Source organism: Anas acuta, chromosome W (genome assembly GCF_963932015.1).
Source record: "Anas acuta chromosome W, bAnaAcu1.1, whole genome shotgun sequence".
Taxonomy (NCBI): Eukaryota; Metazoa; Chordata; class Aves; order Anseriformes; family Anatidae; genus Anas; species Anas acuta.
This window is the reverse complement of record NC_089016.1, coordinates 9,574,284-9,644,413: the sequence shown is the minus strand read 5'-3', so window position 1 is coordinate 9,644,413 and position 70,130 is coordinate 9,574,284. Positions and strand designations below refer to the sequence as shown.

Genomic DNA, 70,130 nt, shown 5'->3' with positions numbered 1-70,130 from the left:
CTAGGCCAGAGCACCAACCTGTGCCAGGATCCGTTGCCTCTACATGCAGGAGAAAACAGAGGGTGTGAAAATCAGGCTCCTGAGAATGGAAGAGAACTACTGCCCAGAAAAGAAAGGAGGGAGAAGAATGTTGATCTATGAAACCTTGACATAGACTTCCCCATGAGAGGGTACTTCCAAGATCCAAAAGTGTCCAGGTGGGGTTTTGGGATAGATGCCTTAGAGAGAGAGGATGTTAAAGAGCTGTCTACCTCGCCCAGTCCCCGGGAGAACCCTTCCATTTGTGGACTTGTTGAAGGTCAAAGAAGAGCAGGTGCAGATGGTTACCAGAATGTTCTACCAGTTGGGGACAGGCTGGACATCAGTCAGTAATGAGCAATTGCACTGTGCATAGCTTGTTTTCTACATAACAATAATAGTACTAAAAATAATTGCTATTATAATTCTTTCTCTACCATTTCAGTCCTTTCAACTGCCCTGACCTCAACCGATAAGCATGTGGGGGGGTTGGTGTGAGCTAACAGCTGTGTGGTGCTGAGCTGCCTGCCAGGTTAAAGCACAACATGTTTGACAACCACAGTCCAACAGCACAAATCACACTTCTAAAAATCTTGTGTTCAGAGAGGAGCAGTAGATGATCAGTTCAGTCTGCCTCAGTGAGCACACCCCAGCAGAGACCCTGCTGCCTTCAGGAGCTGTCAGCCCTGAGGCCTTGGGGACACCTCAAGGGAGCCCAAGGGACTCTTTCATCTGAGGCTCCACAAGTTTTCATTTGAAATGCCCAGGATTTATGCCTTAGAAAACAGGGTCAGGTAAGCAGTTAGACAGAAAATACAAAAATAAATTCCCGTAGCCCTGCTCCTCAGTTGGGTGAATTGGGAGCAACAAAATTGAAAAGCTCTTTATTATCAGCGGATTGAATCTGAGAATACCCCATCTTCCTCTTTACCTCTGGTTGTGGGGCAGGACTGACTCCTCGCTCAGAGCAGGGTCCCTTTCTCCCAGGGACACCCTAAGGCAGCATCAAGAAGAGCATATGAAAGGGAGCTGCTAAAAGCCTGACTGAAAGGGTTTTCAGGGAAGTTATGTGAGAAATGTAAGAAGTTTTTCCGAGGTATGTCTTCTTATTTATTAAAGCTTTTTTTCATCCTTGGGCAGGAATCCATGGCCAGAAAGAGCAAATGCCCAACAGCAGCTCCATCCCTGAGTTCCTTCTGCTGGCATTTGCAGACACACGCGAGCTGCAGCTCCTGCACTTTGCGCTCTTCCTGGGCATCTACCTGGCTGCCCTCCTGGGCAACGGCCTCATCCTCAGCGCCGTAGCCTGCCACCACCGCCTCCACACCCCCATGTACTTCTTCCTCCTCAACCTCGCCCTCCTCGACGTGGGCTGCATCTCCACCACTCTGCCCAAAGCCATGGCCAATGCCCTCTGGGACACCAGGGCCATCTCCTATCAAGAATGTGCTGCACAGGTCTTCTTTTTTGTTTTTATGATTGGAGCAGAGTATTCCCTTCTCACCGTCATGGCCTACGACCGCTACGTTGCCATCTGCAAGCCCCTGCACTACGGGAGCCTCCTGGGCAGCAGAGCTTGTGCCCAGATGGCAGCAGCTGCCTGGGGCAGTGGCTTTCTCAATGCTGTCCTGCACACGGCCAACACATTTTCCCTTCCCCTCTACCACGGCAATGCTGTGGACCAGTTCTTCTGTGAGATCCCCCACATCCTCAGGCTCTCCTGCTCACATGCCTACCTCAGGGAAGTTGGGGCACTTGTGTTTAATGTTTCTTTAGTCCTTGGTTGCTTTGTTTTCATTGTGCTGTCCTATGTGGAGATCTTCAGGGCAGTGCTGAGGATGCCCTCTGAACAGGGCCAGCACAAAGCCTTTTCCATGTGCCTCCCTCACCTGGCCGTGGTCTCCCTTTTTGTCAGCACTGGCACGTCTGCCTCCCTGAAGCGCCCTTCAAACTCGTTCCCATCCCTGGACCTGGTGGTGTCATTTTTATACTCGGTGGTGCCTCCAGCAGTGAACCCCCTCATCTACAGCATGAGGAACCAGGAATTGAAGGATGTTATAAACAAAGAATTTAAACATTTGTTAAAGCATCACTAAAGTTCTCATCAATTTATCCATTCTTCTAGCATATCCAAAAAGAGTTGAGATAATCTTTCATTTCTAATATAATTTAGAACTAGTTTAGCAAATATATGATAACATTTTGAGTTAAATATTAATCTTAGCAGCCTGCCTGTTTATTATTTTATTTACTTTGATCAGGTTATCTAACTTACCCATAGAACTGGGCTTCCTCAGTAGATATAGACAATAAAAAAATGCATGAGAACCTCACTGGTCTGAGCTGCCATCTCTTCCCATCTACTCTGGAGCTGTGGGAGTGCAGCCCCAGCATGCAGGAGGGGCTCAGGGCCAAGAGCCCAGCTGACACATGCAGGAGCAGCCCCAGCTCTGCCTCTCTGTTGCCTTCGGGTCGGGGCTGCTGCTTCCCTGGAGCCATGGCCATGGCCAGCAGGAGGAAGTGGCTTTTCACTGCTGCTCTCTTTTGGCCTCCAGTTTGTTCTCTTGTGCTCCTGTGTTTGGGTTAGCCCTGAGATCTTGACTACCTTGGTGACAGTCCTGTTGTCTCTGCAGTGGCATCCCAATCCCTGCAGGCAGCAGCAGGCACTGTGCAGCCCTGGGTCACTGCTGGCCTCCCTGCTAGCACAACAATAATACAAGGGGCTGCTCACGGAAAACCCAGAAACCTGGAGGCCTCTTCCAATGCTGCTTCCAGGACTAGAGCCAATGAGTATCGCAGGAAAAGCTTAATGGACTGGCAGCATAATGGACCAGCATCACCATAGTTCGCCCCAGCCCAGGAGACACTAAAGAGGCCCAGAGCTGCCTTTGTGCCAGCAGCTGCGGTGCCTTGCGAGGGGCTGGGGCTGTGGTGGCCGTGCTCAGAGCCCTGCAGCAGCCTGCACTGGGCACTGCCCTGGGGCCAGCACAGCCTGGGCTGCTGGGCTGGGGAGAGGGAAGGGAGCTGGGGAGAGGTGGGCAGGAGCTGGGCTGGGCTGGGCAGTGTCCGGCAAAGGGCAACAGCAGCATCAGGGAGCAGTGGCAGCATTCAGGGGAGGGCTCCCAGCAGGGCTTGGTGCTGCAGAGCCAGGGCTGCGCCAAGGGAGCCCAGAGCTGCAGGGGTAGGGGAGAGGAGGCCGAGGGCCAGGGCGGCTGCTGCAGGGGCAGGGAGCTCAGCATGGCCCTTGCAGCCCCCTGCCCTGGGCCTGCCTCTGCCCTTGGGCTCGGCCCCGGCCTTGGCTCTGCTGGCAGCAGCGCTCTTGACATGCGCTTCCTGGCCTCCCCTCGCCTGCACACAGCTGCTGCCCACTCAGGCTGCTGCCACAAACGTGTCCTCACCAGCAGCACCACCCCTTGTGCTGGTTCTCCTGGCCTCCCCCACCCAACTGCCTTGACTCCTTGTCTCTGCTGGGCCCCACCTTCCCCACCCAAATGTGTCCCTTGACTGTCGTCTCCATTCCCTTGCCCCATGGAATACTGTCTTATGGCAGCACGTGTTTCCATTGGGCCATCTACCAGACACAGTAATGAATACTATGAGCAGGACTAGAAAGGTCCTGCTTCAAGCCAGGGGGAGGCAGGGAGGAAAGGGACAATCGGGTTTACTGGACTGGGTATATTTAATTGCCTGGCACATCAGATCCACAAATGTATCAGGCTCTACTGGACACCGGTGCGCAGAGTACCCTCATGCCATCAAGCTAGAAAGAGGTAGAACACACCTGTATTTCTGGAGTGACAGGGGCATCCCAACAGTTAACTGTACTGGAGGCTGAAGTGAGTCTAACTGGGAAGGAATGGCAAAAGCATCCCATTGGGACTGTCCCAGAGGCTGAGGGCTGAAGAACAGCAGGTGCCAATGGCTACCATGGTGGTGCACCTGAGGCAGCATCATGCTAACCGGGACTCCCTGATTGCCATCCATGAGCTGGTTCATTGACTGGAGAGCCAAGGGGTAGTTGTAGAACTTGGTAGCGTGGTTTCATGATGGACTTGTCAGTACTAAGGTAAAGTTACATGACCTGGGTTACACGTCCTTGAGTAGTGTCAGGCACAATGCAATTCTTTTTGCCTTCTGCATCTGTAGCACAGGAAGTAGGACTCTGCCCTACTCTATTGACTGGGCACATCTTTTCACATTACTCAGTTTAGGTTTCTGTGGCTTGAAGGAGATGATTTCCCAAAAGAGGCCAAGCTCATGGGTACAGCTACAGCCACTTGAAGATATATTTTCTTTATCTTTCTTCCTGAGTTTTCCACAGACGACCCAAGAGACACCATGGATGTCCAGGAGTCTACTAAGATTTAAGCTGAATTTCTCAGATTCCAATGGTTATTTCAATTTTAATATTATATTATTTAATTTAATCTAATTTTATTTTATTTTACTTCATTTTACTTTATTTTATTTTATTTTATTTTATTTTATTTTATTTTATTTTATTTTATTTTATTTTATTTTATTTTATTTTATTTTATTTTATTTTATTTTATTTTATTTTATTTTATTTTATTTTAAAAGGGTTTCATGTGCTGGGCTGGGCTGCAGTTACAGGGTCAAAGACCACTGCTGACAGTGGAGCTGTCAGACCTCCAGACTCTGCTTTTCCTCCTGATGGAGGTCTCCAAAGAAGTCACCCTGGATGAACAGCAATAGGAGAATGATGCTCAAGACTGAAATGCAGCAAAATTCAGACTTTGAAACAAGAAGTTTTTGATTAGGTGCTTTTTGAAATCTTCTTCCTTAACTACATCATGCAAGCTCTGCAATTAGCTGAACAAATCTTGAAGTCTTTAAGAGAAGTGTGTTAGAGATGTTAGGAGTTTCTTCATTTTAATGAGGTCCATGGTGTATTTTGGTGCTGAGTCTATGAAGCTCAGGTACTGAGAGGAGAGTGATGTAACCGCTTGAGCAAGTCAAGCCGGGAGGCACAAAAGCTGAAGTGACTTGGAGTATTAATGGGCCCCACTGAGGGCTGTTACTAACGAAGCCTCCCCAGGGCCTTGTTAGGGCAGATAATTGGAGGCCATGGTTACAGACAGGCAAAGCACTGTGCTGAGAAAAGTCTTGGTTGGTTTTAGTGAAGCAGAAGATTGAAGGCCTGCCACCAGCTACTGGAGGGGAGACCTTGTACCCTATGTCTGGCTCAGGGCTCTTCCTGGGGATCTGTGGGATGTTCTGGGCAGTGTGATGCCATGAGAAGAACACTGGAATGACACCTCCCAGCCTCTGCAAGGGTTGCAAGGAAGGAAGGAGGCTCCACTGCAATGACTACATCTCATCACCTCATAAGGGGACAAAAACTTCAGGGCTGTTGGGGTTTTCCATTCTCGCCAGCACCCTCTGCCTTCTCCTGTGCAAGCTTTCCTATGCTGTCCCACACTTTGCCCTATTTTCTTGAAGTTTGCAGACACCCATGTAAGCATAAACAAGTTCACTTTCATACATGTCTGTTCACCACCTTGCTCTCATCCCAGCATTTCTTCCTCATAGAGGCTAGTGCCAACCTTCCACATTGCATTTTGTGGCAGCTTATTCTCTCCTGCTCTTTCCTACTATCAAAGGAAGCTCCATAAGGGTGGAAACCACTCCTGAAGTAGGCATCCCAACCCAGCAGGCTCCTTGCGGCCTCTCAGCCAACCAGACACAAGTCACCTCAGCAGCAGCTTCCAAGCCAGGGGCCTGCTGCTGGCCTTGCAGCTTCTTGTGGAGACACAGCCAAGCCTTGTGTCTGCTGCTGTGCAGTCATGGACTCAAGCAGAAGGGCCAGGACAACCCATGTTGGGGCCTTCTTTCTGCCTGGGTCGTCCTGGGTCTGGAGGCAGAGGGGATCCCCCAGTCAGCATGCCAAGCAGGTGCCTTCTGCTGGCCTAGCAGGGCCACTGCCAGATGTCAGCCCAAAAGTACAGATCCCAGGGAGAACGCAAGGTTGATCTGCCACCTCCAGACACAAGTGACCTCCCAGTCCCTTTCCGTGACACGTTCCTGCTGCTGCCCTATCAAGTGCAGAGACAGAAGTGACCTCACAGTCCCTGCCACAGTCACATTGCTCCTCCTGGGGCAGGAGATCCTGAGGTAGAGCTGACCTCTCTCTACTCTCCTCAGGACTAGATTTGACCTTTCTGGGTTAGAGATTAAACAAAGTTTTAGATGAAGCATTTGGTGTTCTGCTTGTGGTGTCAGGTCTCTGGTTAGGGTATGGGCATACATTATGCTTAAGGGTTTTGTTCACATCTGTCAAGAAGTCTAAGATGAAATAGAGCCATTTAATGTTAGTGTTAGGGGCAGTGATTTGGGTGAGCAAGAGAGTAAATGTAAGGGAAAGGGGCTATGGGCTGAGTTTTTCTTCAGGTGATACTTTGATTTCTGCATTACAGTAGTGGAGTCCTGTCAGGGTGTTTGTGTAATGTTTAGGTTGAGGGATTATTGTTACTGTTGAAAACAGTTTATAGGCCCTACAAGACTGTTTGAAGTCAGTTTTACAGCAGCCTCAACATTACATGAACCCTTGTACCTCTACAAAGGTAAGCTTCTGAGCTCCTCCTCCCTTCTCTTCCCTCCCCCAAATCTCACATCTGTCCTGGCCAGGTTACTCCTGACCTCCCCATATCAGTCATCTAAGTGGGATCAGCTTTCTGATGGCTTTCATTATATCAAAGTACCTGTCTCACCTCTGCTGGCTACTCTATTCCGTAGTATTAGACTGCTCTATGCAGAATCACAGAATCACAGAATTTCTAGGTTGGAAGAGACCTCAAGATCATCGAGTCCAACCTCTGACCTAACACTAACAGTCCCCACTAAACCATATCCCGAAGCTCTACATCTAAACGTCTTTTAAAGACTTCCAGGGATGGTGACTCCACCACCTCCCTGGGCAGCCTGTTCCAATGCCTCACAACCCTTTCAGTAAAGAAATTCTTCCTAACATCTAACCTAAAACTCCCCTGACGCAACTTTAGCCCATTCCCCCTCGTCCTGTCACCAGGCGCGTGGGAGAACAGACCAACCCCCACCTCTCTACAGCCTCCTTTATGGTATCTGTAGAGAGCGATAAGGTCGCCCCTGAGCCTCCTCTTCTCCAGGCTGAACAAGCCCAGCTCCTTCAGCCGCTCCTCAGAGGAGTGGCTCTACATCTACTCTACACTCTGTTGGCCATTCTAGTCTGTTACTATGAAAGCCTCGCATGGGAACCGTTACGGCAGATAACTAGAGGCCATGATTACAGACAGGCAAAGGCACTGTGCTGAGAAAAGTCTTGGTTTGTTTTGCTGAAGCAGAAGGCCAAGGCCTGACCCCAGCCACTGGGAGGGGAGATCCTGCACCCTCAGCACCTCCATGTCTCACTCAGGGCACTTCCTGGAGTCTGTGGGGTAGGACGATGCCCATAATATCATGTGAAGGACAGCATTATGACACCATCCAGCGTTTTCACATGGTTGAAAGGAGAATACATTGTCCCAATGCCACGAGTATGTGAAATATGTTCATCTGATTCGTGTCGATATGGAACAATGCTAGGGCCGCATGGTATGATGAATGTGACCTTCTGGCTTACATACCCTTGGATAACCACACGTCTAAGTGAAACAGAGTGGTTAATGTATATAGTTCTTGTATCTTGCAAAAGAATTGTCTAGCAGTTCGTGTCAATAGAGCGTTTGAAGGGTAAACCCTGAGACTCAGGTCTAGGGGATAAGAGAACAAAGGAGTTTCCAAAAACTGCTGACTTTTGCATGGGACAAGTCTCTGATATCTGGGAGAAGAGAACAAAGGGGTTTCAAAATAACTGCTAACTACTGCATGTGGCGCTGCACGGGTCTCTGATATCCAGCTAAGATATGACCAAATAAGAAGAAGGGGGGAAGATGAAGAACAATTGAAGGACAAAGACTGGAAGGAAGACTATGAGCCTTCAGTACGAGCGACCCCCCAGAGGGACAACTGGAGACTGATACGCATGCGTCCATGGGATGGTTCGGATGCCGGGAAACTAATTATAATAACCCTGCCTTTTCCAAAAAGTGGTGTAGAACATGTATTAGCCTAGGAGCATAAAAAACAGCCACCTGATGTAATAGGTGTGCGTCTTGGTGGAGCGGAGACTCCTGGCGCACCCAGTGCTGTTTCCTTGCCTCTATTCCTTTAAGAAATTGCAAATTTTAATTGCAATCCTATCTGGGACTCAGTCATTTATTGCAGGTATAACACGTCTCCTCATAAGCCATGGCCAAGGGGACAAAGGAATCAGTGCTGCTGCAGCCTTCCATTCTTGTCAAAGCCCTCTGCCTTCTCCTCTGCAGACTTTCCTATGCTGTCCCACACCTCTCTGAAGGCTGCAGACAGGCACTTCTCTTCCCCACCTTGCTCTCACTCCGATATTCCCATGATTTCACTGCTGCCTCTCCACTCTCACCAGCTGTTCCTTCAAACACAAGGGCATGGGCTGATCCAAACTCCCTCTGGGTGTCCTCTGGACCCACAGCACCAGTGCCAGTGCCGCACTTCCAAATCAAGAATTTCATCTGACTATCCACTCTAAATCTACCCTCTTTAAGTTTGAAACCATTCCCCTTGTCCTATCACTGCACACCCTGAGAAAAAGTCTCTCCCCAGCTTTTCTGTTGGCCCACTTTAAGTACTGGATGGATGCTCTAAGGTCTCCTCAGAGCCTTCTCCAGGCTGAACAACACCAATTCCCTCAGCCTGTTTTAATAGGAGAGGTGCTCCAGCCCCTTGATCATCCTTGTGGTCCTTGTCTGGACTCACTCTAATAGCTTCAAGTCATTCTTGTATTGGGAGCCCCAGAGCTGAATGCAGTACTCCAGGTGGTGTCTCATGAGAGCAGGTGGGAGTCTCATGAGTTTCCCACAAGCAACCTCTCAAGCCTGTCCAGTTCCTTACCTCCAAGAAGGAACATGACAACCTATAGCCAGGTTTTCTTCCTGTAAGGGTCCTACTGGATACGTAGGCAGAGGGGATCTCACAGTCGGCATGGCAACCGAGTGTCTGCTTGTACTGGGTCTGACAGGGATGGAGTTAACTTGCCCTGCAGCAGCCCACATAGTGTTGTGCTCTGTGCAAGGTGAAGTTGCTCAAGGACTCCTCCTAGCTTGGCATCAGCCACAAATGAGCTGAAAATGTGCTCCATGTCATCATAAAGGGAGATAACAAAGAGGGTCAATGGTGTTGACCCAAGTGCCCATCCCTGAGGGATGCTGCTGGTATCTGGCTGGCAGGAGGACTTTGTACCATTAATGTCCAGCCACCCTCCCCCTCACATCATCATCCCTTTCTTCAGTCCAAATATCACCAGTCTGGCTAAAGGGAGACTCCAGAAGACCATGGCAAATGCCTTGATAAAGGCCAGGTTCACCACACGTCCTTCTTTCCCTTCCCTACTGCTTCAGCAATCCCTTTGTTTTCCTCCATGTACCTGAAGATGGTTGTGGCAGGACTTTCCCCATCATGTCACCAGGAGCAGAAGTGACAGTTGTAATTCTCCTTTTTTTTTTTTTTTTTCTTTGTCATTCCTTAAGATGTTTTTGATGCCTGCCTTTTCCAAGTCCCAGAAATCTATGATCCAAATCTCTGACAGCCCAGTCCACAAAGTCATGGTAGTGTGACATAGAGGAGAGGAGCATCTGCATTGAATCTGTGCAAGAGGCATGACAGAAATCTCACAGGGACAACAGGGGTTGTTTCTGGAGTCACACAGGGCAGCGTCAGGATTCTGTGAGGTGCCTATGTCTGAACTGGCCTCCCATGCTCCTCATACACATGGGGCTGTTGAGAGACACAGGTCCCTGCCTTGCACATCCACAGGCAGTGCACTGCAGTGCCTGCAGTGTCCCTGTGGCTCCTGCAACCACTGCCAGAGGCTGGGAGGCACCTTGCCCATGTGGTGCCTCGCCCTGCTCTGCCCTCCTCTGAGATACCCCAAGGCATGAGGAATGGGCACAGAGACCTCGGTTCAAGGAGGCACATCCCAGAGCTGCCTTCAGGTGGCTTCACAGGGGACGTTACTTGGTCTTGTGACACTATCTGTCCAGCTGGCCTTCATGAGACTTCTAGGAATAGCTGATGGCCTTTGTGCTCCTTCATGTTCATCTCTCCACACACATATGATGTGCCTGCTGGCACCAGCACTGAGTTTCTCTTTCCATGTCTCTTTCCATACACATACAGCAGGCCCTGCTCTTCTGAGTTATCCCATCCCCCGAAGAACAAGTGAGCAATTAGCAATGGCCTGCTCAGTCATTGCTGAGCGTCCTGCCCATACACCCCACAGCTCTGAGCTTGTGATGACACGCTCCAGAGTATGAAAAATTGTCAAAAAGAAAACCATGTTCCTGCAATGCATTATGAGTCATATGTAGAAGACAATGGGCTTTGGCTTTTTTTTTTTTTTTTTTTTTAAAGATATCAGGTCATCAGTTTCCTCAAGGCATCCTTGAGCTCCTGGTTCCTCATGCCATAGATGAGGGGGTTCAGTGCTGAAGGCACCACTGAGTACAGAAATGACACCACCAGGTCCAGGGATGGGGAAGAGATGGAGGGGGGCTTCAAGTAGGCAAACAGGACAGTGCTGACAAACAGGGAGACCACAGCCAGGTGAGGGAGGCACATGGAAAAGGCTTTGTGCCGGCCCTGCTCAGAGGGCATCCTCAGCACTGCCCTGAAGATCTGCACATAGGACACCACAATGAAAACAAAACAACCAAAGACTAAGGAAAAACTGAACACAAGTAGCTCAAGTTCTTTGAGGTAGGCATCTGAGCAGGAGAGCTTGAGGATGTGGGGGATTTCACAGAAGAACTGGTCCACAGCATTGCCTTGGCAGAGGGGCAGGGAAAATGTAGTGGCCGTGTGCAGGACAGCATTGAGAAAGCCACTGCCCCAGGCAGCTGCTGCCATCTGGGCACAAGCTCTGCTGCCCAGGAGGCTCCCGTAGTGCAGGGGCTTGCAGATGGCAACGTAGCGGTCATAGGCCATGATGGTAAGAATTGAAAACTCTGAACCAAAGAAGAATACATAAAATAGGACTTGTGCAGCACACCTTAGATAGGAGATGGCCCTGGTATCCCAGAGGGCATTGGCCATGGCTTTGGGGACAGTGGTGGAGATGCAGCCCAGGTCGAGGAGGGCAAGGTTGAGGAGGAAGAAGTACATGGGGGTGTGCAGGTGGTGGTCGCAGGCTACAGCAGTGAGGATGAGGCCGTTGCCCAGGAGGGCAGCCAAGTAGATGCCCAGGAAGAGCCCAAAGTGTAGGAGCTGCAGCTCGCGTGTGTCTGCGAATACCAGCAGGAGGAACTCGGTGATGGAGCTGTTTTTACACATTTATTGCCCCTGAGCAAGGTAGTCTGTCCAAAAGAAGAAGTGACATTGTAAAATTTAAGGACTTCTCTTACCAAAATACTTTGCACGTCTCATAGAACAGTCACACAGAACAAATTCTTTCCCATTCCTTTCACAGGAAGAGCTTTCTGCAGCTGCTTGGCTTACCTCTGCTTGGTGCTCTGAGGGTGCCACAAGAAGCAGGGGGCTGTGCTGTCGGCTCTGCAGCAGTCAGTCCTGGTGTAGAGTGGTAAAAGGGAACCCTGAGTGATCTGAGAAGTCCACTGGGCAAGGTCATCTCCTTGTCTGCAGGACAGGAGAAGGTCAAATAACTCCTTAAGAAACAACAAAGGTGGTTCTGTATGCTGAGGTGTGTGAGGTGCCTCAGAGCAGCAGCAATGCTCAAGGAGCCTTAGCCTCTACTACAGATGCTCCTACTCCATTACCATCCTTCTGCCTCAGCACGTGGGCAGGAAAATGAAGCAGATTCTAAAAAGTGCACTGCCTTCAGGTAGCTCTTGCCGGGCAGTTCTGCAGTGCAGTGCCCTGGGGAGGTGTGGGGCTGTGAGCAGCCTGCCCCAGGCAGCAGGCTCTGGGCAGCAGCAGGACCCTGCCCTGTGGTACCAGGGGGGCTCCTTCCACCTGCAGCTTCTCCCCGCAGCCCCTGGGCAGCTCCCCAGGCAGGCTGAGTGCTGAACCTGGCAGGTAGCAGAGGCCCTGCCTCGGCACACAGCCTCTGGGGCACAGCAGGGACCCTGCTCTGCACCACAGCCCTGGCCACCCCTGCCAGCACCCCCGGCTGCACAGCCTGCAGCCGGCCCTAAGACGAGGGAGTCCTCGCTCCCTGCATGCTGACCCTGCAGCACACAAGCCCTGCCTGCCCTTCAACTCCGACACCGAGCGTCCTCCTGACAGCTCCCATCAGCTGAGGGCTGGGCCAGCTCCTGGAGAGCCTGGCAGGGTGTGCAGCAGCATTGCCCTGCACCCAGAGACTTACCATGGGGAGGTGGCTGGCAAGATTTCTCCCTCTGCCAGCTCTCCCCTGCCTTCCTCCCACCCTATGCTGCCCGGAACCTCTCTCCCCGTTCTCTCCTCTCCCCATGCCAGCTGCACGCAGTGCCCCCAGCAATGCTGTGCCTGGCAGAGGAGCTTTATCTGGGTGGCTGAAGCAGCTTCTCAAGTAGTCCAAGTCTGATGCAAACTCCAAAGCCTCTCACAGTGCTAACGGTCCCACTGAGGGACATTACTGTCAAGGCCTCCCCATGGACTTGTTAGAGCAGAAAAGGGCAGGCAGTGATGACGAGGAGACCAAGGCCCAGGAAAGGTGGCCCTGATGCTGAGGAAACCTTGATGTGTCCCATGAAGTCCAACAGTCGGGCCCTGACCCCAGCCTCTGGGAAGGGAGATGTTGTCCCTCCAGCAAAGTTTAGGGCTCTTCCTGGGTCAGTGCACAGTGGGTAAGGGCAGTGCCAAGTACAAGGCTACAGGAGGACATCTCCCAGGCTCCTGGAGGGGGATGAGGAGGCATTGAGGCCCTACTGCTCTAAGGATGAAGTGTCTCATCATAGGCATCACTGACGGAGACAAGAGCCAGAGCCCAGCAGACAAAGCTGTTGGCTCTGTCGGGGCTTTCATCTTGCAAAAGATCCTTGACCATAACCACCACACGCTGTCCTATGCTGTCAGGTCTGCACCTGTTTCCCTGCAGGACTTAGATACCCACCTTGCTTCCCCACCTTGCTCTCACCTTGCTCTGAGCACCTCCCTGCCTTGACTGATGTCTCTCCATCTGCCCTCAGTAATCCATGAAACACAAAGCCAGGGGCTGATCTGCACATCCCTAGAGAGGGAGGGAGAAGGGTGAGTGAACCTCTACAACAATTTCATAGAGGTAAGAGGCTTCAGGTAATGTTGATGCTGCTTTAACACAGAATTAAAACATTGATGTAAAGCCCTTAGCCAATTTTAAAGAGTAACCAGTTTTAAAGAAAACCCACTATTGAAGAGTTTTAAAGAGTAATCCCTAAACCTAAATGCTACTCCAACACCCTGACAAGAATCCCCTATTCTAATGCTTGAACTCAAAGTATTCCATGAAGCAAAACTCAGCCCATTTTTTTTACCCTTTACCCTTGCCTTTACTCTCGTGTTCACCCTAATCCCTGCCTTCAATACTAGCATTAACATGCTCCATTAAACCTAGACTTCTAGGCAGATGTAAAACAAAAACCTATTCCACAAAGCTTGCCCATAACCTAACCACAGACCTGACACCCTAAGCAGAACAGCCCATCTGCTAAATTTCTAATCCAGAAAAGTGAACCCTTGTCTCTAAGGGACTAGAGAAGTCAGCTCTACCTCAGGATCTCCTGCCGCAGCAGCAGGAATGTGGCTGTGGCAGGGACTGTGAGGTCACTTCTGTCTCTGCAGTGGATAGGGGAGCAGCAGGAACATGTCACAGAAAAGGACTGTGAGGTCACTTCTGTCTGTAGGTGACAGGTCATCCTTGACTTCTCCCTGGGAGCTGCACTTTTGGGCTGACATCTGGCAGTGGCCCTGCTAGGCCAGCAGAAGGCACCTGCTTGGCATGCTGACTGGGGGATCCCCTCTGCCTCCAGAGCCAGGAGAACCCAGACAGAAAGAAGGCCCCCAGATGGGTTGTCCCGTCCCTTCTGCTTGAGTCCATGACTGGAGAGCAGGAGGCACAAAGCTTGGCTGTGTCTTGCCAAGAAGCTGCAAGAGCAGCAGCCAGCCCATTTCTTTAAAAATGTTCATGAGGTGACTTCTGTCTTGTTGATTGCTGCACCCATGGGCTGAGGCCAACTGCATGAAGTTCAACAAGGCCAAGTTCTGGGTCCTGCACTTGGGGCACAAGAACACCACTCAATGCTGTGGGAAGGGTGGCTGGACAGAATCTCCCTCTAGGGAAGGGGTGATGGACAAAGCCATTGGAAAAGGGCACAAGGAACTTACTCCCATCATGCTTGAAGGAAAGGTCTCCCTTGAAAGATCTTGTATGTCAACCAGGAAAGAGGACCACCATGCAGAGGGGTATCCATTCCTGAGGAAATTAGACATGCTGAAGGCGATTTGTAGAAACCTAGATAACAAACAGCTATCCAAAGATCCAGATGAAGTCAAGTGCACATGACCCATGGGGCAGGAGTTTGTACAGAGCACACCATTATCAAATGCCAACCCATTGGCAGTAATGACCTGGAAAGACCAAGAGGAACCCATGGTGGATGAATTGGTTAGCCAACTATGGCATTACAAAGCAAGTCTCTCTTCTTCCCTATGGGCCTGTGTCTTGTCCAGAAAGAAACTTTCCCAAGAGGTCCAACAACTCCAAGAGAATATGGCTTCCTCCCCACCTGCATGAACTAATAGCTCAGCTATCAGATGTAAGCATCCCTCTGCTTAAGAAAGGTGACATAGTGGGTACATACCAGGTTCCATCCTGTGCTTTTGACTGTGTGACCATGGAGAGGCCATGAGAAAATGCGATGCAAAAAATTGACCTCCACCTTAGAGGCACGAATACATGAAGCACAAGGAAAAACATTGTCAAAAAGTGGTTTTTCTGTGACACTTGCTGCTCCAATTTCTAGTGGGCAATCCTCCAAACAGAGTAAAGAATACTATGAGCAGGACTAGAGGGGCACAGCTTTCACCCTGGGGGAGGGAGAGGACAATCGGGTGTATTGGACTTTGAGGATTATTGGCCTGGCACATCAAACCCAAAACTTAGCTATACAGGAGGCTGAAGTGAGTCTAACGGGGAAGGAGTGGCAAATGCAACCCATTGGGACTGGCCTGGAGGCTCTGTGTAACCTTGGCATAGACTACTTCAGGAGATCCACAAGGGTATTGGTGGGCTTTTGGCATAGCTGCCTTGGAGGTGGAGGACACCAAGCAGTTGTCTACCTTGCCCACTCTTTCACAGGACCTTTCTGCTGTGGAGGTGCTGATGGCCAATGAGCAGCAGGTGCCAATCGCTACCACAACAGTGCACCTGAGGCAATATTGCACTGACAGAGACTCCCTGATTCCCCTGCATGAGCTGGTTCATTGACTGGAGAGACAAGGAGTGATCAGCAAGGCTCTCTCAGCCTTTAATAGTCCCGTATGGACAGTACAAAATTCTAATGGGGAGTGGAAGATAACGGTGCACTTCTGTGGCTTGAATGAAGTCCCACCACCACTGAGTGCTGCTGTGCCAGGCATGCTAGAACTTCATTCAGTACGAACTGGAGTCAAAGGCAGCCAAGTGCTATGCCACAATTAATATTGCTATATATTGCTAATGCATTTTTCTCCATTCTTTTGACAGCAATACGAAGGCCACACTTTGCTTTCACATGGAGGGTCGTCCTGTCCACCTGGAATTGACTGCCCCAGGGCTGGAAGCACAGCCCTACCATTTGCCATGGGCTGATCCAGACTGCTCTAGAGTAGGGGGAAGCTCCTGAAAACCTTCAATACCTTGATAACATCACTACATGGGGTAGCACAGTGGAAGTATTTGAGAAGGGAAACAAATGTTGCAAATCCTTCTGAAAACTTGTATTGCCCTAAAACAAAGTAAGGTCAAGGTAAGGTAAAGAGCCGCATGCAGGCTGTCCAGGTTCTGTGGGACCCCTGCTTCGGGAAAGATTGGGCGTTGTTCAGTGTGTGATGAGCAATTGCACTGTGCATCACTTGCTTTATACATATAAACATAATAAAAATAAGGTTTATAATTATTTATTATTAGTATTGTTACTGTTATTACTGTCTCTTCATTTTCTGTCCTTTTAACTACCTTTGTTTCAACCAATTATATTTTGCGTGTTGGGTGTGAGCTAACATCTGTGTGGTGCTGAGGTTCCTGACAAGTTAAAGCACAACGTGTTTAAGAACCACAGTCCAACAGCACAAATCACACTTTAAACAATCAGTCCCTGACATCTACAGAGAGAAGAAGTCGGTGATGACTTCAGGCTGCTTCAAACACCACCCCCCAGGAGAGACCCTGCTGCTCTCAGGAGCTGTCAGCCCTGAGGCCTTGGGGACACCTCGAGGGAGCCCAAGGGCACAGAGCAAGCGATGCCATGGTCGGGTGCTGTGTTGCTGAGCTGGGCCGGGCTCCTGGGCACAAGGGGAGCTCCTGGTAAGCGCTACAGAGAGAGAGCTGTGCCCAGGAGCAGCTCCTCTGCACAGCGCAGCAGGGCTGGGGGCTCTGACCGCAGCTGGCACACAGAGAGGAGAGAGAAGGGGAGAGGGCTTGGAGGCACTGAGGAGCGCAACAACAGAGGGCAGCGTGTGGCAGGACACATCTGCAGGCTCTTGGCACTGTGAGGCTCTGGCACCAGGGCCATGCAGGTGGGGTTGCCAGAGGGGTCTTGTACAGCTGGCACATCTGATGGCTGATAGCATCGGTCAGGATGGTTCAATCTGTTTCTCCAGTGACAAGTAGAAGATGATTTAGAAAATGGCATTTATGAGTCATTTCCAGAAGAAGATTGAGGCTCGGTTTTTGTGACAGAGAAGGTTTATTTTGGTTCTGTGCTTTCCAATTCCTGAATTGCAGGGGAGGCAGGTCTGATCGCAATGTGTTCTCAAGATTGTACAAGAGACTGAGAATCCCAGAGCATTGCACAGAGAGATCTGAATGGAAAAAATGAGATTCTTACAGGTTCTAGTGCAATGAGAGAGGATCATTTGGGGGATGATCTAAGACATGGAATAGGTTTTCCTTATTGAAGTCTGTTCTAACTTCTGCATTCTCCTCTTCAACAGGCAGCTGTGTTTAATGTCAGCAAATGCCCAACAGCAGCTCTGTGAGTGAGTTCCTCCTGCTGGCATTCGCAGACACGCGCGAGCTGCAGCTCCTGCACTTCGCGCTCTTCCTGGGCATCTACCTGGCTGCCCTCCTGGGCAACGGCCTCATCCTCACCGCCATAGTCTGCGACCACCGCCTCCACACCCCCATGTACTTCTTCCTCCTCAAACTCGCCCTCCTCGACCTGGGCTGCATCTCCACCACTCTGCCCAAAGCCATGGCCAATGCCCTCTGGGACACCAAGACCATCTCCTATCAAGGCTGTGCTGCACAGGTCTTTCTCTTTGCCTTCCTGGCGGGTGTGGAGTTTTCTATCCTCACCATCATGGCCTACGACCGCTACATTGCCATCTGCAAGCCCCTGCACTACGGGAGCCTCCTGGGCAGCAGAGCTTGTGCCCAGATGGCAGCAGCTGCCTGGGGCAGTGGCTTTCTCAATGCTGTCCTGCACACGGCCAACACATTTTCCCTTCCCCTTTGCCAAGGCAATGCTGTGGACCAGTTCTTCTGTGAAATCCCCCACATCCTCAAGCTCTCCTGCTCAGATGCCTACCTCAGGGAAGTTGGGGCACTTGTGTTTAGTGTTTCTTTAGGCTTTGGTTGTTTTATTTATATTGTGGTGTCCTACGTGCAGGTCTTCTGGGCCGTGCTGAGGATGCCCTCTGAGCAGGGCCGGCACAAAGCCTTTTCCACGTGCCTCCCTCACCTGGCTGTGGTCTTCCGAATGGTTGTCAATGCAACAGTTGCCTACCTAAAGCTCCCTTCCATTGCTTCCCCATCCCTGGACCAGGTGGTGTCATTTCTGTACTCAGTATTGCCTCCAGCAGTGAACCCCCTCATTTACAGCATGAGAAACAAGGAGCTCAAGGGTGCAGTGAGTAAACTCTTTCTCTACGTGCCTCTTAAGTATCAAGAATGTCTTCAATATCTTTGATTTTGGTTTAATATTATTCTTGGCCTTCTTCCTGTTAATTCATTTACTTACTTTGACGGTATCATCTAAACTACTTATAGAACTAGGCTTCCAGTGTACATATAGGGAATAAAGAAGCCATGAGAACTTTACTGATCTCAACTTTCCTTTCTTCCCATCACCTCTGTAGCTAGGGGAGCAGTCCCAGCTCAGGGCCAAGAACCCAGTTGCCACTGGGAGAGGCAGCCCCGGTGGCCCTCAGGGCTGCCCTCCACTGCCTGCTGGGCTCTGACCTCTCTGCTGCCTTGATAGAATCATAGAAAAAGACCTCCAAGTTCATGCCATCCAATGACTGTCCTTCTAATCATGTCACACAAACCCACATTGCTAAACACCATGAGGTGGGTTTCCTTCTCAGCCCCTTACCTTTACACTTGTTCTCTTGATGAACCTGTTCCCTTCCCTTTACAATACCATTAATATGCTCTATTTAATCCTAGATAACTTTTTACCAATGTAAAGAAAACCCTAAAGCGCAAAGTTTGCCCATAGCCTAACCACAGACCTGACACCCCAAGCAGAACACCAAACCCTCCCACCAAGCATTTGTTTAATCTCTAACCCAAAGCCCCTGTTCTTGTGCATTAACCTCCTCATGTTAAACCCTCTCCTAAACCTTAACTCTGAGATCATGAAAGCCATCAGAAAGCTGATCCCAGTGAGATGACTGATATGGGAGGTCAGGAGAAGCATGGACAGGAGAGATGTGAGATTTGGGGGAGGGAACAGGGGCTTGACCAGCAGAAATTTGGGATTTTGTAGAGGTAAGAGGATTCAGGTTATGCTGATGCTGCTGTAATACTGACTTAAAAGAGTCATATTAGGCCCTTCTCCACTTTCAACCAGTAAACTTAATTCATAAATATAAATGCTACCCCACACCCTGACAAGAATCTACTACTCTTATGCCTGACATCAAAGTATGCACTGAAGCCAAAACTCAGCCCATAGCCTCTTGCCCTTACCTTTACTCTGTTGCTTACCTTGATCCCTGCCCTTAACACATGCTTGTAATAGCTCTATTTAACCCTAGATTTCTAGGCAGACCTAAACAAAACCTTGAAACACAAAACTTACCCATCCCCTAACCACAGACCTGACACCCCAAACAGAACATCAAACCTACCCACAAAACAGAGAATTAATCTCTATTAATCACTCAGAAAGGTGAATCCTAGTCCCTAATCCTAAAAGTAAACATAAACCAGACAAAGCCCTCATTCCCCTGCATTAACCTCCTCACCTTCAGACCTTCTCCTAACCCTTAACTTTGGTCGTTTCACCCCTTGGGGCAAGACAGGAATTGTGACACTTCTCTGAAGTCACATGGCATTCAAACATGGATGTGAGCAGCAGCAGGAACTGTGAGGTCACTTGTGTCTGTAGGTGGCAGGTCACCCTTGGCTTCTCCCTGGGAGCTGGACTTTTGGGCTGATATCTGGCAGTGGCCCTGCTAGGCCAGCAGAAGACACCTGCTTGGCATGCTGACTGGGGGATCCCCTCTGCCTCCAGAGCCAGGAGGACCCAAGGAAAAAAGAAGGCCCCCAGATGGGTTGTCCTGTCCCTTCTGCTTGAGTCCTTGACTGGGCAGCAGCAGGCACAAGGCTTGGCTGTGTCTCCACAAGCTGCAAGGCCAGCAGCAGGCCCATGGCTTGGGAGATGCTGGTGAGTATCTATGATCAGACCCTAGCTTTGTGTTTCAAGGAACAGCTGGTGAGGGCTGATGAGACACTGGTGAAATGATGGAAATGCTGGGATGAGAGCAAGGTGGTGAACAGAGATGGGTGTCTGCACACTTCTAGGAAATAGGAAAAAGCGTGGGACAGCATAGGAAAGCATGCAGAGGAAAAGACAGAGGTTGCTGGTAAAAAAGGTAGGCCCCAACAGTCCTGACGCTTTGGCTAGAGCTTATGAGAAGATGACATATAGTTATTGCAGTGCAGCCTCCTTGCTGCCTTGCAACCCTGTGCAGAGGCAGGGTGGTGTCATACTAGTGTTCTTCTCATGGCATCACACTGACCACCACATTCCTCAGACCCCCAAGAAAAGTCCTGAGCCAGACAGGGGGGTGCAGGATCTCTCCTCGCAGTGACTGGGGTCAGGCCTTGGCCCTTTTGCTTCACCTAAACCAACCAAGACTTTTCTCAGCACAGTGCTTTGCCTGTCTGTAACCATGGCCTCCAATTATCTGTCCTAACATGTCCTTGGGGAAGCTTTGTTAGTAACAGCCCTCAGTGGGACCATTAAGACTCCAAGTCACTTCAGCTTTTCCTTCTGAGTTTGCTTTTTCACACAGTTGCATCATTCTCCGCTCAGTACCCAAGTTTCATTGACTCAGCACCAAAATACACCATAGACTTCATTAAAACACAGAAACTCCTAAGGAGCCATGTCTCTTCCAACATTTTCTTCAAGTATTCAAGACTTGATCAGCTCATTGGAGAGCTTTCATGTTGTAGTTAAGGGGGAAGATTTCAAAGAGCATCTAATAAAAATCTTTCTTCATTTTAAAGGCTGAATTTTGTTGTGTTTCAATTTAGAGCATCATTCTCCTGGTCTAGGGTTTCTCCTTTGAAACCCTGTTTAGGTGGGAAGAGCAGGGTTTTAAACTACAGTTCAAGTTCCTTATTTTATTGCCTCCAGTGATGTTTACCTTCCCAAAAGGATGACTGTACATGATGTATTTTACAGTGATTTAAGTAATTGTGTTAATATTAATCCATATCATACTAATTCAATGATAAATGATGAGGGTCTTACTAAGGAAACCATTACAAAGACTGCTGAGAGATGGGTGACCTTGAACTCACTGCAACTCAAAATAGCAACTGGGTTGGTGAGAGCTGTCTGAAGGATTAAACGGTAAGAGGAGGGCAAACCAGGAGAATGATGGGAAGTGCATAGGTCCAGACAGGCAGCTGGAAAGGGGACATTCAGCAGGGTCTGTGTAATCAAGATGAGTTTTGTGCCTGGAAGATGAGGGAGGGAGCACAGCATGATAGAAAAGCGATGACAATGCAACTACAGGTGAACACCAGTATTTCTTCTCCTGGGATGAATATGCATCCAGAAAAATCACATTTCTTCATGATAGAAATTACACTTCACATGAGACATTTTAAAGAAAGGATTGAGTCTTTTGAGCTGATGAGTTGTTGCTTTATTATTCAAGTACTGAAAAAAATACTGGGTATTCTGGCAGAGCTTTGCTGTCTGACCATAAGCATAACCAGGGAAAACCTCCAGTGGCCCTGTTGTGTTTGAGGCACTTCCCTGGACCAGCAGATGTCAGAGAAGACCTGCAGGATGCCAGAGCCCTTTGGGAAAATCAGGTGGAGCCAGGTGGAGTTCCCAGGGCACCTCCACTGCCAGCAGTGGTCTTTGTCCCTGTAACTGCAGCCCAGCCCAGCACAGGAACACCCCTTCAAAGACAAACCTCTTCTTCAGTGGGTTCCTTGGATTGACCTAGATTTGAAATGGCCACTGGAAATCTGAGATACTCTCCCTTACTTAAACTAGACACTTGAACATCTGTTGATGACGTTCCTGGGTCATCTTTAGCAAACTCAGGCTGATAAACTCAAGTATAGCATGCTTCAAATGGCTGAGGCAGAACCCATCAGCTTGCCCCACTTTGCAAATGGCTCCCGTCCAAATAACATCTTGAAAGCAACAAATACGGAATGACCCGTGAGGTCAATGTGCAGAGTAAGGGAAAGTCACACATATTGTGCTGGAGTAGCAGAAGGCAAAAAGCATTGCATTGTGCCTCAGAGTAGTCAAGGAGACCTATTCCAGGTCATCCATGAGGAAAAGCAGAGAGAAGGACGTTGAGTTTGGCCTAACATGAGGAAGGATGTGCATCACTGGTGAAGGAACCGGCATTTGTGCCATCACCAATGTGAATTACACAACCACCACACCGGGGCACAGCCTGGCCCCGTGGGGGCTCTTCCTGACATCCCTGCAACTCCTGGCAGGCTGCAGTGAGGTGCCCCTCAGCCTTCCTTCCTGTGCTCCCATGGCGCAGGGCTGCCTCCTGCCCAGCTCACTGCCCACCATGAACGTCCAACACAGCTGCTTCCCAGGTTGGGCATTGCCCAGGGTCAGTCTCCTGCAGGGGCAGAAAATGGCCCTTGTCCTGGTGGCTTTTCATGGTCTTCCTATCAATACATGCTCTTCTCATCCTTGAACTCTTTTTACTGAATATAGAGGCCTTGGTGACCATTTTGGTTCTGACTAATACCAAGAAAACATGTCTAGTTCATCTCTGCCTGCTGCTATGAGCTGTCTGTGAGACATGGATTTGCTATCAGATCTTTTCCTCTGACAGTCTCAGCAATGCCCGGTGATTGGACAAGACATGGGAATTGCACACAGGAAAACAATTTTACTGTGAGCAATATCAAGAACTGGATCATGTTTCCAATACCAAGCACTTGATCAGGTTTCCCCAAAATGGGGGAGTCCTCCTCAACTGGAGATACCCCAAACCCAACTGGAAATGGGCCTGGGCTGCCTGGTGTAGGTGTCCATGCGTGTCTAGTGGGGGTGGCTAGATGGGCTTTGGAGGTCCCCTCCAAAGGCTGCAGGGAGGGAGTGCCTGCCAGGGCAGAAAGGGCAGCCCCAAAGGAGGACACCAGGGCTTTCCACCACGTTGTAACAGGGATCTTCATCCCACAACCACCGCTGTACCTGAGAAGAGTGTATGAGAAATGAGATCCACAGAAACTGCCTGCCTGCTGGTTCCTTTATTTAGTTAGCTACAAAGAGCTTAGAAGCACCTCTACATGAGGACTTTGGGTTAGAAGAAAAGGTAGACGAGGAATAGAAATATCTTAAATTTATAAAATAAAGAAATAAAAAATTATTTAGCATATTGGAATAATATTGAAAAGAATGAACAATTTTTGAAATATATGAACAAAGATGTTTCTGCCTTGTCCACATACATTTCAGGGAATCAGATGCAAAAGATGGGTTCCTCTCTGAAATACTGAATATTGCGATAACATCCTCAGTGCCTCCTTGAGCTCTTTATTCCTCATGCTATAGATGAGGGGGTTCACTGCTGGAGGCACCACCGAGTAGAGAAATGACACCACCAGGTCCAGGGATGAGGAAGAGGTGGAGGGGGGCTTCAGGTAGGCAAACGTGGCAGTGCTGAGATACAGGGAGACCACGGCCAGGTGAGGGAGGCACGTGGAAAAGGCTTTGTGCCGTCCATGCTCAGAGGGCATCCTCAGCACAGCCCTGAAGATCTCCACATAGGACACCACAATGAAAACAAAACAACCGAAGACTAAAGAAGTACTAAACACAAGTGCCCCAACTTCCCTGAGGTAGGCATTTGAGCAGGAGAGCTTGAGGATGTGGGGGATTTCACAGAAGAACTGGTCCACAGCATTGCCTTGGCAGAGGGGCAGGGAAAATGTGTTGGCTGTGTGCAGGACAGCAATGAGAAAGCCACTGCCCCAGGCAGCTGCTGCCATCTGGGCACAAGCTCTGCTGCCCAGGAGGCTCCCGTAGTGCAGGGGCTTGCAGATGGCAACGTAGCGGTCGTAGGCCATGACAGTGAGAAGGGAATACTCTGCTCCAATGAAGAAGGCTATAAAGAAGACCTGAGCAGCACATCCTTGATAGGAGATGGCCTTGGTGTCCCAGAGGAAATTGGCCATGGCTTTGGGCAGAGTGGTGGAGATGCTGCCCAGGTCGAGGAGGGCGAGGTTGAGGAGGAAGAAGTACATGGGGGTGTGGAGGCGGTGGTGGCAGGCTACGGCGCTGAGGATGAGGCCGTTGCCCAGGAGGGCAGCCAGGTAGGTGCCCAGGAAGAGCACAAAGTGCAGGAGCTGCAGCTCGCGCGTGTCTGCAAATGCCAGCAGCAGGAACTCGCTCACAGAGCTGATGTTGGGCATTTTCTGACATTCTCTGTTGGAGAGAAAAAGGTAGAACAAAGTTAGAACTGATTTGGATGAGGAAAACTTATTACAAGTCTTAGAGAACCCCCAAACAGAGCCTCTCTCTTTGCAGCAGAACCTTTCTGCAGCTTTCCTGCTTGAGTTGTGGCTGGTGCTGGCTGACAGTGGCACTGGGTGCAGGGGCTGCTGTGGGCTGCAGAGGAGTCCTACCTGCTGCAGGAGGGAATCAGGAACATGGGGGACACTCAAGTTCAGTCCACTTGTCAAGTCAATGAGTTTGCAGAGTTTTCTTGCAAACAACTCATCTGAATGCAGAGCAGAGCTGCAGTGTTTTACTTGCTTTAATGTTATTCGGTTGACCCTGTAACTCTTTGGTGAATTATTGGAAGATTTAACTCTGTGACTTTATATGTGTGCTCCTGGTGAAATCCTGCGGATGCCAGGAGGCAATGGCACTGTCCCTTGGTGAAGAATGAGTGGAGCAGATCTGCCCAACAATGAGCTTGGGCATGAGAAGAAACAGGAGACAGCTGAGAGCAGAGAAGCCCAACTCAAAATACAGATGGACAGAATCCTGACCTTATCTTCAGGTTCCTGATCACTATCTCAGCTCTTCCGTCCTAGCCAGTGGTTCAGGAGGCTCAATCCTGCTGCCCACAGACAGCCATCCAGCAGCACAGACATGGCCTTAGCAAGGAGGTGTCTTCTCCTTGGGGCACCTGGATAACACAAGGAAACCACGAGAGAGCTGCATCCTGCTGGAGAGCAGCCTGCAGCCCAGAAGGATGCCCCACGGACAGAGATGGATATCTGCAAGCTTGCGTGTTCCAATATCCTAGCTGCACTCCTGCAGTGTTCTAGCCACCCCTGTCTTATCTGACCAGGGGTAGCTAGGTTATGACACTCCAAGGGGCTTCTGCCAGACTTCCTCCCCTCGCAGGGCAATCCAGCAGGACTCTTAAAGCCTACTGCATTGCCCACTGCCCTCCCAGAAACAAGACCCAGCAGGAGACCCTTCCAGGACCTGCAGCTGCATGGCCCTGCAGCCAGACCCTTACCTTGTCAAGGGCTGTGCATGTTTCTCCTGCAGGCAGCTCTCAGCATCCTCCCACTGCCAACTGCCTTCAGCCACTCTCTCCTTTTCTTCTCTCTGTGTCTGTGCCTCTGTGTCTCTTTCCTGCTGCGCTATGCAGAGGAGTTGCTCCTGGGCACAGCGCTCTCTCTGCTTCATGGGACTTTCTGAACTGTGTTTTCTCTGTCCCATGAGACCAGCCCAGCTCAGCAGCACAAGCCCAGCCCAAGGCACTGCCATCACCCCTCTAGGGGCTTTGCTGATGAGCCCACGAGAAGCCAATTAGGATCTGGTGCTTTAATGATTATCTGTCTCCTCAAAAGCATTAGTGGAAGAGACAATAGCCATAACCATGGACCCAAATATCTCATAAGTCAGCTCTGTAGGAAGCTGGCCTGGTTCCTTGTGAGAAGGCACCACTGCTCGTATGGCATCAGCATGGTGGAAACCCCTCCTGAAGTAGGCATCCCAACCCAGCAGGCTCCTGGCGGCCTGTCAGCCAAGCAGACACAAGTCACCTCAGCAGCAGCTTCCAAGCCAGGGGCCTGCTGCTGGCCTTGCAGCTTCTTGGCTAGACACAGCCAAGCCTTGTGCCTCCTGCTGCCCACTCATGGACTCAAGCAGAAGGGCCAGGACAACCCATGTTGGGGTCTTCTTTCTGCCTGGGTCCTCCTGGCTCTGGAGGCAGAGGGGATCCCCCAGTCAGCATGCCAAGCAGGTGCCTTCTGATGGCCTAGCAGGGCCACTGCCAGATGTCAGCCCAAAAGTGCAGCTCCCAGGGAGAACTCAAGGGTGACCTGCCACCTACAGACACAAGTGACCTCACAGTCCCTTTGTGTGACATGTTCCTGCAGCTGCCCTATCAACTGCAGAGGCAGAAGTGGCCTCACAGTCCCTGCTACAGTCACATTCCTCCTGCTGGGCCGTGAGATCCTGAGGCAGAGCTGAGCACCTTAGAGCATTCCCACCCATCTCCTCCTCGTGGCCCACAAGCTGATCAGATCCATGTCCCTTCACATTCACTTGGGGTAAGGGTTTTGTTTAGGTCTCTTAAGCAGTTTTCTAGTGTAGGCCATTTTAGTTCTAGTATTAAGAGCAGAAATCAGAGTGATTAAGAGAGTAAGATCTAGGGGAAGCGGCTATGGGCTGAGTTTTGTCCTCTAGGGATATGTTGAGGTCAGTCATTAGCGTAGTGGATTCCTGTCAGGGTGTGGAGTAGCATTTAGGTGTAGGTATTAAGTTTTATAGGTTGAAGCCAGGGAATAGCCTCATATAACTGTTTTAAGTCACTGCTACAGCATTATCAGCAGAATCTGAACCCTCTTACCTCTACAAAATCCTTAATTTCTGATGGCCAAGCCCCTGTTCCCTCCCCCAAATCTCACATCTCTGCTGTCCATCTTTCTCCTAACCTCCCCTTAACGGTCATCTCACTGGGATCAGCTTTCTGATGGCTTTCATGATCTCAGCATATCCATCACACCTCTGTTGGCTGCTCTATTTCAGAGAAAAGTGGCACTTAAGACATGATGGAAAAGGACACAAAAGTCCATCAGAGCACCCTGCACAATGTGCCCAGCAGCTCTGCACCATCCCAAAAGTGCGGTTCCTGCCTACAAGTTTTCTTTCCAGAATGGCTCCTATGGCTCCAGGGTATCTTTTCCCAGGCACTCACTTCCCCAGGCCACACCACTCCTGCCCGCAGGCCCCACGTGTCTCTCCAACCCTCCCTTCTTCCCCTGCACTAGTGGCACCTCACTGCAGCAGGTTGGTGCATCTCCAGGCTCAGGGGTGTTTCCTGAGGGCCTGCCCCATGTGGGGAGTGGTGGGGAGGAAGAGAGCAAGGTCATCTCCTGGGGCATGGCTGAGCACAGCCCAGCCATCGTGCATCGCGGGCAGGCCCCTGCTCCCAGGATGAGGCACACATGCAATGTGTGCCTCCATCAGCCCAGCTTCACGCAGGGACCTTCAGCCTTGCCCCAGTCTCAGGAGTGACCTCGTCTTCCTAGTCCACCCACAGACAAGTGCTAAAGCCCTGAGTGTCTCTGTTTCTCACAGCCTTCTCACAAGTCTTTCTCCTGGCCCTCCCCACTGCCCATCACTGCCTCTCAGGTGGCACTCAGTGACCCTTCAGAAGGGACTTTGGGCTTCCTCAATTGTCCTGGTGTTATTCTCACCTTCCTGGCTCTTTCGAGAGCTCGGAGGAAGTCTTCTTGTCCATAAAGGGTTCTGTACTGGCTATTGGTGGGACGGAGTTACTCTCTGCAAAGGAGCCCCTTGTGGTACTGTGTTTTGGTTTTGTGACCAGTGATGGTCACCCACAGTTGTGGTTTCTGTTTTTGAGCATTTCTTGCACAGCATCAGGACCTTCTGTGGCTCACAATTTGTGAGTTTTACTTGGTTTTGCTATTCTGTCCCCAATTCGTCTAGAAAAAGAGAAAGCAGGTGGCCGATAGGTGTTTATCTGCTGGATGCATGGAGCAAGGAGGTGTCCGTGGTGCCAGGAGATGGAGGTCCATGAAGCTGCAGGAGCCCTGCTCTCTTGCCTGGGAGATCCCCAGCACACAGTGCCTGTGCCCCGCAGGGCCAGCCCCGCTCCCCAGGCCAGCACAAGAGGCCTGGCCCAGCCACAGAGCAGCCTGCCCCGAGCAGGGGCCTGTACAAAGAGCTTTCCCTTTGCCCTTTCCCCATCAGTGCAGGCCCAGCAATGCTGCCCTGCTCTTCCCAAGGGCCATCCCTGCTCCAAGAGAGCCTTGCCCAGGGCAGTATGTCCGTACTGGCCTGGCCAGCCATTGCTGCTTCCCTCCCCGTGCTCCCCTCAAGCCCCCAAGCTGGCGGTGCTGCTGTGAGAGCCAGGGGCTGTGGTGCCCTGGGATCCCTGGGGATCTCCTCCCCTGCCTGTGCTGCTCAGGCTGGGCAGGAGACCTACATCCATGGGGATCTCTGTGGCTGAGCCCCTTTCCATGTGCCCTGATGGCTCAGCAGCACAGGGCAGTGCTGGGCAGGGCCATGGGGTGTCTCTGAGGGCACAAAGGCAGGCGAGTGCTGCACCAGACCTGGTCCATGAGGCCTCAAGAAGGTTATCCTCAATTAATCTACACTCTTAGAGGTCTCTGCTGCTGGCACATCACCACAACTCCTGGCATGGCAGAGCTGTCCTTACCCCATGGACTCCTCAGATTCCCCTTTTTCTTTACTGAGCTCTTCTTTGGATGGCCATTAATTTTATGAGGTTCTAATCCCTACCAACTCAGTGTTGCATGTTCTCCCTGCAGATCCCCTGACATCTCCTGGCAGCTCCAGATTCCTCTCCAAGCTTACAGTGGCCATGAGCCCCACTGCAGGGGGGCAGTGCCATGCAGATGAGTCCAAGACCAGTTGCTGTCAGGTGCTGCCATAAAGCTCTTGGTCAAGCCCTTGGTCCCTCACAGACTGTCTTTGGAATTTAAGTCTATGTTCTTCATTCCAGGAAGCCCCAACTAAAACCCCATTTGTTACTGTGGTGCTAGCAGGGAGGCAGCTGTGACCCAGGGCTGCACAGTGCCTGCTGCTGCCTGCAGCCACAGGGATGTCACTGCAGAGACAACAGGACTGTCACCAAGCTAAATGAGATATCAGGGCTTACCCAGAAAAAAAGAAGCACAATGTGGAAGCCAAAAGAGAGCAGCAGGGAAAAGGCCACGTCCTGCTGCTGACCATGGCCATGGCTCCAGGGAAACAGCAGCCCTGACCCGAAGGCAGCAGAGAGGCAGAGCCCAGCGGGCAGTAAGGGGCTGCTCCTGCATGTGGTTGCTGGGCTCTTGGCCCTGAGCCCCTCCTGCGTGCTGGGGCTGCTCCCCCAGCTCCAGAGTAGATGGGAAGAGAGGAATACTGAGACCATTGAATTTATGCTGTCTTCTTTATTGTCTATACCTACAGAGGAAGCCTAGTTCAATAGGTTGAATGGAAGATGTAGTCAAAAGAAAAAAAAAATACTTAATAAATTAAAACAATATCAGAAGTTATGAAAATAATAAAAACAAAAAATGGTATGAAAAACTCTCATGTCACTTTCTCAAATCGAATGGTAGCGTTTAGAGGATTATTATTATTATTACAATATGATAATAATACTAAGTATAAAAATGGTATGATAAAAATCACAATAATGTTAACAACACTGATGCTTAAGAAGCACATATAGAAACAATTTCCTCACTGCAACTTTGAGCTGCTGGTTCCTCATGCTGTGAATGATGGGGTTCACTGCTGGAGGTACCACTGAGTACAAAAGTGACACCACCAAGTCCAGAGATGGGGAAGATATAGAAGCGGGCTTCAAGTAGGCAAACATGGAAGTGCTAAGAAAGAGGAAGACCACGGCCAGGTGAGGGAGGCACGAGGAAAAGGCTTTGTGCCGGCCCTGCTCAGAGGGCATTCTCAGCACTGCCCTGAAGATCTGAACATAGGACAGCACAATGAAAACAAAACAACCAAATGATAAAGAAACACTAAACACAAGGATGCCAGTTTCCCTGAGATAAGAATCTGAACAGGAGAGCTTGAGGATCTGGGGAATTTCACAGAAGAACTGGCCCACAGCATTGCCATGGCAGAGGGGCAGGGAAAATGTGTTGGCCGTGTGCATGACAGCATTGAGAAAGCCACTGCCCCAGGCAGCTGCTGCCATCTGGGCACAAGCTCTGCTGCCCAGGAGGCTCCCGTAGTGCAGGGGCTTGCAGATGGCAACGTAGCGGTCGTCCGCCATGATGGTGAGAAGGTAATACTCGGATGACATCAACAAGACAAAGAGAAAGACCTGTGTAGTACATCCTTGATGGGAGATGGCCCTGGTGTCCCAGAGGGCATTGGCCATGGCTTTGGGCAGAGTGGTGGAGATGCAGCCCAGGTCGAGGAGGGCGAGGTTGAGGAGGAAGAAGTACATGGGGGTGTGGAGGCGGTGGTCGCAGGCTACGGCGCTGAGGATGAGGCCGTTGCCCAGGAGGGCAGCCAGGTAGATGCCCAGGAAGAGCGTAAAGTGCAGGAGCTGCAGCTCGCGCGTGTCTGTGAATGCCAGCAGGAGGAACTCGCTCACAGAGCTGCTGTTGGTCATTTGGTAGTTCTGGCCATGGGTTACTGCTCAAGGAAGAAAAAATCTTTAATAAATAAGAAGACATACCTGAGATAAACTTCTTCCATTTCTCGCTTAACTGCCCTGAAAACTCTTTCAGTCAGGCTTTTAGCAGGGCCCTTTCATGTGGTCTACTTCATGCTGCCTTAGGGTGTCCCTGGGAGCAGGTGACCCTGATCTGAGTAAGAAAGGAGTCAGTCCTGCCCCACAACCAGAGGTAAAGAGGAAGATGGGGTACTCTCAGATTCAATCATCTGATTATAAAGAGCTTTTCAATATTGTTGCTCCCAGTTTACCCAACTGCAGAACAGAGCTGTGGGAATTTATTTTTGCATTTTGTACCGATCTGCTCACCCTGCTCTGTTTTCTAAGGCATTTCAAGTGAAAACCTGTCGATCCTCAGACAAAAGAGGATGGTTCCTTTGGTGCTGAGTTTCATTTAGAGACGACAGCCACGGTTAAGCTCATTTGGCCTGTGCTGGCATTTCCTGAGCTACAGAACTATTGGACTCATAGGTTCATAGAGACATGGAGTCATAGAATATCCCAGCTTGGAAGGGGCCCACAAGGCTATTCAAATCCCACCCCTGAATCTGTACGTGAAAACCCCCAAATTGGTCTATATATCTGAGGGGGTTGCCCAAATATTTCTTAAATTCTGGCAGCCTCACTGTTGTGACCACTTCCCTGTGCTGCCTGTTCCAGTACCTAAGAAACCACGACACTGCTGAGGGCAGAGGAATCCAGGCACAAAGTGCAGATCTCCAGAACTCTCACCCTGTCCCCATACTCCCCTTCCCCCAAGCACACCAAGGGCTCACCCCACGGGCATGTGAAACCCCCATCCCCAGCCAGCCTGGGAACAAGACCAGCAGCAGCACGGCCAGCTGGAGAAGCCAGGAGGAATGCCAGCGTGCTGCTGCCAGGGGAGGCAAGGCCAGGGAGGGACAGACGGACACTCAGCAGACCCTCCTGTGCTGCAGCTCTGCCTGCAGAGGACTCAGCTCCTTATCATTGCAAATGCTGTTTGCTCTGCTTTAGCCTGCAGACACCTCCCAAAGACAGGGGGTATCAGAGCTTTTGTAGCTCCTAAAGATAAGCTAGGATAAAACCTGAGAGGACCACATTATGATGATGCTGGTGCAGTCCATGAGATGATGTTTGGGAAGGTACTTTACAAATTTGATCACAGAGTTATTGATTTCTCAATGCAATGCTCCAGGAGTCTCAGTCTCCTGTACAATCCTGAAAATGAAACCTGCCTCCTGTCCACTGCAGCAGTCTGCAAGCACAGACTGCAGAAAAAGTCTTCCCCTTCACATAAGTCAAGCCTTGATGTTCCTCCTGAATTGCCCCTCATAATGCCATTATCTAAAGCACTGCAGAAAACAACTGCAAGTTGCTTTACCAAGTGCTTTGAGAGACCAACCCTGACAGATGCTATCAGCCATGTGATGTGCCAGCTGTAGAAGACCCCTCTGGCAACCCCACCTGCAGTGCCCTGCTGCCAGAGCCTCACGGTGTCAAGAGCCTGCAGATGTGTCCTGCCACACGCTGCCCTCTGTTGTTGCGCTCCTCAGTGCCTCCAAGCCCTCTCTCCTTCTCTCCTCTCTGTGTGCCAGCTGCGGTCAGAGCCCCCAGCCCTACTGCGCTGTGCAGAGGAGCTGCTCCTGGGCACAGCTGTCTCTCTGCAGAGCTTGCCAGGAGCTCCCCTTGGGCCCAGGAGCCCGGCCCAGCTCAGCAGCACAGCACCCGACCATGGCATCACTTGCTCTGTGCCCTTGGGCTCCCTCGAGGTGTCCCCAAGGCCTCAGGGCTGACAGCTCCCCAAGGCAGCAGGGTCTCTGCTGGGGTGTGCTGATTGAGGCAGACTGAATTCATCACTGTCTTCTCCTTGATGAATTTGGGAGAGACTGATTTTATGCTATTATAGTTTGATTGTCAAACATGAGTACAAATGATTCCCTCCCTTAACTCCTATTTTGGAGGAATGAAATGCCAGCCTTAAAGCTAGCTCTCTACCCAAACTTAAACGAAAAGCCTCAAAACTTGTCCTTATCCCAGAACCTGAGCAGGCATCTTGAGCAGAACACTAATCCCTCACTCAGTGCCTTTGCTATTCCCTTAACCCTGGATGGTGACCTCTAATTCCTAAACATTAACCTGATCATCTAACCCCCAAAGCCCCCCACCATGCACACAGTACATCTCAGCTTCAACCCCACTCCTACCCCTAACTTCAGCTGCTTGTCCCCTTGGGGCATGGCAGGGACTGTGACGTCCTGCAGCAGTCCCATGGCGTTGGAAGAGGCATGTGAGGTGACAGGTATCTGATCAGATCAGAGGCCACAAGGAGAAGCTAGCTGGGAATGCTGGGATGAGGTCAGGTGTGCCTCAGGATGTGCTGGGCCTGCAGGAGGCACGTGGCTGTGACAGAGGCTGGGATGTCACTTCTGTCTCTGGAGCTGACAGACCAGCAGCAGGAATGTGGCACAGATAGGGACCATAAAGGGCATGAAGCATGCTCAAGGCATTGAAGATGATGGTGAGGCATCTTCTGTTCTGGTCAGGTGAGAGACCACAGGAAGACTGATGGCATGGGAGTCATGGTTGAAGTATAGTTTGTGAGACCATAGAATCAGAGAATGGCTCCTGTTGGAAGGGACCTTAAAGGTCACCTAGTTCCAACCCCCAGCCATTAACAGGGATGTCATTAGCAGGGATGCCTCCTATGAGATCAGGTTGTCCAGGACCTCACATAACCTGCACTTGCTCAGCTCCAGGGATGGGGCTGATCTCTCAGCAACCTGTTCCAGTACCTCACTACCCACCAAATTGAAGAAATTTTCTCCTCAGCTCTAAGCTAAATCTTCCCTCTTTTAGCTTAAAACCATTCCCCCTTGTCCTGTCATTATCTGAGTGAGGAAAGAGTCACTCTCCATCTTTTTATAAGCCCCTTTTAATATTGAAAAGCCACAAAGAGGTCACCTCTGAGCCTTCTTTTCTCCAGGATGAACAGCCCCAGCTCCATTGAGCACCACGCTCTGGGTGTGACCTTCAGGCCAACTCCTTATCCAATGAATGGTTCACCCATCAAATGCGTATCTCTCTAGTTTGGAGACAAGGATGTCATGTGGGACAGTGTCAATGGTCTTACAGAAGTCCAAGTAGATGATATAGGCTGGTCTTCTCTTGTTGTCTGATGTGATCACTCCACTGTAGAAAGCCATCACATTGGTTAGGCATGATTTACTCTTTGGTGAAGCCATGCTGTCTGTCTGAGATCACCTCTTTGTCTTGCATGGGCCTTGACATCGATTCCAGGAGGATCTTTTCCATGATCTTTTGAGGCACAGAGGTGAGGCTCACCATTCGGTAGTTCCATGGGTTCTCATTTCTACCCTTTTTAAAAATGGAAGTGATGTTTCCTTTTTCCAGTCAGCAGAGACTTCACCTGACTGCCAGGACTCTTCAAATATGATGGAGAGAGGCTTGGAAACTACATCAGCCAGTTCCCTCAGGACCCTGGAATGCAAGTCATCAGGCCCAATAGACTTGTACTTGTTGAATTCCATCAGGTGGTCTCAATCCTCCTCTTCACTTAGAGTGGGTGGGACTTTGCCCCCCAGACTCCGTCTACGGCTTCAGGGAATGAAAGTCCTGGGAAGCCTGACTGGCAGGGAAGACTGAGGCAAAGATGTTGTTGAGTCCCTCTGCCTTCTCCATGTCTGTCATTACCAGTTCACCCTTCTCATCCATCAGAAGAGGGTACACTCTCCTTGGCCTTTCTTTTCTGAGCGATGTATCTACCGAATCTCGTCCTGTTATTATTTTCATCCCCTGCTAAGCTCAGTTCCATCCGTGCCTTAGCTTTCCTTATCCTATCCTTCCACATCTGAAACTGAAACTTGTGAGAGAGCCTGAGAAAAGTAGCCCTGCATCCACAGAAGCCATTTGGGAAACAAAACTTGTAGGTTGGAAGCATGATTTTGTGGAGGTGCAGAGCTGATGGGCACATTGCACAGGATGCGCCTAAAGATCTTTGTGTCCTTTTCCCTCCTGACTACAATGCCACTTCATTCTCAGGAATGGAGGACCCAACAGAGGTGAGACAGATACACTGAGATCACAGAATCACAGAATCACAGAATTTCTAGGTTGGAAGAGACCTCAAGATCATCGAGTCCAACCTCTGACCTAACACTAATAGTCCCCACTAAATGGAGGTGGTAAATGTCATCAGAAAGCTGATCCCAGTAAGATATGGGGAGGTCAGAAGCAGCCTGGACAAGAGACATGTGAGATTATGGGGTGGTAAGAGGAGCATGGCCAGCACAAATTAATGATTTCATAGAGGTAAGAGCATTCATGCAATGCCAATGCTGTAGTAAGACTGACTTAAAACAGTAATGTATGTCCTTCACCTTACTGGGAACAGTGATTTTAATCCCTAAACCTAAATGCTACTACAACACTCTGAAAGGAATAATTTTCTCTCTTGATAACCGTAATGCCTTCACCTAACACTAACATTAAAATGCTCTATTTAACCCTAAACTCCTTGGCAGACGTAAAACACCCGTAAACCACGGAGCTTGTCCATACCTCAACCACAGATGTGACAGCATAAGCAGAACACCAAACAATCCCACTAAAACTTTGCTTAATCTCTAACCCAGAAAGTAAAAAGAGATACTGAGGGAGCTATAGAAAGGTCAGCTCTGCCTCAGGATCTCCTGCCCCAGCAGGAGGAATGTGACTGTGGCAGGGACTGTGAGGTCACTTCTGTCTCTGCACTTGATAGGGCAGTAGCAGGAATGTGTCACGGAAAGGGACTGTGAGGTCACTTGTGTCTGGAGGTGGCAGGTCAGCCTTGACTTCTCCCTGGGAGCTGCACTTTTGGGCTGACATCTGGCAGTGGCCCTGCTAGGCCAACAGAAGGCACCTGCTTGGCATGCTGACTGGGGGAACCCCTCTGCCTCCAGAGCCAGGAGGACCCAGGCAGAAAGAAGGCCCCCAGATGGGTTGTCCTGTCCCTTCTGCTTGAGTCCATGACTGCACAGCAGGAGGCAGAAGGCTTGGCTATGTCTAGCCAAGAAGCTGCAAGGCCAGCAGCAGGCCCCTGGCTTGGAAGATGCTTCTGAGGTGACTTGTGTCTGGTTGGCTGAGAGGCCTCAAGGAGCCTGCTGGGTTGGGATGCCTACTTCAGGAATGGTTTCCACCCTGAGGGAGCTTCCTTTGTTAGTAGGAAAGAGCAGGAGAGAAAAAACTGCCACAAATTGTGCAATGGAAGGATGGCACTGGCCATGAGGAGGAAGAAACGTCCAGGGGAACAACTGGTCTTGCTGATAGTAACAGAGACAAAGAAGGCATTAAGTGTCTCAGCCTTTACAGCATCCCTTGTCACTGGGTTTTCCCCCCAAAATCCAATAAATGATTATGATTCTCCCTAATCCTCCTTCATTTAAACTATTAATGTCATTTTTATTTTATTTAATTTTTATTTTATTTTATTTTATTTTATTTTATTTTATTTTATTTTATTTTATTTTATTTTATTTTATTTTTTATTTTTTATTTTTTATTTATTTATTTTAATTATCTTTGACAGTAATAGATGGATTGAGGTCCAGCTGGGCTTTGGCCCTTCTAATTTTGACCTGCACAGCCCCATAAAATTCAGGACACAGCTCCAGACAAACTGACAGCATGCATGAGAAGAAAGCTCAGCGAATGTGGAACCTGGCAGCCTTCCATCCCCTGCACTTGAGTGACTGTGCTGCAATTCCATTTAGCTGGTTACTCCTGAATTATCCAAATTTCCCTGCAACTCTTGCTGCTGCTGCTGTCTAGTCAGAGATAACACAATCACAGGAAGGTTGAACTGTCTGCCTGCTGACATTAACAGCTGATAGAATGGAGCATCACTCTGGGTGAACCTTGAGAATCTGCAGGATTTTGACGTCAGAAAACTCTTGACTTTAACATGGAGAAGAGCCCAGTCCTGTACCAGAGGGAGAGAAACCCCACCCATCAGGGCAGACTGGGACTCTGCTGAGTGAGTAGTGGCCAGGAGGAGGAGGCCCTGGGCACCACGAGGGATGCCATACGAGCAGTGGTGTCTGCTCACGAGGAACCAGGCCAGCTTCCTACAGAGCTGCCTTACAAGGAGCATGACCACCAAGAAGATCTGAGTTATCAGACTAATCTCAGATCTGCTGTGACACCAAAGAGATAATGGTATGCAGCCAAAAAGGAAAGATGTGGAGGTCTGGGAGTCCCTAGCAAAGCCATGTATAGACAGGAAAGAGGGCTGTGACAAGGCTGAAAGTCCCAACAGGACCAGGTCTTTGTGTTCATATCTATGACTGTTATCTCTGCCACTGACGCCCATGAGGAGACAGCTTATCATTGAAGAACCAGGGCCTCATTGCCTCCTCACCCCCCACCAATGAACCAGGCAGGGGTCGTACCATTCTCCTCACTTGTCCATGCACATCCCCATCTCCTACTGTCCCACAAAGAGCCCGGAGAAAGGTGTGGAAGGAAAGGATCTCCCTTCCTTGAGTAGGGAGTCCAGGCCTGGCCCTTGTGCTTGGTGACACACATCCAGGTTTCCTACACATCAGTGTCACCTTCACATTGCCTTTGTCTCCTTGTCCTCACTGCCTCCAGGGTTCTGCTCTAACGAGCTCCAAGGGAGGCTGTGTCAGTGCTGGCCCTCAGGGGGACACTGCAGGAAACTTGCATCTGACTTGGACTTCTGGAGAGATATCTTCAATTGTCTCTGAGTGCCTGAGGTTCGTGGGCTCATCAGCCAAGCCCCCAGAGGGGTGATTGCAGTGCCTTGGGCTGGTGCTGTGCTGCTGAGCTGGGCCGGGCTTGTGGGACAGAGAGAAAACACATTTCAGAAAGTCCCATGAAGCAGAGAGACAGCTGTGCCCAGGAGCAGCTCCTCTGCACAGCACAGCAGGGCTGGGGGCTCGGACTGCAGCTGGCATGGGGAGAGGAGAGAAGGAGAGAGGGCTTGGAAGCAGTGGGAGGATGCTGAGAGCTGCCTGCAGGAGAAACCTGCACAGCCCTTGACAAGGTAAGCGCCTGGCTGCAGGGCTGTGCAGCTGCAGCTCCTGGAAGGGTCTCCTGCTGGGTCTTGTTTCTGGGAGGGCAGTGGGCAATGCAGTAGGCTTTGAGAGTCCTGCTGGGTTGCAGTGCGAGGTGAGGAAGTCTGGCAGAAGCCCCTTGGAATGTCATAATCAAGCTGCCCTTTTTAGCCAAGAGTTGGGTGGCCAAGTCTCCTTCAGACACTGCAGGGGATGCAGATTGGGTATTGGGACACCCCAGATTTCGAATATCCAGCTCTGTCCGTGGGGCATTGTCCTGGGCTGCACGCTTCTCTCCAGCAGGATGCAGCTCTCTCCTGGCATCCTTGTGTTTTCCAGATATTTCAAGGAGAAGACACCTCCGTACTAACACCATGTCTGTGCTGCTGGATGTCTGTCTGTGGGCAGCTGGAATGAGGCCTCTGCACTCTTGGCGAAGAAGGAAAAGCTGAGATCCTGCTCATGCACCTGGAGATAAGGTGAGGATTCTGTCTATCTGCACTGGGGTTGGTCTTCTTTGTTTTAAGCTGTCTCCACTTCTTTGGAAACACAAGACTGTGATTGTTCTACTAAGCATAATATAATCTGACTCGCTCTACAGTGTGGTTGGAAGTGTTTTTTGCAACAACCCTGCAAAGTTCATGGATCTCATAAGTGGACTGAACCTGAGTTTCCCCCTTGTTCCTGCTTTCTGACTGCTTCACAGAAGGAAGGACACCTCTAAAGTCCCCAGCAATCCATGCTTGCAGTGCCAGTCTCACCCAGCATCAGCTGGGACTCAAGCGATAGAGCTGCAGAAAGCTCCTTTTGCAAAGAGAGAGGCTTCAGATGAGAGTGCTCTAAGGCTTGCAGTAGGTTTTCCTCAGAGAATTGTCTTCTAAACTTTTTCTGCCATCTCCTCTACAGACAACAGTGCTCAATGTCAGAAAATGCCCAATGTCAGCTCTGTGAGTGAGTTCCTCCTGCTGGCATTCACAGACACGCGCGAGCTGCAGCTCCTGCACTTTGCGCTCTTCCTGGGCATCTACCTGGCTGCCCTCCTGGGCAACGGCCTCATCCTCAGTGCCATAGCCTGCCACCACCGCCTCCACACCCCCATGTACTTCTTCCTGCTCAACCTCGCCCTCCTTGACCTGGGCTGCATCTCCACCACTCTGCCCAAAGCCATGGCCAATGCCCTCTGGGACACCAGGGCCATCTCCTATCAAGGATGTGCTGCACAGGTCTTTCTCTTTGTCTTCTTTATCACAGCAGAGTATTGCATTCTCACTGTCATGGCCTACGACCGCTACGTTGCCATCTGCAAGCCCCTGCACTACGGGAGCCTCCTGAGCAGCAGAGCTTGTGCCCAGATGGCAGCAGCTGCCTGGGGCAGTGGCTTTCTCAATGCTGTCCTGCATACGACCAGTACATTTTCCCTGCCCCTCTGCCAAGGCAATGCTGTGGACCAGTTCTTCTGTGAAATCCCCCACATCCTCAAGCTGTCCTGCTCAGACGCCTACCTCAGGGAAGTTGGATTTATTGCATTTAGCTTTTGTTTAGTTGTTGGTTGCTTTGTTTTTATTGCGGTGTCCTATGTGCAGATCTTCAGGGCAGTGCTGAGGATGCCCTCTGAGCAGGGTCGGCACAAAGCCTTTTCCACGTGCCTCCCTCACCTGGGTGTGGTCTCTCTGTTTGTCAGCACTGTCATGTTTGCCTACCTGAAGCCCCCCTCCATCTCCTCCCCATCCCTGGACCTTGCAGTATCTTTTCTGTACTCCATGTTACCTCCAGCACTGAACCCCCTCATTTACAGCATGAGGAACCAGGAGCTCAAGGATGCACTGAGGAAATCATTTGAATACATATTTCTTAAGAAACTATAATGTGCCTTTACATTCTGAGTTTATCTCAGAAACAGGAAAGTAATTTGGTATTATTTTTCTTGATAAATATGTTCTCCAAGTTGTGGTGTCGATTTAATTAATGTCATTGTTAGCCTCCTACCTGTTCATTTATCTCTTTACTTTTCCTAATCATCTCATGTATATGTGAAGCCAGGTTTTCTGTGTACCTATAGACAATAAAGAAGCGAGCAGAAATTCATAGGTCTCAGCTGCAGTGTATTTCCATCACCTGTGAACTAGCAAAGAAGCTATTTAAAAAAAAAAAAAAAAAAAAAAAAAAGAAAGTTATTTGTGACCGTGATGCTTAACCACTTCCTGAAACAGGGCCTCAATAGACACAGCTGATTTTCAGGAGGACAAACGTTTTCATAACGGGAGCCCACCTCTACCCTCTCCTTCCATTTTTCGCCTTTTATTGCTGAGTGTGACATCATATGGTATGGAATATCTCTGTGGCTGGTTTAGGTAAGCTGCTCTGGTGATGTCCCCTCCCTTTCTCTTGCACACCCGCAGCCTGCTGGCTCTTTGGGGAGGGGGGATTAGAGGGATTCCTGATGCTATGACAGTACTGCTCAGCAGAAGACAAAACACAACCGTGATACCAGTGCTGTTCTAGCTACTCAAGCAGAGCACAGCACTGGGTGGGCTTCTACAGGAAAAGGTAACTCCATCCCAGCCAGACCCAGTACAGTCACATTGAAAACACAGCACCACAGGGGCTGCTCTGCAGAGACTAAATCCGTCCCAGACAGAGCCAGTGCAGGGCCACACACTGGACAAGAAGGCTCCCTCTGAGCTCTGTGAGGAGTCAGGAAGGTCCTAATAAGCAGGACGACTGAGGAAGCCCAAGACCTTCTGAACATTGTCTTAGTCCCACCTGGGGGGCAGTGCTGGGCAGTGGGAAGTGCTATGAGAAAGACCTGTGAGAAGGCCGTGAGAAATGAGGAAATATCACTGCCATTGCCCCAGGCCTGCAAAAAATCACTCACTGGCCTCCTCTGTCAGGCCAGCGTGAGCCCAGGAGACAGCAGTGAATGGAGCCCACAGAGCGTGAGCCTGTCTGAGGTGGACTGAGCAGAGCTCAAGTGCTCAATCTGCTGTGAGCAGGCATAAGAGAACTCTGCAGCCCCAGGGCACACAGCAGCCCCAGCAAAGGAGCCTGGGGAGTGATTCCTTGCAGCCCTGGGGCAATGGCAGTGACCCCATGAGCTGGGTCTGCCTCCCAGCCTGCCCAGCACGGCCCTGCAGAGTGCCCCCATGCCCTGGGCACCACAGCCCCCTCACTCTGCAGAGCAGCACCTCTGGTTGTCATGTCAGAGATCTCAGTTTTTGACGAAACTCATACCTCATAGCTGTTTTCAATTCTCTCCATAGAGGCGGCCACTGCCTCCAAGATGACTGAGGGGAGGTAAATCCTGCATGAAGGCCTGCAAAATGTTACCCTGGATCCATAGGAGTCATTCTGGAACCAACGCTTGTATATAGGATGTACATTTTTGTAGAGGCGCAGAGCTGATGGGCAGGTGCAGGATGCTCCTACAGAACTTTGTGCCCTTTTCCCTGCCGACTACAACACCACTTCTGTCTCAGCAACAGAGTAGCCAGCAGAGTGAGACAGATCCTCTGATTCCATGAAAGCCATCAGAAAGCTGATCCCAATAAGAAAACCAATATGAGGATGACAGGAGAAGTCTGGCCACCAGAGAAGTGAGATTTGGGTGAGGGAAGAGGAGCTTGGGAAGCAGAAATTAACGATTTTGTAGAGGTAAGAGGTTTCATGTAATGTTGATGATGCTTTAAAACTGACTTAAAACAGTCATGTTACTGTATTTTGACCAGTAACCCTAGTCCCTAAACCTGAATGTTGCTCCAACACCTTGACAGAAATCCACTGCTGTAATACCTGACCTCAGAGTATCCCTTCAAGCAGAACTCAGCCCATAGCCCCTTTCCCTTACCTTTAGTCTCTTGCTCACCCTAATCTCTTCCTTAACACTATCATTAAAACACTTTTTTTAACCCTAGACGATTTCTTGGCAGAACTAAAAAAAACCAGAAACCATGAAGTTTGTCCATACCCCAGCCACAGACCTGACACCCTATGCAGAACACCAAATCCTCCCAACAAAACTTTGCTTAATCTCTCACCCAAGAAAGGTGAGCCCTTGTTCAAGGCCAGTTGGCAGGTGAATTTGGGCAACCTAATCTAATGGAAATTGTCCCTGTCTATGGAAGAAGGTTTGACTAGACGATCACAGAATCACAGAATCATCTAGGTTGGAAGAGACCTTCAAGATCACCTAGTCCAACCTCTGACCTAAGACTAAGCAGTCCTCCACTAAACCATATCACTAAGTTCAACATCTAAATGTCTTTTACAGACCTCCAGGGATGGTGACTCAACCACTTCCTTGGACAGCTCATTCTAATGCCTAATAACCCTTTCAGTAAAGTTTTTCCTAATATCCAACCTAAACCTCCCCTGGCATGACTTTAGCCCATTCCCCCTCGTCCAGTCACTGGGCACGTGGGAGAACAGACCAACCCCCACGTCTCTACAGCCTTCTTTGAGGTAGCTGTAGAGAGCAAAAAGGTCACCCCTGATCCTCCTCTTCTCCAGGCTGAACAATCCCAGCTCCCTCAGCTGCTCCTTGTAAGATTTGTCCTGGGTTACACGTACTTGGGTAGTGTCAGGCACAATGCAATTCTTTTTGCCTTCTGCATCTACAGCACAGGAAGTAGGACTGCCCTACTCTATTGACTGGACAATAGAGTAGGGTAAAAAAAAGTAGATGTCTTTACTTTTCACCCTGAGTTTTCCAAAGACCCAAGAGAAACCATGGATGACCAGGTACCTACTGATACTTAATCTGTATTTCTCTGGTTCCAATGGTCATTACAATTTTATTTATTTTATTTTATTTTATTTTATTTTATTTTATTTTATTTTATTTTATTTTATTTTATTTTATTTTATTTTATCAAAAAAAAAAAAAATAAAAACAACACGTGACTTGTCTTAGAAAGGCTGTCATGTGCAGGGCTGGGCTGCAGTTACAGGGACAAAGACCACTGCTGGCAGTGGAGGTGTCAGACCTCCAGACTCTGCTATTCCTCCCTATGGAGGTCTCCAAAGAAGTCACCCTGGATCAATAGCAAGAGGACAATGAGGTTCAAAACTGAAATGTAGCAAAATTCAACCTTTAAAAGTACAAAAGATTTTTTATTAGGTGCTTTTTGAAATCTTCTTTGACTACATCATGCAAGCTCTGCAATTAGCTACACAAGGCATGAAGGCTTGAAGAATACTATGGAAGAGATGTTAGGAATTTCTGCATTTTAATGAGTTCCATGGTGTATTTTGGTGCTGAGTCTATGAAGCTCAGGTACTGAAAGGAGAATAATGCAACTGCTAGAGAAAGTAAAGTCAGGAGGAAAAGTTAATGTGACTTGGAATATTAATGGACCCCATTGAGGGCTGTTACAAACTAAGCCTCCCCAATATCTTGTTAGAGCAGATACCTGGAGGCCATGGTTACAGACAGGCAAAGCACTGTGCTGAGGAAAGTCTTGTTTGGTTTTGGTGATGCAGAAGAGCCAAGACCTGACCCCAGCCACTGGAAGGGGAGATTCTGCACCCCCAAGTCCAACTCAAGGCTCTTGCTGGGGTCTGTGGGCTGTGGTGGGCAGTGGGATGCCATGAGAAGAACAGTGGTATGACACCTCTGAGGTGCTGCACAGGGTTGAAAGGAATCAATGAGGCCCCATCACAATGAATATAACATCTCCTCATAAACTCTAGCCAAGGGGACAAAAAATTCAGGGCTGTTGGGGCCTGCCATTCTTGCCAGCACCCTCTGCCTTCTCCTTGGCAGGCTTTCCTATGCTCTCCCACACATCATCTTATTTTCTTAAAGTCTGCAGACACCCATCTCAGTTCACCATCTTGCTTTCATGCCTTGCTTTCACCGATATCTGGTCAGCCCTGAGCAGCTGTTCCTTGAAACACTAAGCCAGGGTCTTATCAGAAGGTGATGTATAGAACCGTTGCATGACATCTTGAGGGACATTTCTTCCTCCTTGTGACCAGTGCCAGCCTTCCATGGAACATTTTGTGGCAGATTTTTTTTTTTTTTTAATCTCCTGCTCTTTCCTACTACCAAAGGAAGCTCCATCAGGGTGGAAACTACTCCTGAAGTAGGCATCCCAACCCAGCAGGCTCCTTGCGGCCTCTCAGCCAAGCAGACACAAGTCACCTCAGCAGCAGCTTCCAAGCCAGGGGCCTGCTGCTGGCCTTGCAGCTTCTTGTGGAGACACAGCCAAGCCTTGTGCCTGCTGCTGCTGCCCACTCATGGACTCAAGCAGAAGGGACAGGACAACCCATCTGGGGGCCTTCTTTCTGTCTGGGTCCTCCTGGCTCTGGAGGCAGAGGGGATCTCACAGTCAGCATGCCAAGCAGGTGCCTTCTGCTGGCCTAGCAGGGCCACTGCCAGATGTCAGCCCAAAAATGCAGCTCCCAGGGAGAAGTCAAGGCTGACCTGCCACCTCCAGACTCAAGTGACCTCACAGTCCCTTTCTGTGACACATTCCTGCTGCTGCCCTATCAAGTGCAGAGACAAAAGTGGCCTCACAGTCACTGCCAAAGTTATGTTCCTGCTGCTGGGGCAGGAGATCCTGAGGCAGAGCTGAGATCTTCAGAGCACTCCCATCCATCTCCTCTTTGTGGCCCACAGGCTGATCAGATCCATGGCCCCTCACATTCATCTTTGTATGCCACGTGACTGCAGAGCAATCTCATGGTTCCTACCCTGCCCCATGGGCCAAGCACCTTAAGTGCTTAAGATAAGGGTTAGGAAAAAGGCTGAATGTGAATAAGTGAATGCAAAGGAATCAGGGTTTTGGGTCTTAGCCATTCATGTATGGGGTTAGGGACTAAGGCTCAGCTTTCTGTGATAGAGATTAATCAAATGAGTAGTGGAAGGGTTTGGTGTTTGGCTTGTGGTGTCAGGTCTGTGGTTAGGGTATGTACAAGTTCTTTGGTTTTATTTAGGTCTGCAAGAAGTCTAGGGCTAAATAGAGCATGTTAATGGTAGTGTTTAGGGCAGGGATCAGGGTGAAGAAGAGAGTAAGGGTGATGTAATGATGCTATGGAGTAGTTTTGGCTTCAAGGGATCTTGTGGTCTAATATTAGAGCAGTGGATTCCTGTCAGTGTGTGAAGTAGCTTTGATGTTTACGGATTAATGTTACAGGTTAAAATAGGGCAATGGCCTCACATAACTGCTTTAAGTCTGCTTTATGGTAGGACCAACATTACCTGAACATTCTTACCTCTGCAAAATCATCATCTTCTGCTGTCCACGCTCCTTAGCCCTCCCACAAATCTCACATCTCTGTTGGCCAGGCTTCTCCTGACTTCCCCATATCAGTCATCTTCTTAGGGGAAGTTTGGAGAACCAGCATGGAGAAGGAGAGAAACGTCTGTAGGAGCACCGTGCACAATGTGCCCAGCAGTTCTGCATCACCACAGAAGCAGGCCTGAAGGATGAGTTTAGGCAAAAGCTGATACCTCTGACATGGCAACACCTGTACAAGACCTCTTCCTCTATGGGGCCTAGCAGGTACTTAGAAAGAGGGGATCTCACAAACTGTTTGCAGAGCAGGTGCATCTGCTGTCCTGTCATGGAGACCAGCAGATGTGAGCCTAAAGGCACAGATCCCAGCCAGGAGTCAAGGGTTGAGCTGTTGGCTACTTCAGAAAGAGCTCAACTCACAGCCACTTGACAGCCATTAGCTTCCTACTGGGCTGACAACTTCTGAGGCACCTCTGCCATCATAATACCAGACCTACAAAACACCCCCTTTTTGGCCCAGGACCTGCCCAGCTAGAAGTGAGCTGGTTTTCATCCTTCAAGCCTGCTGGGCTTCCAGCCTTTCTGACACACAGGAGCCAGTTCCGTGCCAGTCCTGGGAGGTGCTAGGGCAGGAGGGACCTTGCAGGCAATGTTCCAGCCCCGTGCCTCTTGGCAGTCTGTCAGCTCCTTGTGCACAGTGAAGATCACGCTCACATCCAGAAGCCTGAAGCTGGGGTAGATGACACTCAGGGGAAGCACCCTCCAAGCTCCAGCCCTAACAGCAGGTCCAGCCCCAGCTGGCGGTGCTGCTCTGCAGATCCAGGGGGCTATGGTGCCTGGGGCATGGGGGCACTCTGCAGGGCTGTGCTGGGCAGGCTGGGAGGCAGACCCAGCTCATGGGGTCACTGCCATTGCGCCAGGGCTGCAAGGAATCACTCGCCAGGCTCCTTTGGTGGGGCTTTTGTGTGCCCTGGGGCTGCAGAGCTCTCCTCTGCCTGCTTACAGCAGATTGAGCACTTGAGCTCTGCTCATTCCACCTCGGAGGAGATCCCCCCTTAGGAGGGAAGTGCTGCAGTGGAGGCCAGTTGTGCCACTGCCGTGCCCACTGCCTGTCCCTGCCTGCAGTCCCAGCACAGCCCCACAGCAGCACTGGCACCAAGTGAGAGGAGCAGCCGGGCCTGAGCCCACCAGCAGGGCTCAGCAGGACAGGGCGGCAGTGACAAGAGAGCAGCTCTGCATGCCCCAAGCGCTGGTGCTCCCTGGCCGTGCTGCTGGGATGGGACTCTTTTCCTCTGCAGCCCTGCACACGGGCACTGCCCCTGCAGAGCCAGGCCAGGTCTCAGAGGAAGCACGTCAGACCAGGCAGTGCAAGCTCCTTCCTGAAGTACACAGACAGACGGGCTCTTTGTGTACAGTTGCTGAGCTAGACTTGAAAAATACATACTGAAGTGGAATTGGGATGACCAATATCATTTTAGTGGGTAACATTAACCGAACTAAAACTAAGGAAATCGATTAATAAAATGCACACACACAAACAAAAAGAAACAGAATAGAGGTTCTTCCTATAATAAGTGACATTAAGACTCATCTGCAGAAGCAGACTGAGCACTTATTCTCCTGAAACGCATTAAGTCATCAATCTCCACAGGGCTTCCTTGAGCTCCTGGTTCCTCATACTGTAGATGAGAGGATTCAACACTGGAGGCACCACTGAGTATAAAAATGCCACCGCCAGGTCCAGGTATGGGGAAGAGATGGAGGGAGGCTTCAGGTAGGCAAATATGGAAGTGCTGATAGTCAGAAAGACAACAGCCAGGTGAGGGAGGCATGTGGAGAAGGCTTTGTGCCGGCCCTGCTCAGAGGGAATCCTCAGCACTGCAATGAAGATCTGCATGTAGGACACCACAATGAAAACAAAACAAACAAAGGCTGAAGAAAAACTAAACACAAGTGGCCCAACTTCCCTGAGGTAGGAATCTGAGCAGGAGAGCTTGAGGATCTGTGAGATTTCACAGAAGAACTGGTCCAAAGCATTGCCTCAGCAGAGGGGCAGGGAAAATGTGTTGGCGGTGTGCAGGACAGCATTGAGAAAGCCACTGGCCCAGGCAGCTGCTGCCATCTGGGCACAAGCTCTGCTGCCCAGGAGGCTCCCGTAGTGCAGGGGCTTGCAGATGGCAACGTAGCGGTCATAGGCCATGACGGTGAGAAGATAAAATTCTGATACAAACAAGAAGACAAACAGAAAGACCTGTGCAGCACATCCTTGATAGGAGATGGCCCTGGTGTCCCAGAGGGCATTGGCCATGGCTTTGGGCAGAGTGGTGGAGATGCAGCCCACGTCGAGGAGGGCGAGGTTGAGGAGGAAGAAGTACATGGGGGTGTGGAGGCGGTGGTCGCAGGTTATGGCACTGAGGATGAGGCCGTTGCCCAGGAGGGCAGCCAGGTAGATGCCCAGGAAGAGCGCGAAGTGCAGGAGCTGCAGCTCGCGCGTGTCTGCAAATGCCAGCAGGAGGAACTCGCTAACAGAGCTGACGTTGGGCATTTTCTGGTTCTGGCCATGGAGAGAAAAGGCAGTAAGAAAATACAACACAATTATCTGATGATATCTGATTCAATTTCGACCTGTTAAGCAGACATTAGGCCGGTCCCTTTCACGAGCCTTGACTGATGCTGCGTGAGGGTGTCCCTGGAAGCAGGGGACTCTGCCATGGGCAGTGTCGTTAACAGTCCTTACCTATTAAAAAAAAAAAAAAAGTAAAGAGGAACTTGGGGTATTCTCAGATTAATTTAACCCTTCATATGAAGAAATTTTTACTCCCAAATCACCTAACAGCAGAGAAGGGCCGTGGCGATTTCTTTTTCCTATACTCTCATTCCTGCTGCACTACAAGCGAAACCTTGTGGATCCTCAGTGTCACAGATACAATAGTATCTCTAGTGCATAGTGTACTTCAGAGAGCACAGCCACTCTGTCCATCATGTCTGGTCTGAGCTGCCCTGTGCTGGTGGGAGAGAAGAGCAGCGATTTTCCCAGGTAGGTGTCTGAGCCCTCCCTCACACAGCATTTCTGGCAGCAGCTCCCTCTCACTGACTGCCCATGGCCCTGCTGGGAACTGGTTCTCTGACCCCACATCTCTTCCCCATTCATGATAACAGACCCCATCCCACAAGCTGTGTGCTCAGACTCACTCAGATTCACCTCTACTGCAAGAATCTGAAAGCAGAGAATCTAAAAAAGCCTTCCTCTTCAGACTGACCAAGCCTCAGTATTCCTCTTGAAATGCCCATTCATAAATGCCATTCTCTACAGTTTCTCCTAGTCCAAATTACAAGAAGAGTGAGACCCACCCTGACAGATGCTATCAGCCATCAGATGTGCCAGCTGTAGAAGACCCCTCTGGCAACCCCACCTGCATGGCCCTGCTGCCAGAGCCTCACAGTGTCAAGAGCCTGCAGATGTGTCCTGCCACACGCTGCCTTCTGTTGTTGTGCTCCTCAGTGCCTCCAAGCCCTCTCTCCTTCTCTCCTTCTCTCCTTCTCTCCTTCTCTTCTTCTCTCCTCCTCTCCTCTCCCCGTGCCAGCTGCGGTCAGAGCCTCCAGCCCTGCTGCGCTGTGCAGAGGAGCTGCTCCTGGGCACAGCTGTCTCTCTGCACCAGGGCCTTCTTGCCAGGAGCTCTCTCTGTCCCAGGAGCCCGGCCCAGCTCAGCAGCACAGCACCAGCCCAAGGCATTGGAATCACCCCTCTGGGGGCTTTCCTGATGAGCCCACAAACCTCAGGCACTGAGAGCAAGTTGAAGGAACCTCTCAAGAAGTAAAAGTCAGATGCAAGTTTCCTGCAGTGTCCCCCCGAGGGCCAGCACTGACACGGCCTCCCTTGGAGCTCCTTAGAGCAGACCATTGCAGGCAGTGAGGACAAGGAGACAAAGGCAATGTGAAGGTGACACTGAAGGGTACACAAAGTGGATGCATTTCACCAAGCACAAGGGCCCAGACAATAATCAATGATTTAAAATTGGAAAAGACTGAAAAGGAAGATAAATTTGTTATAATAACAATAATAAGAAGGAGAAGAATATATACAGAGCAAGTGATGCACCATGCAATTGTTGAGAAGCCCCTCACCAATGCTCAACCTGTCCCTGAGCATTGGTCCCCCTGACCCTGGCCAGATCCCTGCACCAGGATCTGTTGTGCACGTCCCTTGGCCTTAATTTATTTTAGTGCAAAATCAGCTTTCAGAGGAATCTGGAGTATTTTCTTCCCTTTCTCAAATACTTCCTCTGCTGTGTCACCCCACACGATGATGCCATTGATGTAGTACAGGTGTTCAGGAGCTTCCTCCTCTTCCAGTGCAGTCTAGGTCAGACCATAGTCCCTCAGGGCTGTGTTTCCAGCCCTGGGGCAGTTGATTCCAGGTTATAAGCAAGCTGCGGCCTTCACTTGTCTGGCAAACGGATGGAGAAAAATGCATTAGCAATATCAATTGTGGCAAAACATTTCGGTGCCTTGGATTCCGGTTTTCATGCAAGCTCTACTGTGTCCGGCATGGCAGCACTCAGCATTGCATGACTTCATTTAGGCCATGATAGGCCTCTGTTAGTGGACTCGGTTGTTGCTATACTGGCTCAGGTGCACGGTTGTGGTAGTGATTGGCACCAGCTGTCCTTCAGCCCTCATCAACCCCACAACAGAAGGGTCCTGTGAGAGACCAAGGCAAGGCAGACAACAGTTTAACGTCCTCCATCTCCAAGGCAGCTATGCCAAAAGCCCACTGATACCCTTTTGGGTCCTTAAAATATCTATCCTCTCCTGAAGTAGTCTCTTGCAAGGATGCACAGAGTCTCTGGGGCAGTGCCAATGGGGTGCTTTTGCCACTCCTTCCCACTTAGATACACTTAGGCCAGGACCCAGTACACTGCAGTGGTACGTGTTTCTTTGGAAATGCCAGGGTGATAACACTTCCTTTTCAAGCATTTAACCATTTTTTATTAGGATTCTGCACTTGCTTGGGGGTGACCTTCCAAAGCTTTGGAGGTGCCCACTGCTCTAGGTGCCTGCCCATATCCTCACACACTCCTTGCCACACTAAACTCTCCTGCCACCAGAAAGATATCTGAATGGTATTCTTAAGTTGTTCTGAAACACATTCAGGAGACATAACAATAGGAACATGCTGGTTTGACCATCCCAAGGATATTCACAAATTTGAAGAGGTAGTGTAATTAGCAGAAAGGGAGAGTGAACCAGTGGAGAAAAGTGTCTTCCTCTTGTCTCCCCCACAGCTTGGTTTCCTGAGGAGAAAAGGTCCAGAGTGTAATTCTTAAGAGTTTCTGAGAGATGGCTCCCAAGGTATGGAGGTAATGGCAATGCTGAGTACAAGTACCAGATTAGTTTCATGACCAGGAATTTTGCCATATCATAAGCCAGTGTTGCACGGTACACCAAAAGAATAAAGTTAAACCAGCCATCAGAAAAGATAAACAGCATGACAGGGGAGACATACAGTAAATAATGTTCTATACAACACAATTCTGAAATGTAGCACAACAGACCTGAGATTTTAGAAGAAAATTAAAAGAAAAAAAGAAGGAAAATCAACTTTGTGATCAGCAAATATTAAAATCAACTAATGCTCATAATAGCTTTCTTTTAACATGCTGAGGTCAGATCTGTCATTGGCTCAAACTTTGTGCTCATGTTGGGCACCAAAAAGAGTGTGGTTTATCCCGGCAGGCAGCTCAGCACCACACAGCCATTCACTCACACACACACCCTGCTACATCCCCAGTGGATGCAGGAGAGAATGAGGAGAGGAAAAAAAATAAATTAAAAAAGAAATCATGGGTTGAGATAAAGACAGTTTAATAGGACATAAAGGGAAGACAAATAATACGAACAATGATAATGATCATCATGATGGTGATTGCCTGTCCTGCAGCAGTGGTACCCCCTACCCTGGACAGCCAGCCCATACTGATTTTTCTGGAAAATCCCTTTGGCTACTTGGGGTCAGCTGTCAGGCTTCTATCCTCCCAAGCTTCTCAGGCACCCCCAGCCCTCCACTGCTGGGCAACAACTAAGCCATCAGCGTGTAATCAGCATTCTTCTCATGCTAAATCCAAAACACAGCATCATACCAGCTACTAGGAGGAAAATTAACTCAATCCTAGCCAACTCCAGGACACCCAGAGACTAAAGGCAATATATCTCTGTGTGAATATCAAAAGAGGAAAGCTAGTGGTGATTAAATGGAAAGTACTGGAGCTGAGCATGATGCAGATGGTATAGAATATGGGGTGGATATTGTCCATGTGTTGGCTGGAATAGACTTAATTTTCTTCCTATTAGATGGTACAGCGCAGTGTTTTGTATATCGGATGCAGTTCCAGACAAAATAACAGCATGCATGAGAAGGAAGAACAGAAGAAGTGGAATCCGGCAGCCTTCCATCCCCTACCCTTCAGTGATTCTGTGCTGCAATTCCATTCAACTGGTTACTCCTGTGTTACCCAAATTGTCCTACAATCTCCTGCTACTGTTACCTTGTGAGAGACAGCACAATCAGGGTAAGCCATGTCCCTGCAGACATGAACAGCTGACAGAATGGACCATCAGTGTGGAGGAAATATTGAGAAACTTCAGGATTTTGCCTACAGAAACCTCTTGGCATTTACAAGGATCAGAGCCGAGTCCTGCACCAGAGGAAGAGGAACCCCACACATCAGGGCAGACTGGGACCCTGCTGAGTGAGCAGTGCCCAGGAGGAGAAGGGCCTGGGCACCACGAGGAATGCCATAGAGCAGAGGTGCCTGCTCACCAGGAACCAGGCCAGCTTCCTACAGAGCTGCCTTACGAGGGGCATGGCCAGCAAGCAATCTAAGTTATCACACTCATCTCAGATCCCCTGAGACACCACACAGACAAGGGTGTAGAGACAGCAGGAAAAGAGGTGCAGGTGCGAGAGTCCCTTGGACAGCCTGGTGTGGAGAGGAGCAAGGGCCGTGGCAAGGCTGAAAGTGCCAACAGGACCTAGGTCTCTGTGCCTGAGGCTACGACTCTTGTCTGTGCCACTGAGGGCCATCAGGAGAGAGCTTATTGTTAAAGCACCAGAGCCTCATTGTCTCCTTACCTCCACCCATGAACTAGGCAGGGGTCGTACCATTCTCCTGCACTTGGCCATGCACATCCCCATCTCCTACTGCCCCACAAAGAGCACTGAGCAAGGTGTGAAGGGAAAGGATCTCCCTTCCCAGGGGCTGGAGGTCAAGGCCTAGCCCTTGTGCTTGCTGACACACATCCAGTTTGTCTACACATCAGTGTCACCTTCACATTGCCTTTGTCTCCTTGTCCTCACTGCCTCCAGGGTTCTGCTCTAACGAGCTCCAAGGGAGGCTGTGTCAGTGCTGGCCCTCAGGGGGACACTGCAGGAAACTTGCTTCTGACTTGGACTTCTGGAGAGATGTCTTCAGTTGTCTCTGAGTGCCTGAGGTTCGTGGGCTCATCAGCAAAGCCCCCAGAGGGGTGATTGCAGTGCCTTGGGCTGGTGCTGTGCTGCTGAGCTGGGCCAGGCTCGTGGGACAGAGAGAGCTCGTGGCAAGAGGGCCCTGGTGCAGAGAGACAGCTGTGCCCAGGAGCAGCTCCTCTGCACAGCGCAGCAGGGCTGGGGACTCTGACTTTAGACACCCAGGCAGAAAGGGATTCCAGGCAGCTGGAGGGTACATGCAGAGGAGAGCTCAGTGCAGGAGAAACCTTCACAGCTCTGCCCACGGTAAGTCTCTGGCTGCAGGACAGTGCAGGGAAGGTTCGTGGAAGGGGCTCCTGGATGCGGGATGTCTCTGCCTGGCCAGGAGCTGCCAGGATGTCTCTCGTGCTTGTGCGGTGTGGCGGAGAAGGTGCTGCAGGGCAGCTGCAGGGGTGCCCAGGGTTGTGGTGCAGAGCAGGGTCCCTGCTGTGCCCCAGGGGCTGTGTGCTGGGGCAGGGCCTCTGCTGTCTGCCAGGCTCAGCACTCAGCCTGCCCCAGGAGCTGCCCAGGGGCTTTTTTAGAGGAAGAACAGGGCAGGGGATGCCTGCAAAGAGAAGGCTCTTTTTGCACTCTGCCTGCCTCTTCTGCTCTGATTCTGGGGCAGGTTCTGTGTTAACAGACAGGTTGGATTTGCACAGGTGACTGAGCTTCCTACTGCATTAAATGTTGAGACATGCACAGGTTAGTGATGAACGAGCTGCTGGCAGAACATCTGCAGGCAGCAGGGACATGGGCAGGCAGTGAGAGGGAGCTGCCCCCTCCCTGCCATCCCCTGCAGTGCAGGCGCCTTCCTTGCAGCACCCCCTGGTCTCCTCTCTCCCCCTCAGAGCTTCTGTCACAGCTTGTATAATATGGGGGGCTGAGAATATGGGGTGTCTGAACCCTAAAACTCTGTGTCAGTAGACACATTTGCTGCAGGCCCCCTCCACCTTCCTCCATGGAAGAAGTCACAGAATCACAAAATCATAGAGTATCCCAAGTTGGAAGGGACCCACAAGGATCATCGAGTCCAACTCCTGGCTCCACAGAGGTCTTACTCCCAAATTCCTACCATATGACAAGGAGCATATTCCAAACTCTTCTTCCACTCCAGAGCTCTTGTCCCTCTGCTGTCTGTGCCAGCCTGATGGCACAGGGCTGTGAGGACAGGCTCTACCTTACCAACACCACAGCCTCTGCACTGGGTTGGGTCTGCCCTGCCTGCCCATGCCTGCTTCTCTCCCTTGCCCAGCGTGGCAGCTGGTGGTGTCTGATTCTGACAGGGAGTGCTGTGCATGGCGGGTGAAGCAGGAGGAGATGCTCCCTGTTCTCCGGCCAGACACGCACAATCCACCTTCTGGTTTTGTCTCCTGGGTATTGAACAGGGAAGATGCACACAGAGGCACAGAGCCAAACACCCCTCACTCAGCAGAGGGGGCCACTGCCCAGGAACCTTCCCTCTTGGAACCTCAAATGGAGCAGAGCAGGCTCACTGGGAGCTGCTGGGCAGAGGAAGCTGCAGTGTACAGGACACTCAGCAAGCACAAAGCAGGGCTCCAGACAAGGATATAGGCAAAGGTCTTCTTGGAAACAGGGAATGTAAGGCTTTAATTGTGAATTTTCTCAGTTTTGCTCAGAGACATTACTCGTAACACTCTCTATTTATTTATTTATTTTTTTTTCTCATTTGGCAGTGTCCATGTCCAGAACCAGCAAATGCCCAACAGCAGCTCTGTCAGTGAGTTCCTCCTGCTGGCATTCACAGACATGCGCGAGCTGCAGCTCCTGCACTTCGCGCTCTTCCTGGGCATCTACCTGGCTGCCCTCCTGGGCAACGGCCTCATCCTCAGCGCCGTAGCCTGCCACCACCACCTGCACACCCCCATGTACTTCTTCCTCCTCAACCTCGCTCTCCTCGACCTGGGCTGCATCTCCACCACTCTGCCCAAAGCCATGGCCAATGCCCTCTGGGACACCAGGGCCATCTCTTATCAAGGCTGTGCTGCTCAAGTCCTCTTTTTCGTATTCTTCATTGGAGCAGAGTATTCTCTTCTCACCATCATGGCCTATGACCGCTACGTTGCCATCTGCAAGCCCCTGCACTACGGGAGCCTCCTGGGCAGCAGAGCTTGTGCCCAGATGGCAGCAGCTGCCTGGGGCAGTGGCTTTCTCAATGCTGTCCTGCACACGGCCAACACGTTTTCCCTGCCCCTCTGCCAAGGCAATGCTGTGGACCAGTTCTTCTGTGAAGTCCCCCACATCATCAAGTTCTCCTGCTCAGATGCCTACCTCAGGGAAGTTGGGGCACTTGTGTTTAGTGTTTCTTTGGGCTGTGGTTGTTTTGTTTTCATTGTTTTCTCGTATGTGCAGATCTTCAGGGCAGTGCTGAGGATGCCCTCTGAACAGGGCCGGCACAAAGCCTTTTCCACATGCCTCCCTCACCTGGCTGTGGTCTCTCTGACTCTCAGCACTGCCTTGGTTGCCTACCTGAAGCCCCCCTCCATCTCTTCCTCATCCCTGGACATGGTGGTGTCATTTCTGTACTCGGTGGTGCCTCCAGCACTGAACCCCCTCATCTACAGCATGAGGAACCAGGAGCTCAAGCACGCCTTGTGGAAACTCATTGGATACATGCTTCTTTTGCATCAATAGTGTGCCTATAATATTAAATGGACACACAGGTTATCTGAACAATCTCTTTGTACAGTAGGTTGCAATTATTTTATTATTATTAATATTATCTCTTAAAATTGTGATTTTGGTTGAATTCTGTTCATGGCATCCTATTTTTTTTTTAATTTATTTACTTTCACCCAATCATCTTATGTACCTACAGAACTTGGCTTCCTGTGTGGAAAAGGAGAATAAAGAATCCACGAGAACTTCATTGGTCTCAGATACTATCTCTTCCCATCTCCTCTGGAGCTGCTGCCACACAGAGGAGCAGCCCCAGTGGACCTTGAGACTGCCCCTCACTGCCCGCTGGGCTCTGCCTCTCTGCTGCCTTCGGGTCGGGGCTGCTGCTTCCCTAGAGCCATGGCCAGCAGCAGGATGTGGCCTTTTCACTGCTGCTCTCTTTTGGCTTCTATGTTGTTCTCTTGAGCTCTTGTACTTCACTAAGCCCTTAGGTCTCGTGTACCTTGGTGAAAGTTGTCTCTGCAGTGGCATCTCTGCCACATCTCTGCTTCTTGCAAAGCTGGTGTCAGGAATACACCCAAGGAGCTGCTCACTTGTCCTGGTTTCAGCTAGGATAGAGTTAATTTTCCTCCTAGCAACTGGGAGGGTGGTGTGTTTGGGATTTAAGATTAGAATAATGTTGATAACACACTGATGTTTTAATTGTTGCAGAGCAGTGCTTACACTAAGCCAAGGACTTTTCAGCTTCTCGCTCTGTCCTGCCAACGGGCAGGCTGGGGGAGCAGCAGGAGCTGGGAGGGGACAGACCCAGTACCCAGAACTGGTGGAAGGGGACGGGGAGCAGGATGTGGCCCTCACCATCCACGAAGAACTGGTTGGTGACCTGCTACGGCACTTGGATGTGCACAAGTCAATGGGGCCGGATGGGATCCACCCGAGGGTACTGAGAGAACTGGCAGAGGAGCTGGCCAAGCCCCTGTCCATCATTTATCAGCAGTCCTGGCTATCAGGGGAGGTCCCAGCTGACTGGTGGCTAGCAAACGTGACGCCCATCTACAAGAAGGGCCAGAGGGCAGACCCGGGGAACTACAGGCCTGTCAGTTTGACCTCAGTACCAGGGAAGCTCATGGAGCAGATCCTCTTGGGAGTCATCATGCGGCACTTGCAGGGCAAGCAGGCGATCAGGCCCAGTCAGCATGGGTTTATGGAAGGCAGGTCCTGCTTGACGAACCTGATCTCCTTCTACGACAAAGTGACGCGCTGGGTGGATGAGGGAAAGGCTGTGGATGTGGTCTACCTTGACTTCAGCAAGGCTTTTGACACCGTCTCCCACAGCATTCTCCTCAAGAAACTGGCTGCTCTTGGCTTGGACTGGCGCACGCTTCGTTGGGTTAGAAACTGGCTGGATAGCCGGGCCCAAAGAGTTGTGGTAAATGGAGTCAAGTCCAGTTGGAGGCCAGTCACTAGTGGCGTCCCCCAGGGCTCGGTGCTGGGGCCGGTCCTCTTTAACATCTTCATCAATGATCTGGATGACGGCATTGAGTGCACCCTCAGTAAGTTTGCAGATGACACCAAGCTAGGTGCGTGTGTCGATCTGCTCGAGGGCAGGAAGGCTCTGCAGGAGGATCTGGATAGGCTGCACCGATGGGCTGAGGTCAACTGTATGAAGTTCAACAAGGCCAAGTGCCGGGTCCTGCACCTGGGGCGCAATAACCCCAAGCAGAACTACAGGCTGGGAGAGGAATGGTTGGAGAGCTGCCAGGCAGAGAAGGACCTGGGAGTGATGGTGGACAGTCGGCTGAATATGAGCCAGCAGTGTGCTCAGGTGGCCAAGAAGGCCAACGGCATCCTGGCTTGTATCAGAGACAGTGTGACCAGCAGGGCTAGGGAGGTGATCGTCCCCCTGTACTCGGCTCTGGTGAGGCCGCACCTCGAGTACTGTGTTCAGTTTTGGGCCCCTCGCTACAAGAAGGACATCGAGGTGCTTGAGCGGGTCCAGAGAAGGGCGACGAAGCTGGTGAGGGGCCTGGAGAACAAGTCCTACGAGGAGCGGCTGAGGGAGCTGGACTTGTTCAGCCTGGAGAAGAGGAGGCTCAGGGGTGACCTTATTGCTCTTTTCAGATACCTTAAAGGAGGCTGTAGCGAGGTGGGGGTTGGCCTGTTCTCCCACGTGCCTGGTGACAGGACAAGGGGGAATGGGCTTAAGTTGCGCCAGTGGAGTTTTAGGTTGGATGTTAGGAAGAACTTCTTTACTGAAAGGGTTGTGAGGCACTGGAACAGGCTGCCCAGGGAGGTGGTGGAGTCACCATCCCTGGAAGTCTTTAAAAGATGTTTAGATGTAGAGCTTAGGGATATGGTTTAGTGGGGACTGTTAGTGTTAGGTCAGAGGTTGGAGTCGATGATCTTGAGGTCTCTTCCAACCTCGAAATTCTGTGATTCTGTGTGATTCTGTAATTGAAGAATTTTTCTGCCAACCTGTAATCTAAGTCTCCCCTCTTTTAGCTTAAAACCATTCCCCTTTGTCCTGATTGAGCAAAGAGTCACACTCCATCTTTTTATACACCACTTTTAATACTGAAAGGCCACATAGAGGTCACCCCGGAGCCTTCTTTTCTCCAGGCTGAACAGCCTCAGCTCTCTTAGTCTTTCTTCACAGGAGATGTGGTCATACCCGTGTTTCATACAGTGTCTCCACCCAGGAGAGGGGTCATACCAGTGTTCTTCTTGTGGCATCACACTTCCCACCACTTTCCTCAGACCTCCAGGAAAAGCCCCGAGCCAGACATGGGGGTGCAGGATCTCTCCTCGCAGTGTCTGGGGTTAGGAATTGGACCAGATCCCTCAGTACACTCGGCTATATCCCATCCAGCTCCATAGACTTGTGAACACCCTCCATGAGGGATGCTGTACGAGCAGTGGGGCCTGCTCAACAGGAGCAAGGCCAGCTTCCTACAGAACTGCCTGATGAGGGACATGGCCACCAAGAAAATCGGAGTTATCAGACTGAGCTCAGATCTGTCTGTGAGACACCACAAAAAAATGGTCTACAGGAACAGGGAAAAAGGTAGAGGTCTGGCATTTCCTAGGAAATCTGATAACTCAGACCTTCTTGGTGACCATTCTCCTCATAAGGCAGCTCTTTAGGAAGCTGACAGGTTCAGCGAAGAGCAACGACACTGGAAAGGCTGAAAGTCCCAACAGAACCAAAGTCTTGGTGTCTGTGTCTATGGCTGCTTTCTAAGCCACCAATGCCAATGAGGACACATATTGTTAAAACACCGGGACCTCATTGCCTTCTCGCCCCCGCCCATGAAGCAGGCAGGGGTCGTACCATTCTCCTCACTTGTCCATGCACATCCCCATCTCCTACTTCCCCACAAAGAGCCCTGAGCAAGGTGTGAAGAGAAAGGATCTCCCTTCCTACGGGCGAAGGGTCAAGGCCTGGCCCTTGTGCTTGGTGACACACATCCAGTTTTCCTACACATCAGTGTCACCTTCACATTGCCTTTGTCTCCTTGTCCTCACTGCCTCCAGTGTTCTGCTCTAACGAGCTCCAAGGGAGGCTGTGTCAGTGCTGGCCCTCAGGGGGACACTGCAGGAAACTTGCCTCTGACTTGGCCTTCTGGAGAGATGTCTTCAATTGTCTCTGAGTGCCTGAGGCTCGTGGGCTCATCAGCAAAGCCCCCAGAGGGGTGATTGCAGTGCCTTGGGCTGGTGCTGTGCTGCTGAGCTGGGCCAGGCTCATGGGAGAGAGAGAGCTCGTGGCAAGAGGGCCCTGGTGCAGAGAGACAGCTGTGCCCAGGAGCAGCTCCTCTGCACAGCGCAGCAGGGCTGGGGGCTCTGACCGCAGCTGGCACACAGAGAGGACAGAAGGAGAGAGGGCTTGGAGGCACTGAGGAGCGCAACAACAGAGGGCAGCGTGTGGCAGGACACATCTGCAGGCTCCTGACACTGTGAGGCTCTGGCAGCAGGGCCATGCAGGTGGGGTTGCCAGAGGGGTCATTTACAGCTGGCACATCACATGACTGATAGCATCTGTCAGGATGGGTCTTATTCTACCTGTAATGTGGCATACAAGACGTTTTAGAGAATGGTATTTTTAGGGGGCATTTTAAAAGGAAGACCGAGGCTTGGTTTATCTGAAATGGAAGACTTGCTTGGATTCTGTGCTTTCAGATTCTTGGTGTGGTTGGGAGGCAGGTTTCATGACAATGAATTGTCTGGATTGTACAGGAGACTGAGATTCCAAACGTATTGCAGGGAGAGATCAACATGGCAACAATTAAATTAATAAAATCCCTTCAGGCACCTCAGCCTAAAGACTGAAACAACAACGTTTGTTATCTCCTCAGGGCTTATCAGGTCTTAAGGAGCTGCAACCCCTGTGATGCCCTGTATCACATTTGGACTTGATGATCCTTAAGGGTCCCTTCCAACTCAGGATATTCTATGATTCTATGATTCATGAAGCACACAGCTTGTGGGATGGGGTCTGTGAGCTAGGACATGGAAGATATGTGGGGACAGAGATCCTGTTTCCAGCAGGGACATAGGAAGGCAGTAGAGATATGAGCAGGGGAGGCAGTGAGAGGGAGCTGCTGCCAGAAATGCTGTGCGAGGGAGGGCTCAGGCACCTCCCTGCCGTCCCCTGCAGGGCAGGCGCCTTCCCTGGGACACCCCCTGCTCTCCTTTCCCACCAGCATGGCCTCTGCCCTCAAGCCACCGGTTTCCCCAGCAGGAGCTGCCTCCTGTCAGGCAGAGCTGCAGCACAGGAGGGTCTGCTGAGTGTCCGTCTGTCCCTCCCTGGCCTTGCCTCCCCTGGCAGCAGCACGCTGGCATTCCTCCTGGCTTCTCCAGCTGGCCGTGCTGCTGCTGGTCTTGTTCCCAGGCTGGCTGGGGATGGGGGTTTCACATGCCCATGAAGTGAGCCTTCGGTGTGTTTGGGTGGAGGGACAGGGTGAGGGGTGTGGAGATGGGCACTTTGAGCCTGGATTCCTCTGCTCTCAGCAGTGTTCAGGTTCGTTTCAGATGAACTACTGAGTCCAACTTTCCTGCAACTCTCACAGGGCGGCTGAGACCAGCACTGATGGACAGATTGTCTGTCCTCACTAAAGGACACTGTGCACTGTAGGGACAGTCCCTTTTTCTCTGAGCAGACACAAAGTTTCCCTTCAAGTGCAGGGGGAATGCCCAGGATTTCTGTTTTAGAAAAACTCAGCAGTGTCCAGGTTCTGTAGGCACTGGAACAGGCACCACAGGGAAGTGGTCACAGCACTAATGCTGTCAGAATTTAAATATTTGGGCAACCCCCTCAGGCATATAGACTGATTTTTGGGTGGTCATGTACAAATTCAGTGGTGGGATCTGATGATCCTTGTCGAACACTTTCAAGTCAGGATATTCTATGATTCTATGACACTAGGAACATAGGAGCAGAATTACACTGTAGCTAAAAGACCGGCCAACATAGAGCAGCTGAGCCCAGAACTGATGGACTCCTCTCAGAAGAGCATTCTGCTCTAAAAATGCAGTATCTGTGACTCTGAAGATGTACAAGGTTTCACTTGGAGTGCAGCTGAATGCCCAGGATTTATGCCTTAGAAAGACTCATCAGGTGTGGTGGAGCAGCTGAACAAAGAGTACAAATCAAATAAAGAAACAAATAAACAAATAAATCTCCACACGTCTGCTTTGTGATGAACTTCGAACAAAACTAGGGAAATCTCTGATATCAGGAGTGAAATGAATCTGAGACTGCCCCATGTTCCTACCATGTTGCTACCTTGAGCTGTAGTGCAGGACAGATTGTTCCATTGCTCACAGAAGAGTACTCTTCTCCCAGAGAGACTCAGTATCAGGTGGAAGTCATTAAAGGGACCTTAAAAATAACTGCCTGCAAGTGGACAATCAATTGGTTTTAAATGAGAAAACTGAGTTTTCCTCTGATAAGTCTAATATACATTACTACTATTCTTTCTCTTTGTGCAGGACCGCTTCACAGAAATAACAGATGTCCAACAGCAGCTCAGTCACTGAGTTCCTGCTCCTGGCATTTGCAGACACGCGCGAGCTGCAGCTCCTGCACTTTGCGCTCTTCCTGGGCATCTACCTGGTTGCACTCCTGAGCAACGGCCTCATCCTCAGCGCCGTAGCCTGCCACCACCACCTCCACACCCCCATGTACTTCTTCCTCCTCAACCTCGCCCTCCTCGACCTGGGCTGCATCTCCACCACTCTGCCCAAAGCCATGGCCAATGCCCTCTGGGACACCAGGGTCATCACCTATGAAGCATGTGCTGCCCAACTCTTTCTCTTTGCTTTCATTGTAGTAGCTGAGTATTGCCTTCTCACAGTCATGGCCTATGACCGCTACGTTGCCATCTGCAAGCCCCTGCACTACGGGAGCCTCCTGGGCAGCAGAGCTTGTGCCCAGATGGCAGCAGCTGCCTGGGGCAGTGGCTTTCTCAATGCTGTCCTGCACACGGCCAACACATTTTCCCTGCCCCTCTGTTGAGGCAATGCTGTGGACCAGTTCTTCTGTGAAATCCCCCACATCCTCAAGCTCTCCTGCTCAGGTGCCTACCTCAGGGAAGTTGGGGCACTTGTGTTTAGTTTTTCTTCAGCCTTTGGTTGTTTTGTTTTCATTGTGGTGTCCTATGTGCAGATCTTCAGGACAGTGCTGAGGATGTCCTCTGAGCAGGGCCGTCACAAAGCCTTTTCCACGTCCCTCCCTCACCTGGCCGTGGTCTCTCTGTTTGTCAGCACTGCCATGTTTGCCTACCTGAAGCCTCCCTCCATCTCTTACCCATACCTGGACCTGGTGGTAGCATTTCTATACTCGGTGGTGCCTCCAGTATTGAATCCTCTCATCTACAGTATGAGGAACCAGGATCTCAAGGAAGCCCTGTGGAGATTGATGACTTAATGTGTTTCAAGAGAATAAGTGCTCAGTCTGCTTCTGCAGATGAGTGTTAATGTCATTTATTATAGGAACAGCCTATATTCTGTTTCTTTGTGTTTGTGTGTGTGCATTTTATTAATGGATTTCCTTAGTTTTAGAACGGTTAATGTTACCCACTAAAATGATATTGGTCATCCGAACTCCACTTCGGTATGTATTTTTCGAGTCTAGCTCAGCAACTGTACACAAAGAGCCTGTCTGTCTGTGTACTTCAGGAAGCAGCTTGCATTGCCTGGTCTGACGTGCTTCCTCTGAGACCTGGTCTGGCTCTGCAGGGGCGGTGAAGAGGCAGTGCCTGTGTGCAGGGGTGCAGAGGAAAAGAGTTCCATCCCAGCAGCACGGCCAGGGAACACCAGCGCTTGGGACATGCAGAGCTGCTCTGTTGCCACTGCTGTCCTGTCCTGCTGAGCCCTGCTGGTGGGCTCAGGCCCGGCTGCTCCTTCAGCTTGGTGCCAGTGCTGCTGTGGGGCTGTGCTGGGACTGCAGGCAGGGACAGGCAGTGGGCAAGGCAGTGGCACAGCTGGCCTCCACTGCAGCACTTCCCTCCTAAGGGGGGATCTCCTCCGAGGTGGCCTGAGAAGAGCTCAAGTGCTTGATCTGGTGTGAGCAGGCAGAGGAGAGCTCTGCAGCCCCAGGGCACACAGCAGCCTCAGCAAAGGAGCCTGGCGAGTGATTCCTTGCAGCCCTGGGGCAATGGCAGTGACACCATGAGCTGGGTCTGCCTCCCCGCCTACCCAGCACGGCCCTGCAGAGTGCCCCCGTGCCCTGGGCACCACAGCCCCCTCGCTCTGCAGAGCAGCACCACCAGCTGGGGCTGGGGCTGGGGCTGGGGCTGGAGCTGTGAGGGTGCTTCCCATGAGTGTCTGCTAGGCCAGCTTCAGGCTTCTGGACTTGAGTGTGATCTTCACTGTGCACAAGGAGCTGAGAGACCGCCACGAGGAATGGGGCTGGAACATTGCCTGCAAGGTTCCTCCTGCCCTAGCACCACACAGGACTGGCACGGAACTGGCTCCTGTGTGTCAGAGAGGCTGGGAGCCCAGCAGGTGTGCCATGAGCTTGGAGGATCACAACCAGATCATTTCTACCTGGGCAGGTCCTGGCCAAAAAAGGGGGTGTTTTGTAGGTGTGGTATTACAAGCTCAGTGGTGCATCAGAAGCACTAAGTCCAGCAGGAAGGGACTAGCTGTTAAATGGCCTGTGAGTTGAGCTCTTTCTGAAGTAGCTGACAGGTCACCCTTGACTCCTGGCTGGGATCTGTGCCTTTAGGCTCACATCTGCCAGTGTCCATGCTAGGGCAGCAGAAGGCACTTGCTGTGCATGTAGTTTCTGAGATCGGCTCTTTCTAAGTACCTGGTAGGCCCCATAGTGGAAGAGGTCTTGGATAGGGGTTGTCACGTCAGAGGTGTCAGCTTTTGCCTGAAGTCATCCTTCAGGGCTGCTTTCAGTTTTCGACACAGAGGGGGCCACTGCGTCCAAGAGGCTTGGGGCGATCTGAACCATGCACGAGGGTTTGGAAAAAGATAGCCTGGGTGCACAGAAGCCATTCCATACCTAAAAGTTGGAAGCAGGAAACAAAATTTTGGGGTGGTACAAGAACTCTTGGGCACATTGTGCAGGGTTCACCTACAGCCTTTGAGTTATTTTCCATCCTGACTTAGGTGCCACATCAGTCTGAAGGAAGGAGTAGCCAACAGATATGAGACAGATACCCTCACAGAATCACAGAATCACACAGAATTTCTAGGTTGGAAGAGACCTCAAGATCATCGAGTCCAACCTCTGACCTAACTCTAACAGTCCCCACTAAACCATATCCCTAAGCTCTACATCTAAACATCTTTTGAAGACTTCCAGGGATGGTGACTCCACCACCTCCCTGGGCAGCCCGTTCCAATGCCTCACAACCCTTTCAGTAAAGAAGTTCTTCCTAACATCCAACCTAAAACTCCACTGGCACAACTTAAGCCCATTCCCCCTCGTCCTGTCACCCGGCACGTGGGAGAACAGACCAACCCCCACCTCGCTACAGCCTCCTTTAAGGTATCTGTAGAGAGCGATAAGGTCACCCCTGAACCTCCTCTTCTCCAGGCTGAACAAGTCCAGCTCCCTCAGCCGCTCCTCGTAGGACTTGTTCTCCAGGCCCCTCACCAGATTCATCGCCCTTCTTTGGACCCGCTCAAGCACCTTGATGTCCTTCTTGTAGCGAGGGGCCCAAAACTGAACACAGTACTCGAGGTGAGGCCTCACCAGAGCCGAGTACAGGGGGACGATCACCTCCCTAGCCCTGCTGGTCACACTGTTTCTGATACAAGCCAGGATGCCGTTGGCCTTCTTGGCCACCTGAGCACACTGCTGGCTCATATTCAGCCGACTATCAACCATCACTCCCAGGTCCTTCTCTGCCTGGCAGCTCTCCAACCACTCCTCTCCCAGCCTGTAGCTCTGCTTGGGGTTATTGCGCCCCAGGTGCAGGACCCGGCACTTGGCCTTGTTGAACTTCATACAGTTGACCTCAGCCCATCGGTGCAGCCTATCCAGATCCTCCTGCAGAGCCTTCCTACCCTCGAGCAGATCGACACACGCACCTAGCTTGGTGTCATCTGCAAACTTACTGAGGGTGCACTCAATGCCCTCGTCCAGATCATTGATGAAGATATTAAAGAGGACCGGCCCCAGCACCGAGCCCTGGGGGACGCCACTAGTGACTGGCCTCCAACTGGACTTGACTCCATTTACCACAACTCTTTGGGCCCGGCTGTCCAGCCAGTTTCTAACCCAAAGAAGCATGCGCCAGTCCAAGTCAAGAGCAGCCAGTTTCTTGAGGAGAATGCTGTGGGAGACGGTGTCAAAAGCCTTGCTGAAGTCAAGGTAGACCACATCCACAGCCTTTCCCTCGTCCACCCAGCGCGTCACTTTGTCATAGAAGGAGATCAGGTTCGTCAAGCAGGACCTGCCTTCCATAAACCCATGCTGACTGGGCCTGATCGCCTGCTTGCCCTGCAAGTGCCGCATGATGACTCTCAAGAGGATCTGCTCCATGAGCTTCCCTGGTACTGAGGTCAAACTGACCGGCCTGTAGTTCCCCGGCCCTGCTCTCCGGCCCTTCTTATAGATGGGCGTCACATTTACTAGCCGCCAGTCAACTGGGACCTCCCCCGATAGCCAGGACTGCTGATAAATGATGGATAGGGGTTTGGCCAGCTCCTCTGCCAGTTCTCTCAGTACCCTTGGGTGGATCCCATCTGGCCCCATCGACTTGTGCACATCCAAGTGCCGTAGCAGGTCACCAAACAGTTCTTTGTGGATGGTGAGGGCCACATCCTGCTCCCCATCCCCTTCCACCAGCTCAGGGTACTGGGTACCCAGAGAACAACCGGTATTGCCGCTAAAGACTGAGGCAAAGAAGGCATTGAGCACCTCCGCCTTTTCCTCATCTCTTGTAACTAAGTTTCCCCCCACATCCAGTAAAGGATGGAGATTCTCCTTAGTCCTCCTTTTTGTGTTGATGTATTTATAAAAACGTTTTTTTTTGTTATCTTTAACGGCAGTAGCCAGATTGAGCTCCAGATGAGCTTTGGCCTTCCTAATTTTGTCCCCGCACAGCCTCGCTACATCCTTATAGTCCTCCCTAGTGGCCTGCCCGCTTTTCCAAAGATTATAAACCCTCTTTTTTCTCCTAAGCTCAAGCCACAGTTCTCTGTTGAGCCAGACTGGTCTTCTTCCCCGCTGGCTCGTCTTTGGGCACATGGGAACAGACCGCTCCTGCGCCATTAGGATTTCCCTCTTGAAGAGCGCCCAGCCTTCCTGGACCCCTCTGCCCTTCAGAACCGCCTCCCAAGGAACTCCACCAATTAGTGTCCTGAGCAGCCCAAAGTCAGCCCTCCGAAAGTCCAATACAGCGGTTTTACTGGTCCCCTTCCTGGCCTCGCCAAGAATAGTGAACTCCACCATTTCGTGGTCACTCTGCCCAAGACAGCTCCCGACAATCACATCCTCCACCAGTCCTTCTCTGTTTGTGAAGAGAAGGTCTAGCGGGGCACCACCCCTGGTAGGTTCACTAAGCAGCTGCGTCAGGAAGCTGTCTTCCACGCTCTCCAGAAACCTAGACTGCTTTCTCTGGGCTGTGTTGTGCTTCCAGGATATGTCAGGGAAGTTGAAGTCCCCCACGAGTACAAGCGCTGAAGATTTTGCAACTTCTGTCAGCTGCCTGTAGAACTCCTCATCCGTCTCCCCATCCTGGTTCGGCGGTCTATAGCAGACCCTGACCAGGACACTAGCCTTGTTGTCCCTGCCGATCCTAACCCAAAGGGACTCAACCTTGTCGTTCCCAGCCTCGAGTTCTACAACATCGAAAGACTCTCTAATATAGAGAGCCACACCGCCACCCCTTCTGTGCTGCCTGTCCCTTCTGAAGAGCTTATAGCCAGGCATTGCAGCACTCCAGTCATGAGACTGCTCCCACCATGTCTCCATGATGGCAACCAAGTCATAGCCTGCCGGCTGCACAATGGCTTCCAGCTCCTCCTGTTTGTTACCCATGCTGCGTGCATTGGTGTAGATGCACTTCAGCTGGGCCTTTACCTTATCCTCCGGCCTTGCCATTGTTCCCCCTGGCACAGCCCCAACAATCCTTGCTTCAGCCCCATCCCCCTTCTTACCTAGTTTAAAGCCCTATCAATGAGCCCCGCCAGCTCCTGGCCAAGGATCCTTTTTCCCCTAAAGGATAGGGACCCGTCTACGGCCATCAGACCAGGTGCTGAGTAAACTGCCCCGTGGTCAAAAAACCCAAGATTTCTGCATTGGCACCAGCCCCGGAGCCACGTGTTTAACAGGTGGGCTTTCCGTGTCCTCTCCGTACCCCTCCCTGTCAAAGTAGGGATGGACGAAAACACTACCTGCACTCCCGCTCCGTCCACTAACTGTCCCAGCCCCCTAAAGTCTCTTTTGATTGCCTTCAGGCTTCTGTCTGCAATGTTGTCACTGCCCGCCTGGACTATCAGAAGAGGATAATAATCAGAGGGGCGAACCAGCTTGGGAAGCTTCCTGGCAACGTCCCTGACCCTAGCCCCAGGGAGGCAGCAGACTTCCCTTCGGGTAGGGTCAGGCCGACAAATAGGGCCCTCTGTTCCCCTAAGGACAGAGTCTCCCACAACAATCACCCTCCTGTCTTTCTTGGTGGAGGCAGTCCTGAGGCATGGAGTCGACCTCCTCTCCTTAGGCATCCTCCTGGGAACACTTGCTACCTCTTCCTCAGTTGCTGGTCTATCAAGCTCCAGGGCCTCAAACCTGTTGCGTAAGGGCACCTGGGAAGGTGGGGCCGGAAGGGGAGGGCATCGCCTGCCATGTCGAGCAGGGACCTGTTTCCATTCCTCCTCAACTCCCAGATCCCCTCCCTCTGCCCGAAGGCGACAGGGCAGGGGGTCCACCCCCATTTGGGGTGTCTCACCTTGATACCTCTCCTTGAGGCCCTGCAGGGAGTTACTCCACAAGTCTATCTCCTGCTCACACTCCCTGATGGCCCTCAACCTCTCTACCTCCTCCTTGAGCTCCGCCACCATGCGGATCAGGTCATCTACCTGCTCGCACCTCACGCATGCAGTGTCTCTGCCTCCCGCTGATGGCAGCAGCAGGCTCAGACACTCCTTGCATCCGGTGACCTGAACTGCTGCATTCTTTAATGGGTAGTCATAGAATCATAGAATCATAGAATATCCTGAGTTGGAAGGGACCCTTAAGGATCATCAAGTCCAACTCTTGACACCACACAGGTCTACCCAAAAGTTCAGACCATGTGACTAAGTGCACAGTCCAATCTCTTCTTATATTCAGGCAGGCTCGGTGCAGTGACCACTTCCCTGGGGAGCCTGTTCCAGTGTGCAACCACCCTCTCTGTGAAGAACCCCCTCCTGATGTCAAGCCTAAATTTCCCCTGCCTCAGCTTAACCCCGTTCCCGCGGGTCCTGTCACTGGCGTTAATGGAGAAAAGGTCTCCTGCCTCTCGACACCCCCTTACGAGGAAGTTGTAGACTGCGATGAGGTCTCCCCTCAGCCTCCTCTTCTCCAGGCTGAACAGGCCCAGTGCCCTCAGCCGTTCCTCGTATGTCTTCCCCTCCAGGCCTTTCACCATCTTCGTAGCCCTCCTCTGGACACTCTCCAACAGTTTCATGTCCTTTTTATACTGTGGTGCCCAGAACTGCACACAGTACTTGAGGTGAGGCTGCACCAGCGCAGAGTAGAGCAGGACAATCACCTCCCTTGACCTACTAGCGATGCCGTGCTTGATGCACGCCAGGACACGGTTGGCCCTCCTGGCTGCCAGGGCACACTGCTGGCTCATATTCAACTTGCTGTCTACCACCACCCCCAGATCCCTCTCTTCTAAAATTTGTTGCTTTCAAATCCTTAGTTGGACGGGAGCCATTTGCAAAATGGGGCAAGCTGATGTGTCCTGCCTCAGCCATTTGAAGCATGCTACACTTGAGTTTTTCAGCCTGAGTTTGCTAAAGATGACCCAAGAACATTAACGGATGTTCACGTGTCTATTAGGAATAAGGGAGAGTATCTCAGGTTTCCAATGGCCATTTCAAATCTAGGTCAGTACCAGGAACCCACTGAAGAAGAGGTTTGTCTTTGAAGGGGTGTTCCTGTGCTGGGCTGGGCTGCAGTTGCAGGGACAAAGAGCACTGCTGGCAGTGGAGGTGCCCTGGGAACTCCACCTGGTTCCACCTGATTTTCCCAAAGGGCTCTGGCATCCTGCAGGTCTTTAATGACATCTGCCAGTCCAGGGAAGTGCCTGAAACACAATGAGGCCACTGGAGGTTTTCCTTGGTTGCTTATGGTCAGACAGGTGAATGTCCCCTTTCCAGCTGCCTGTCTGGACCTATGCACTTCCCATCATTCTCCTGGTTTGCCCTCCTCTTACCGTTTAATCATTCAGACCACTCTCACCAACCCAGTTGCTACTTTGAGTTTCAGTGTGTTCAAGCTCGTCCATCTCTCAGCAGTCTGTCTAACGGTGTCCTTAGTAAGACCCTCATCATTTATCATTGAATTAGTATGATATGGATTAATATTAACACAATTATCTGAAATTTCCTATTACTCACTGAAAAATAAATCATGTACCATCATCCTTTTAGGAAGGTAACCATCACTGGAGGCAACAAAAGAAGGAATTTGAACTTTTTTTTTTTTTTTTTTTTAAACTGCAGCATAATTTCCTGTTGTTTGTTTTGAAATAGGAAAACCCCTGTTCTTTCCATCTAAGCAGGAGGTGTCTCTGAGGACACAAAGGTGTCTCTGAGGACACAAAGGACAGGCAAGTGTTGCACTAGACCTTGCCCACGGCACTTCAAAATGCTTATCCTTAATTACTGTGCAGTCTTATGGGCCTTTACCTGATGACTCTTCACCACCTCTTCTGGCATTGCAGAGCCCACCTTTAGCCCATTGTCTCCTCAGATTCACCTTTTCCTTTACCAAAACCTTTTTTGGATGACCACTCATTTTATGAGGTTCTAATCACTGCCCAGTGAGCACCTTGTTCCTGCAGATCTTCTGACTTCTCCTGGCAGCTCCAGATTCCTCTGGCATTGGCCATCAGCCCCTCTGCAGGGGGCGTAGTCCCATAGAGACGAATCCAGTTGCCTACTTTGGCAAGTGCCACCATAAAGAGAGCTCTTGGTGCAGCCCATGATCCCTCACAGACCACCTTGGGATTTTCAGATTCCCCCACCTCCAGAGGGGATGGGAAGAGATGGCAGCTCAGAACAATGAATTTCTTCTGGATTCTGTATTGTGTTTATCTACAGAAGAAGCCTGGTTCTATAGGTAAATCTTTAACAAGTAGGAGGCTAAGATTAATATTATTTATATCTGAAACGATGGTTAGTGAAAATAACAACACAGACAAATATAAACACAAAAAAAAGTATCTTAAAGTTTTTTGAAAAATAGGTGTTTCTGATTATAAGCTTATTGTTATAGACAAAGAAGCTGAAGAATATGTATTCAAGCAGTGTCCTCACTGCAATGCTTAGTTCCAGGTTCCTCATGTTTTAGATGAGTGGGTTCACTGCTGGAGGCACTGGAGATGGGAAGAGACTGCAGTAGAGACTAATGAAATTGTCCCAGTTTCTTTATTGTCTTTATTTAAACAAGAATATTGATTGTAAATATATTTGAAATGATCGACTTCATAATAATAATAATAAAATAATAATTAGGAGGCTTAGAATAACATTAAATCAAAGTCACAAGTTATAGGAAATAATAATAAAGAAAATTACTTTCAAGAATTTGCACTAAGAGTGTTTGTTTGCAGAAATCCTATTAGTATTTTATGCATATTATTAGTGTTGAAGGAAGAGGTATAAAAT

At 50.6% G+C, this 70,130-nt stretch overlaps 5 protein-coding genes and 1 pseudogene across 5 annotated transcripts; 3 read left to right on the top strand and 3 right to left on the bottom strand.

Moving 5' to 3' along the window:
- Positions 1–10,503: 10,503 nt before the first annotated feature.
- Positions 10,504–11,418, bottom strand: LOC137847516 (olfactory receptor 14J1-like). The gene has a single exon (XM_068665779.1). It carries the CDS (start codon positions 11,416–11,418, stop codon positions 10,504–10,506), a length of 915 nt encoding a protein of 304 aa, XP_068521880.1.
- Positions 11,419–23,167: 11,749 nt separating this feature from the next.
- On the bottom strand, positions 23,168–24,127 carry LOC137846856 (olfactory receptor 14A16-like). The gene has a single exon (XM_068664965.1). It carries the CDS (start codon positions 24,125–24,127, stop codon positions 23,168–23,170), a length of 960 nt encoding a protein of 319 aa, XP_068521066.1.
- A 5,225-nt stretch (positions 24,128–29,352) lies between these two features.
- Positions 29,353–30,294, bottom strand: LOC137846855 (olfactory receptor 14A16-like). The gene has a single exon (XM_068664964.1). The coding sequence runs from the start codon at positions 30,292–30,294 to the stop codon at positions 29,353–29,355; it is 942 nt and encodes a 313-aa protein (XP_068521065.1).
- Positions 30,295–38,341: 8,047 nt separating this feature from the next.
- On the top strand, positions 38,342–39,277 carry LOC137846854 (olfactory receptor 14C36-like). Its single transcript, XM_068664963.1, has one exon. The coding sequence runs from the start codon at positions 38,342–38,344 to the stop codon at positions 39,275–39,277; it is 936 nt and encodes a 311-aa protein (XP_068521064.1).
- A 14,593-nt stretch (positions 39,278–53,870) lies between these two features.
- LOC137847320 (olfactory receptor 14C36-like) lies at positions 53,871–54,806 on the top strand. The gene has a single exon (XM_068665606.1). The coding sequence runs from the start codon at positions 53,871–53,873 to the stop codon at positions 54,804–54,806; it is 936 nt and encodes a 311-aa protein (XP_068521707.1).
- Positions 54,807–60,801: 5,995 nt separating this feature from the next.
- LOC137846852 (olfactory receptor 14C36-like) lies at positions 60,802–61,716 on the top strand (annotated as a pseudogene).
- Positions 61,717–70,130: the final 8,414 nt, after the last annotated feature.

Bases quoted from the DNA above. Each gene is read 5' to 3' on its own strand.
- LOC137847516 (XM_068665779.1), bottom strand. From the start codon at position 11,418: ATGTGTAAAAACAGCTCCATCACCGAGTTCCTCCTGCTGGTATTCGCA.
- LOC137846856 (XM_068664965.1), bottom strand. From the start codon at position 24,127: ATGCCCAACATCAGCTCTGTGAGCGAGTTCCTGCTGCTGGCATTTGCA.
- LOC137846855 (XM_068664964.1), bottom strand. From the start codon at position 30,294: ATGACCAACAGCAGCTCTGTGAGCGAGTTCCTCCTGCTGGCATTCACA.
- LOC137846854 (XM_068664963.1), top strand. From the start codon at position 38,342: ATGCCCAATGTCAGCTCTGTGAGTGAGTTCCTCCTGCTGGCATTCACA.
- LOC137847320 (XM_068665606.1), top strand. From the start codon at position 53,871: ATGCCCAACAGCAGCTCTGTCAGTGAGTTCCTCCTGCTGGCATTCACA.